Source organism: Notothenia rossii (genome assembly GCF_949606895.1).
Source record: "Notothenia rossii genome assembly, chromosome: 3".
NCBI classification, from domain to species: Eukaryota; Metazoa; Chordata; class Actinopteri; order Perciformes; family Nototheniidae; genus Notothenia; species Notothenia rossii.
Window position 1 is genome coordinate 19,303,556 of NC_136901.1, and position 72,089 is coordinate 19,375,644.

General features: G+C 42.3%; 2 long non-coding RNA genes across 2 annotated transcripts; one reads left to right on the plus strand and one right to left on the minus strand.

Annotated features, from left to right (window-relative positions):
• Positions 1-34,321: 34,321 nt before the first annotated feature.
• On the minus strand, positions 34,322-38,281 carry LOC307033577. Its single transcript, XR_013806564.1, has 2 exons — positions 37,946-38,281; positions 34,322-35,554 (listed from the first exon to the last, which is right to left on the minus strand). It is a non-coding gene; the product is annotated as an uncharacterized lncRNA (long non-coding RNA).
• Positions 38,282-47,680: 9,399 nt separating this feature from the next.
• Positions 47,681-55,589, plus strand: LOC307034386. Its single transcript, XR_013806876.1, has 2 exons — positions 47,681-49,236; positions 49,791-55,589. It is a non-coding gene; the product is annotated as an uncharacterized lncRNA (long non-coding RNA).
• Positions 55,590-72,089: the final 16,500 nt, after the last annotated feature.

The window sequence follows — 72,089 nt, forward strand, 5'->3', positions numbered from 1 at the left end:
GAGGTTGATTTCACTTCATTTATTTCCTATTTTCTAAAGATGTGGAAATGACAACAAAAAAAAAACTTGAGAGCTGCAACCAAGACAACTGTAACAACATGAGTAGAGAGCCACCAAGGTTTTTCAAGTCCATCTCTTACTCCATTTTGCCAACCCAAATGTCCAGGTACATGACGGGACACCTTGCTTGTTTTTGTTGTTTGCGCTCCTCTGGCTGGGTGCTGGCAGGTGGAGGGCAGTGATGTTGGCAGGTGGAGGGCAGTGATGTTGGCAGGTGTAGGGGCATTGATGTTAGCTGTTACACACCAGGCTCAAACTTAACACTTTGCATCCTTCTTTGCAGTGTCCTTAATCCTGGAAGGGGAATCTGCAATTCCTGCAGAGTTTTGTAACCCGTTGGTCCGCACGCAAAGCGAATTTTTAAAGCCTTCTTAATTGTCTCATTGCTCCATTTCATCCCCTTTGTGGTGAGTCTGCCAAATGCCTTAAGTTGGTCTTTTTAAAACGTTTTCTTATATTTGTTGTCCCTAATTTTCATTGTTTTCTGGAGAGCTGCATTTTCCTTCCTGATTTTTCTTAGTGCAGACTTTGCTTTTTTGGTGATTCCTTCTTGGCTCTTTAATTTTCTCTTTAATTTTTTTAATAGATCTGTTTGACTGGCTGCTGGTTCCCTCGTATGCTGACTGGCTGCTGGTTCCCTCGTATGCTGACTGGCTGCTGGCTGAGTGGGTGGTGTCCACCCTCCCTGTCTCTCCTCACTAGCCATGTCCTCTCTTTCTTCACCCTCACTTTCCTTTCTCTCAGTCTCCTCATCCCTTCTTCCCTCAATCTTTGAGACTAATGTAAGTAGAAGACATGGCACTGTAGATTTTCGAACATTTAAAATATTATACCACTTAAAAATAAGAAATATGACTTTTGTTACTAAGAGTTCATACTTATTATACCTGTGTCACCTTTCACACTATAGCTGTGATCATGAGCTATGGGCTTTGTAGATACAGGTCCCGGGGTGAATCGTGGGGCAGGGGCCCTTCTCTTTTTGACCACAGGGCGATGCACGAAGATGGTGGGTATAGCCTCTGCTCTCAGCCTAGTCTTGCCCTTTTTTGTCTTGACAAACTGGTCTGCATCAAAATGTGCCTGCGGAGTGACTTGAGGTTACTTCACACACAGAACAACTCAGTTTTGCTGCCCACATACATATTCCATAGTGGTTGAATACACAGTATTAGGAAACACTTTATACTTACTGGACATGTGTCACGGCTTGGCTCTCAGCCATAACAAACGCAGCGATGCGACGACGACGTGAGTACGGAAAAAATAGGAGTTTATTCACACTCCCCAAAACAACCGACCACCAAACAGGGTTAACAAGCTCTATGCAGGAGGATAGCTGTTCCGGGCTGCTCTTCCTCCTACGTTCCCCTGGGCAGAGAGAGAGCCACTGCAGCCTACTTAGACCCTTTATGGAGGCGCTGATCAGATTGGGAGCACCTGGAGAGAGGCTGCACCTGGATACAATCAGGGAGAGAGAAGCACACACACCCACACACAAAGGCACACCCACACCAGCATAGGCAGTGAAGCAGGGGTCGTCACACCCCCCCCTTAAAGTTGGTGTCCCCAGGGCCACCGGCACCACCAACCAACCCCATCCCAAACCAAAGCAAAAGGTCATGGAAAACAAAACCCCACATATGGAACTCCCCCAGGTCCCTAATGAAAAAAACAAAACAAAAAAAACACCACCTTCACACAGCAATCCTCTCCTTCAACGCCCAGCCACACCTTTAGCAACACCAGTATCTGAGAAGCACTATTTAAAAAGAATGGGCAGAGCAAGAAAGATTTATCACAGTATGACAGTCAATATATATACATTAAGGTAAGACCTAACCATACTTAGTGCCATGGGGCTCGTGACAGCGCGTCAGCAATAACATTGTCAGACCCCCTAATGTGCCTAACATCAAGGTTGTAAGCCTGAAGAAACAAAGACCACCTCGTCAGTCTTTGGTTAGGACACTTCATTGAATGCAAAAAGGTCAGGGGATTGTGATCTGTGTAAACCAAAATTGGTCCTCCTGCTCCCACATATACAGTGAAATGCTGCAACGCCCAAATGAGTGCTAACGCTTCCTTCTCAATCACCGAATAATTCCTTTGGTAACTGTTAAGTTTCTTTGAAAAGAAACTGACGGGTCTCTCCACCCCCCCCTTGTCAAGCTGGAGCAGAACCGCACCGACTCCCACCTGGCTTGCATCTACTTGGAGACTAAAAGGACGATCAAAACATGGAGCCGCTAACGCCTGAGAGGAACACAACAGAGACTTAACCCTATCAAACGCTCTCTGACAGTCGACCGACCAAGTATATTTTACCTTAGCCCTAAGAAGTTCAGTCAAAGGAAACACTGTAGTGGAAAAATGTTCACAGAACCTCCTGTAGTAACCCACCATACCCAAAAATCTCTGGAGTTCCTTTTTGGTTGTGGGTTGTGGGTATTCAGATATTGCTCTGACCTTGGCCAGAACTGGAGCCACACAACCCTGACCCACCACATGGCCAAGATATGTCACTGTTGCCTTTGCAAAGGCACATTTGGCCAAATTAATAGTCAGATGTGCCTCCGTCAACCGTTCAAACAACCTCTCGATGCGCTGAACATGAGCAGTCCAAGTGTCACTGCAAATTACCAAATCGTCTAGATACACCGTACAACCCTCTAAACCCGACACCACGCGATTCATCAAACGTTGGAATGTAGCAGGAGCATTTTTTAACCCAAACGGCATTACCTTATATGAATAAAGTCCAGATGGTGTGATAAATGCTGCTATTTCCTGTGCCCGCTTGGACAAGGGGATCTGCCAATAACCTTTAAGCAAATCAAATTTGCTAACATACTTTGCGGACCCCACGTGATCTATACAGTCATCCATCCGTGGCAAAGGAAAAGAGTCAGATTTTGTCACCGCATTCACTTTTCTTAGATCAGTACAGAATCTAGGTGTCCCATCCTGCTTTGGCACCAAAATACATGGAGACGCCCAACTAGATGCTGATGGGACAGCAATTTTGTTCTCCAACATGTAATTAATCTCTGCATCCAGCCGATTGCGCTTAACTGGTGGCATGCGATAAACATGTTGCTTAATCGGCTGAGCGTCCCCAACATCAATATCATGCTCAGCCCAGTCAGTTTGCGACGGAGTGTCTCCAAACAGACAGATATTTGTGTACCAATGCTGAGAGTTCCTCACGTCTTGATTCCGCCAAATGAGACAACAACCCGTCTAAATTATCTAGCGATTCCGAATTTCTCAAATGACCAGAGCAAACTATCATCAGGTTCAGGCACTACATCTCCCTCATGCGTCAAACCATGTGTCACCGCAACAGCCGGCTGCACCTCATCCTTCTCCACCTCTGTGTCCGTGTTAACCTCCCGCTTGTGGTAGGGTTTCAGAAGATTTACATGACAGAGGCGTTTAGTCTTCCTTCGTTCTGGTGTTGCCACAACATAATTTAAATCAGAAGTTTTCTCAATGATAGTGTACGGACCTGAATATTTAGCCTGAAATGGGGAACCAACAATAGGCATAAGTGATAGAAACTGGTCACCTGGATTAAACTCCTGTCGTGCCGAACGACGGTCATACAACTCCTTCATTTTACTTTGAGACACTGACAACTTTTCCCGTGCCATACTTAAAGCAACAATCAAACGACGTCTGAAGCCATTCACATAATCCACCAAGCTCCGTGGTGGCTCAGTGTCCACACAACCCTCTTTCAGCACTGCCAAGGGGCCCCGTACAGCATGTCCGAAAACCAACTCATTAGGGCTAAACCCTGTACCTTCATGTACCGCCTCCCTTGCAGCCAACATCAACCAAGGAAGACCTTCCTCCCAGTCTCCATCTAGCTCAGTACAGTAAGCACGTAACAAGGATTTCAATGTCTGGTGAAACCTTTCCAAAGCACCCTGACTTTGGGCGTGGTAAGCTGTTGACTGGTTCTTCTTAATCTTCAAAAGCTTCAACACCTGAGCAAACATGTGAGACGAAAAATTGGAGCCTTGATCACTCTGAACGACCTTAGGAATACCAAATATTGAGATAAACTGCAACAAGGCCCTAACCACCGCCTTAGTTGTAATCGACCTCAAAGGATAAGCCGCTGGATACCTAGTGGTTTGACACATCACAGTCAGCAGATATTTGCAACCAGACTTTGAACATGGTAAAGGGCCCACACAATCCACAATGAGATGTGTAAATGGTTCACTTACCACTTGTATCGGCTGTAGTGGTGCTGGTTTGATCTTCTGGTTCGGTTTCCCTGTCAGCTGACACACATGACATGTTCTAATATACTGCGACACATCTGTCTTAAGACGTGGCCAGAAGTAGTGTTTCAGGATGTTCCAATATGTTTTCCGAACCCCAAAGTGTCCACACTCATCATGTGCGACTTTCAGGACAAGAGGACGAAGCTTAGTTGGCACCACCAGCTGGAAAACCTCAGTCCCTGCACCATCAACAGCCCTCCATCTCCTAAACAACAAGTCATTACGCAACATGTATCCACTTGAAGCGTTTTCCCTCTCTGCCACTGGCACAGCACAGTCAAAAAGGCCTTTCAGCGAAGCATCCTGACGTTGCTCCTCTCCCACCTCATGATGTGTAAGTAACACCGAAAACTCAGACAAAGATGGAACCTCCACTGTGTCAGTTGACTTCCCATGTGATAGCAAGTCCTGATCCCTTTTGGCCCTAGCCCTTGTGATCACACACGCGGCCGTAACGTCTGGCACCACTGTAGAGCGCTTCTCAGATGCTGACTCAATCAGACCACCAGTGACTAACAACACAGAAGGGCCATCAGCCCAGACTTTACCACCTGCCAAATCGTTACCCAGAATGAAATGTATCCCCTCGATTGGAAAAGCTGGACGTACCCCAATAGCTACATCGAGATACATCCTATGGACAGGAACAGGAAAAACCGTTAATCCCATCCTCCGAGTCTGAACCGTGTCACCAGTGTCACTTTCCTCAGACAAAGGCAGAACCGAGTCAACAATAAAGGAGTCAAATGCACCTGTATCCCTCAAAATTTTAATTGGAACTTTGACATTGCTACCCACCAATGACACCAAGCCGTCTCTTATAAAAGGAGCATAGGACGCCAGAACCTCAGGTCCACATAAGTGGTCCGTAAGCACCTCGTCAACACAGCAGCTACTCACAGGAGCAGCAAACGCAACCGGTTTACCCACAAATCTTCCTCCCTTGGATTTTGCTCTAAGCACCGGACAGTCTGGTTTCCAATGGCCTTTCTCACGACAATAGTTACAACTATCCTCAGATTTCTCCCAAGCCACTTTCTTTAGATCCATCCCCAATGACCCAACATCAACAGACCTTCCACTTCCCCCAAACACAGGTAGATCTCCAGCACGCCCTCCGAACCTGCCCTTATGCAGTAACACAAACTCATCCGCTGCTACTGCAGCCTCGGATGCCGAAGTTACCCTGTGTTCTATTATATAGGTTGCAATGCTGTCAGGAAGGATGTTTTTGAACTGTTCCAAAATCATGAGTTCACCCAATTTGTCAAAGGAAGTGATGTCCATAGCAGCTAACCAACGTTTAAAATGAACAGACAAATCCCTCGCCATTTCCACATAAGTCTGACCCTGTTTTTTCTCCAAGGACCTAAAACGCTCTCGATAAGCCTCTGGAACAAGTTCATAAGCACCGCCCATTTTATTTTAACATAGCTAGAGCTATCCTCCGAACACAACGCGGAATATGCGGACTGTGCTCTTCCTGTGAGTACACACTGAAGCATCAGGGCACAGTCTGCATCTGGCCAATCCCTAGCTTTAGCCACCCGTTCAAAAAGCAAAAAAAAAGTATCAGGATCACTTTCATTAAATTGTGGCAACAAGCGCAAGTTGTTAGCATCGAACCGCTGAGGAGACCTGGGCACCTGTTCACCGTGCCGCTCACCCAACACCGCACTACCTCTGCCTATGGAAAGACGCTGTCCTTCCATATCAAGTTTGGCTTTCTCAGTCTCCTGCCGCATCCTCTCCACTGCAATCTCCTTTTCAAACTCCATCTCATACCTCATTTTGTCATGACTCAGCTGCAACAACAACATCTCCTTCTGCTGCTCAAAGGACAGTAAACTAGCCTGCAACAGAGGTTTTAACACCCCCTCCTTAACTTCCGGAAGCACACCCGTTTCACGTAATACTGACACAATAGAGGTTTTTATAGTGCTTTTTAGCCTCTTATCGCCAACGACTTCCACCGAGAAATGTTCCGCAATAACGAGCAGCTGCTCCATTGAGAAATTTTCAAGGGCTTCCTGAGAGGGAGCACTGATAAACGCGTCTACCTCCGCCATACTACAACGCAACACCGAGTTTACAGTGAGACAAAAGAGAGAAAAGAGAAAAAAAAAAAACTGATTGGAGTTTCCCCACTAACTACGACACCCGCTAACTAATCTCCTCCCTGGTCTTCATGTGGTTACTTGCGGCGGGTACTTATGCACTAAAGACCGCTGGCCGAGCAAAGCGACTAGCAAGCTAGCAAAAATACTACGACCACGGCCATGCCCCCAAACCGAAGCTTCAGCCACTTTCACCGCAACATTAACACCCCGCACAACGGTCCCAAGGGAACCGTCGCTACCACCTATCAGGAGAAACCCCACACAAAATAACGAACGAACTCACACGCACCCAAGCTTATCTTACCGGTTTGGACGAGCCCCCAGCTGTCACGGCTTGGCTCTCAGCCATAACAAACGCAGCGATGAGACGACGACGTGAGTACGGAAAAAAGAGGAGTTTATTCACACTCCCCAAAACAACCGACCACCAAACAGGGTTAACAAGCTCTATGCAGGAGGATAGCTGTTCCGGGCTGCTCTTCCTCCTACGTTCCCCCGGGCAGAGAGAGAGCCACTGCAGCCTACTTAGACCCTTTATGGAGGCGCTGATCAGATTGGGAGCACCTGGAGAGAGGCTGCACCTGGATACAATCAGGGAGAGAGAAGCACACACACCCACACACAAAGGCACACCCACACCAGCATAGGCAGTGAAGCAGGGGTCGTCACACATGTTACATACTGTATATAAAATATGACCAAGAATGTGAGACAACTTTATAGAAATTCATATCACATCTGTTACTGATGCCATTTGTCATACTTTGTTAAACTCACAAATAATAAAGTTCCATAACTTCAGTTGGGAACAAAGGCCACACCTTATCTCCCCAAGGCAATTTCCCATCCAATAGGTGTGCTATATAGGTGTGTTTAACCCTTTCTCCTGTCTGTTACTCCCTCTTTCAGCACAAGAACCAGAGGGGGATTCAATGGAGCCTGAATACCTGCATTGAGACCCTCACCCTGCACCCTGAGTCTCAGCTCTGTGTTTTTCAAGCCTTTCCCTGTTTTTTTGTATTAAACAAAACATTAAGCTTTCCCAATGGTGTGGTTTTCGTTTTGTGAAAAAGTGCAAATGCAGTGTTTGTATATAATATCCTCACATATTTTTTTGCTGTTGGTCGTGAAATTACTCCTGCTGACTTGAGCAAGCCATTTTTTCCTCCGCTCTGTGTCAGTGGGGAAGCCGTACATTCGTACTCCTTTCTCGGAGCGATTTGAGCATCCCCAGGCAGCACAGCAAACCATGGTGGCGACTAGGAGGCAGCACAGCAAACCAGGACAACCCGGAGGAAAAGGCACAGACAAACTGCATGATATGCTATTCAATGTTTATTGAATTCCATGTATTTGCAATGGATGTTCCTAAAACAACACATTTAACATCATCATCATGCTGCTGCTGCTGCTGCTGCTAGTCCTTTGATAGTCACCTGTCGGTCAACTGTCCTTTCTGAAAGCCATAAAGATGACATTAGTCATTTAGATAACTTGTGTCCTCAATTACCATGGGATTACTGAAACTACCATGAATTTAAGAAAATGGTAGAAATTAATCTAATCTGAATTTTGAAGCATTCCTTTAGATCCCCTCCCTCTAAATATATCAAACATTAGAAAGTGATGCTCCTGACTACCATACAAGTTTAAGAAGATAATATTGGTTTTAAAGAATTCAAAGCTTAAACAAACAGCAACAGGCTCTTTAACCAAGGCACTGTTAGCCTAACATGTAAACTAGTTGTTCACACTAATCCTAATATTATCACTTAATATTAGCAAATTCTATTTTATTTTTTAAAACATATTGATGTAAATACATACACATATCGATTTGTTTTATAAATATTGCAAATCAAAACCTTTATTCACTAATAATTACCAAAAATCGTAGTTCTATCTCCTGTTATCAATGCATTCACATTGCCTGCCATGAACTTCCGGGGAACGATCCTCGTCTGCATGAACCACGTGACGATAACCATTTTTGGACTTCCGCTGTCGTAACTCTTCTATCTATACGGCGCTGGATGAACTAAAACCCTCCCTTTATTGTTTAGCCATAGGTTGATAACTTTATAATATATTGCTCATATGCACTATATTACCAACTAAAGTGTTAAATTAATTAAAATAACTAAAGAAAAACACATCACCAAGATTTTAAATGTAAGAATAACCTCCATTATTTTGGTAAATCATAAGCCGCACAAGTCATCTAATGAACACAGCTTAGTATGTGTATGGCGAAATAATTCTAAGGATCTAAAGAGAACCTGCTTGTTTTGCTGTTAACAGTGAAAACTTGTACAATTCTGACCGTTTGAAGTTAGTTGACCGTGTTCGATGTTTAATCTCAACTGTTCAGCAGCATTGCAGGGAATAACAGGCCTATGTCCTCATTGGGACCAAATCCACCCAAACCAAACCTGACACTTTCTCCACTTCAGTCTCACCCTCCCCTCTGGTTAAGAGTCTGGGTGTCATTCTCGACAGCACACAAAACTCACATCAGTGATGTCATTCGGTCTGCTTATTTTGATGTTCGTAACATCCCCCGCCTCTGCCCCCCCCTCACGGCGAACAGCACCTCCATCCTTGTTCACACCCTGGTCACTCCACACATCCACTACTGCCAATCTCTTCTCTGTGGTCTCCCTCTCAAGTCCATCCACAAACTTCAATTGGTCTTCTAATATTGACTCTCTCCATTTTCAAATCACATCTCAAAACGTATCTCTTCACACTGGCATATCTGCCATGATCACTACTCATCACACATCCTCTGTTTTTATTGATTATACTGTCTTGTTTTTCTGCTGGTGTTTTGTGTTTGCTTTGTATTTTTGTGTCTTGTGTGGCGGCCTTGAAAGCCTTGAAACCCGCCTATGAAAATAAAATGCAATATTATGATTATTATTATGTCACTTCTGAAAGATTAACACATGTACCTGCTGCTTCCTGCGGCCCCAAAGACAAGTCTGTCTGCGTTGTCTGTTAAGGCCCAGATACACCGGCCTGAGAAGTCGCCGACGCCGACACCGACTGTTGCGTCGCCGGACTCTCCTGCGTATTTGCCGACTTCGCGCACTGGAACACACCGCAAATCCGAGCCGAGCACGTATGAACTGCGCGTATGCGTGAGTGGCAATAACTCTCCTTACCAGCAGGCGAAGGTAGTGTGTATTCATCAGTGAAAAGAGGCAACAACCGGAACAACCGGAAGACAGAGAAGAAGAACAGACTCCGTAATATAAACAAACAACAAATAGCATTTTTCTTTCCATTTTCACTCTCGTCCATTGAAAACCTGAACGAACAGGAGCTCTATAAACCGATGAGGTGAAATAGCCGTCCGTGTGTGTTCCATCTTTCATTTTAAATCATTTGTTTACCTCCCTCACTTCCGTTAACGCTTCTCATGCACTGATTCGCTAGCTGAACTGCCAATCAGTGTTATCCCTTTGTCCGACTTCCGGTGGTGTTCCCGACGCCGATTCAACATGTTGAATCGGCAAGAAAAGGCCCATTTACTGCCGATTTCGGGCCGGTGTATCTGGGCCTTTATAGCTACGCAGCAAACTCCAGCCTCATTCCTTAGTCTTTTCATCACCTAAAATCATCTGTTCAAAGCATAACCTTTGGTCAATATGAGATCAAATCATCCAGAAGATAAAACAGAAACCTTAAAGGCCCTGACACACCAAGCAGTCACCAGAGGACTCGCCGACACCGACGCCGGCTGTTGCGTCGCCGTGTTCTCCTGCGTTTTGGCCATGTGTCGCACGGGAACACACCGCAAAGACTACAGTGCATGAGTGGCAATAACTCTCCTTACCAGCAGGCGGCGGTAGTGTGTATTCGTCATTCAAAAGAGGCAACAGCCGGAAGACAGAGAAGAAGAACAGACTGCTTGATATAAACAAACAACAAATAGCGTGTGCGTTCCATTTTCACTCTCGTCCATCGAAAACATGTTTTGTGCGGCACTGGAGCTAGATTTGGGTTCTGCCCGCTCTGTATTAATGTCATGTGGATTTTCCTGTCATGTTGACAGGTTATCATCATGTAGGTGTTGATAAAAGCTTATTCTAATCTTGTGTTGTGTGTATGAAGGTACGAAATAAAGTTTTGCATTGCCTATCGTGCTATTTGTGTCTATTCTTTTAACCACACAGCGATAAAAACAATAACAATGTGCCTACATAGCCCTGGTCAAATTACACATCCAAGCCATAAGCCCCCTGATCACCAAAGCAATAAACCATTCCCTACAGTCCGGTCACGTTCCATCAGCTCTAAAAATGGCCATTATCACTCCCCTCCTCAAAAAACCTACCTTAGACCCGGACGTTCTCGCAAATTACAGGCCCATCTCTAACCTACCATTCCTCTCCAAAGTGTTGGAAAAAATAGTCGCCACCCAACTGCAACACCACCTCAACAACAACAACATCTCCGAAAAATTCCAGTCTGGTTTCCGCTCCGCTCACAGTACTGAAACAGCACTGATGAGGGTCACCATCCTCATCCTCCTGGACCTCACTGCAGCTTTTGACACTGTTGATCACACCATCCTCCTCAGTCGTCTCCACTCCACCATCGGACTCTGTGACACCTCCCTGGACTGGTTCCGTTCCTACCTGACCAGAAGGACTGAGTGTGTCTCCATGGGAGGTGCTCATTCCCCCACCCAACCCGTCACTTGTGGTGTACCCCAAGGATCCGTGCTTAGCCCCACCCTATTCACCTTGTATATGCTCCCCCTCGGCCGTGTCATCAGCAGGCATGGACTATCATTCCATTGCTATGCTGATGACACACAGCTCTACATAAAAATGGACCCCCCCTGTCCCCCCCGCTCTGCAGTCCCACTGTCATCCCCGTCACCATCACCTTCATCCACAATCACCATCTGCCTGGAGGAGATAAAGGCGTGGATGAAACAAAACTTTCTACAACTCAACAGCTCCAAAACCGAGGCCATTCTCATCGGCACCCCACACCAAGTTAAATCATCCCCCATAACAAGCATCACCTTCTCCGACCAGGACCTTCCCCTCTCATCAGTTGTCACCAACCTGGGCGTCAAAATGGACCCCTGCCTCAACTATGAGACCCACATCAAACACCTCTGCAAAACATCCTTCTTCCACCTTAGAAATATAGCTAAACTCCGCCCCACCCTCACTCTTCCTGACGCCGAAAAGTTGGTCCACGCCTTTGTCTCCTCCAGGTTGGACTACTGTAATGCACTTCTCGTCGGGATCCCTAGCAAGAGCCTTCAAAAGCTCCAATACGTACAGAACAGCGCTGCTAGGATCCTGACGAGAGTGCGCAAATACGAGCACATCACCCCCATTCTCAAATCACTGAACTGGCTTCCCATCACCTCCCGGACAGAATTCAAAATCACCCTGTTAACACACCAGTGTATCCACGGAAATGCCCCCCCCCCTACCTCAAGGAATTGATTGAACCACAAACCGCCACCCGCAGCCTCCGCTCGGGAAATACTAACAAGCTGAAGGAACGGCACACCAACCTCCGCACTATGGGAGATCGAGCTTTCTGTGCAGCTGCCCCCCGGCTGTGGAACTCACTCCCAGACCATCTCAGAGCTCGTCAACCTGTGAACACTTTTAAGAGAGCACTAAAAACCTACCATTTTAACAAAGCATTTGGTTAGCTTTTTAAGCCGGTTTTAATAACCCTGCCTCTCCTTTTTAAAACGTGTTTTTAAACTTGTTTTTTAACCTGTTTATACATTTTGACTCTTGCAAATGGTTTTCTTTATCTTTTTTTATTATGTACTTTAGCACTTTGAGGTTTGTTTAAAATGTAAAGTGCAATACAAATAAAATGTATTATTATTATTATTACATAACTGTCAGTTGCAGCCCTAGCATTTGTATTGGTTATGGTAACAGCTACAACATTAAAATACTTCTACGCAGATTGAGGAGGATAATGGGAGAATGAACATAGGGGCAGAAACATCCATCTGAATAATAATAACTTTATTTGTATAGCACCTTTCATACAGGGGATTGCAGTTCAAAGTGCTTTACATCAGTAAGAAATAAGATATAAAATCAGTGTAAAACAAGCAGCAAGAGCAAAGCATGAAGTGGGATAAAATAATGCAGACATATTATATTGTAATCCCAACAGGCCACCTTGTTTATGCTTTGATTCAGTTTTAGTAGAATATAAAATACATGAATGAATGATGAAATGAGTACTTAAAGTGCAGACATATATAATTATATTGAGGTACTTGAGAATAATCCTGCAACTTTATAGTTCTGCTCCACAACAGTTCGAGAATGAAGAATCCATCACGTATGAAAGGCTACATGTGAATAGAGGGGCAGAAAACCGGCTTGCACATTTACATTTCAATCTTGAACAATGAACAGCGGTAGACAGTATCTCATTTAGTATCATCATCCTGCGCTTCGCCGGAGGCCTTCGAGTGCTGAGTGTGCTTGGCCTCTCTCCGAGCGGTGCCGGTGTGGTGCAGATGGTGGATTCTGCCAGGGGAGTGCAGGGATCAGCATCAAAGTGGAAGGACTCCTTGGTGGTGCTGGTCGAGGTTTCACTGCTGGTGCCACCGGGGGTTGATTCTGCAGACTCCGGATGTTCCTTAATCTTTTTAAAATAAATTCACAGTTAGTTGGATTTAATACCATGGCTTCTTAAAACTATTTAATAAACATTCATAACAAAACAATACCCTGAAATGTGTGTGCCATTAGTTTGGGGTGTGGTCAAGTGTGAGAGGTACATTGTAGACACATTGTGATGGCTCTATTCAGATGCTAAAGACATACTTCTAGAAGATTCAGAACACTACAAAATATAATCAAGACATATTTTATCATGTATTATTATAGGTTAAGATAAAAGCGTTATTGATCCCATGGTGAATTTCATAAGCTACCCAGCAGTATATCATGTAATTGAAATTAGCTCCTCCTTTACCAGATGCAACATTAAGGTGATGAGCACATCAATAATTATAATACAATAATATATATATTATTCTGTTATTGTTATATTTACCACTGTAACCACCAAATGAATGAAAATAATGTTTTTGTAAATGAAAGAAGCAAGAAACACTTATTTGTACTCAACAAATAAAATAGTTACCGTGATGGTGAGGTTCGAAGTACTCTCCTTCCTTCTTGTGTAGGGCTCTAAAAACTGCAGACTGGTCAGGATCCACTGCTGTCTGCCAGTCCTTTGTGCTCCACAACTACTTGAAGGGGCAAGTTTCCTGTACCGGTTGTACTGGGTTCGCAGAGAATCCCACTTGTTCCTCAGCTCTCTCTCTGAAGCACACAAATAAATGATGTAAGCATTGTGGCTAGTTACCATGTCCAATTCATATCTATATGCAGTAATAAACTGCACAGCTAGCAACAGCTAGCAACAAGATAACAATAAAAAGCCAACAGTATCTGCTAAAGAGCTAAGAGAAAAAGATAATCTTACCCGAGAAACCAAGTTGCGTTTCAATCTCTCGCCAGAGTCCGGTTTTCACTACTCGGTTCGAGTACCTCTGTGATGTCATCTGTGATGTCGTACAGAGCTGGCCTCTCCTGGATCAAGGTGATGAGCAGGTCTTCGTTTCCGTCATTCTAGGTCGCCATGATGAGATGAAAATGAATAGCAGTCTGTGTGTGCCTTCTTAAATCGTTTGTTTACGTCCGTCACTTTCGTTTCGCTTCTCATGCACTGATTCGCTAGCTGAACAGCCAATCAGAGTGATTGCTTGGTCCGACTGCCTGACCCGATGCGTGGCCGATTCAACATAGACACAGGAGAGTATTTTTACCACGCGCGGTTCGGGACCAGCGCGAAGAAGTGTGTCGCTCCCTGCAGCTACAAGCCTCCAGGAAACGGAGGAGCCAGCGCTCGGTAGTGGCCCTGAGTGTTGGCGCCAGCGACAGAGTCTCGGGAAGCTTGTTTTTGTGTGACACGCGAGCTCAACGGAGTGTAGTTCCTGCTTCAAGGGAAGATGTCACTCGTGGGGGACATGGACCGCGGTTGACGACGGCTAATGGCGGCCCCATTCGCACATACGGTGTGAGGCCTATGTGTTTGTGCATTGGAGGACAACGTTTCAACTGGGATTTTGTGACGGCAGACATTTATTTTCCCCCTCCTCTGGGCGGATTTTTTATGTGCTCACGGACTCCTTGTGGACGTTAAAAATAAACGCTTGCTTGATGCCTTGACGTTTTCCTCCCTCGTTTGTACAATGGGCAAGGCGGCTTACGACGGGCTGTCGGGCTCGCTGTCGGGAGCGGACATTTTTCTCAGGATGTTGGCTGACTTTCCGGACCTGACGCTGCCCACCTTCTCCGCGCCCACCACCAAGCATGGGGTGGAGCACCGAGGGTCCCCCAGTCTACGCCAGGGCCCGGTGGTTGAACCCTTCTAAGTTTGCAGTAGCGAGGGTGGAGTTTTCAACCATGGAACGCCTGGGTATCTTCTGCCATTCTGACAGTCCTTGGGCCTCTTCTCTACACGTCGTTCCCAAGCCGGACGTTGGTTGGCGCCCTTGTGGGGATTACCGCAGCCTCAACGACACCACGGCACCTGACCGCTACCCGGTGCCACACATTCAAGACTTCTCGGCACATCTGGCCGGTACGTCGGTGTTTGCGAAAGTGGACCTGGTGCGTGGTTACCACCAGGTGCCCATGCATACCCCGGATGTCCCTAAGACAGCAGTGATAACGCCGTTTGGACTTTTCAAGTTCCTCCGTGTTACGTGTACTATGTGTTTTCTCTGTCTCTGCTGCGCAGGTACACCTGGTCCGCCCCTGGCTCCGCCTTCCCCAGGTCTCCTGATGACATTCAGCTGGGGATGACTTAAAGAGGAAAAGCTGGAGGAGAAGGGGTCTCTTTTTTTCCCGTCCTGAAACCAAGGGAATACGACCGTGGATTTCCTCTCACCTCGTGTGGATTTATATACATTTTGCTGTATTTTTTTTGTGTGAACTCTGGAGGATATTAGTATAGGTTTTCGCGGCTTTTTTTCCTCCCCAGTAGGCTGTGTTTGGACCTTTGGGTGGCTGGCACAGGCCCCCTTCTTCTTTTTTTGTTGTTTGTTTTACGATCCTCCAGACTTGGTTCCTTATTGCCGGTAGGCATGCATGTGAGTTACGGCTGTGCTGAAAATAAATGCCCGTCGATAACAAAATTCTGTGTTTGGCGTGGTTGTTTTTATGTTGCGGGTCTTCCCACGAGCCACTACCGCTTGGTAGAGGGACGGGACGAAACACTGCGGATGCCTTTTGGGCTCAAGAACGCCGCCCAAATTTCCCCGCGCACATTAGGCGCCCGCTGTATGAGGCTTTGAAGGGTACGACCCTCATCCAGGCGATCGACTGGACGGCAGAAGCTTTCAGTCTGCTTTCACGGAGGCGCTTGGCAGCCACTCGCCTTTTTCAGCCGCCAGCTGACGTCCAGAGAACGCAGGTACAGCGGTTTTGACCGAGAGCTCCTTGGACTTTATTTGGCCGTGCGGCACTTCCGTTTTTTGCTGGAAGGCAGTGAATTGACGGCGTTTGTCGACCACAAGCCGCTCACGTTCGCCATGTCTAAAGTGGCGGAGCCTTGGTCGGCACGTCAGCAGCGGCAGCTTTCCTACATCTCGGAGTTCACCACAGACATTAAGTACGTGGCTGGCAAGTCGAACCTGGTTGCAGATTGCCTCTCCAGAGTCGTCATCAGAGCCGTCCAGTTGGGCCTGGACTATACTCGCATGGGCGGCGGACCAGGTCACAGACCCCGGCGTCCAGGCTCTAAAGGTTGAGGGCGCGGGGCTGCTCTTGGAGGACGTGGTGTTCGGCGACGCGGGCGTTACCCTCCTGTGTGACGTCTCCATGGGCCTGTCGCGGCCAGTCGTTCCCGCCAGCTGGAGGCGCTCTGTGTTCGAGGCAGTGCACGGCCTGTCACACCCCGGCGTTAAGCCTTCAGTGCGCTTGGTGGCCGCGAAGTTCGTCTGGCATGGGCTAAAAAAGGAAGTGAGGAGTTGGGCTGGTGAGTGCGTGGCTTGTCAGCGCGCTAAGGTGCACCGCCACACGAAGGCCCCTTTGGAGTGTTTCCTGGTGCCTGAGAGGAGGTTTGACCACGTCAACATCGACCTGGTTGGTCCATTTACCTCCTCAGGGCTTTTCCTACCTCCTCACCATGGTGGACAGGACGACCCGTTGGCCGGAGGCGGTTCCTCTCGTGTCGACATCAGCCGCAGACATTGCCAGGGCTTTCATTGCGACGTGGGTGTGTCGTTTTGGTACCCCGTCAGACATTTCCTCGGACAGGGGGCTCACAGTTCAGCCGTGGCGAGTGGTCTGGGGGTTAAGCTGCACAGGACTACCGCTTATCACCCTCAGGCTAACGACCTCTGTGAGCGGTTCCATCGCTCCATGAAGGCGGCCCCCAAGGCCGGCCTCACGGACGGCCTCACGGACGGGAATTGGGTCGACAAGCTGCCCTGGGTGATGCTGGGCCTGAGGACGGCGCCTAAAGAGGACCTGCAGTGCTCTACGGCTGAGATTGTATACGGTCAGCCGCTGAGGGTTCCTGGGGATTTACTCCCTAATGCATCTGCTCCATGGTAGGCGATAGCCCGGCGGGCTTTCCTGCAGGACGTCTTGCTCTTTTCTCTTCTACTACTCAGCATGGGACTCAAGTGTGCCAGGTTCGCTCGGCGGGGCACGTATTCATCCGGCAACGACATGCACAGAGGCCCCCTACAACCCCCTTACGATGGACCTTTCCGGGTTTTGGAGCACGGGGACAAGCACCTGGTGGTCGACCTGGGTGGCAAAGCCGAGCACGTCTCGTAGGACCGGGTGAAGGCTGCTCACCTGGACTTAGACCAGCCGGTGGTGCTGGCTCAACCTCCGCGTCGGGGACGCCCCCCGGCCTCGACCCCTGTCACAGACTTGGGGCCTGCGGCTCCGGTCCCATCTCTTCCAGCGGCCGCCCCTTCAGAGGTCGCCTCCCCGGTTCCCGTTCTTCGGAGTCGGGGTGGTCGGCTTGTCGTTCCTCCCCGTCACACAGACTTTGTGTACGAGTGAATTCTGGGGGGGCTTGTGTGGTGACAGTTACGCGACATCATTCACTGTGGTTTATAGTGTGTGTTGCAACCCGGACCCGTTAGTGAGGGTACCGGGGTGAGAGTTAATTCATGCTAGCTGGTTACACAGAGCAGCTCATGTACTCACGTTGTCTGGATTAATAATAATAAAATGTGGAAATCCATTCTGAATGCACCGCCTCTGACTCCCGTTCATCGGCTCTACAATATAATAATTATTTATTTTTGAATAGTCATACTAAAAGGTGGTCAACACCTTTTTTAGCAGATATAAAATAATACTTTATTCCGAGTGTGCTTGCTTTTCTCTTTGAAGGTCATTACATAATGGCATTGTAATACATGGTTCGGCTGCATTAAATATTACATATCTGCCGTAGTTCGCTATTTATAGAGCCCTGGTGAGAAGACTTCTAGACAAACAGGAAGAACTGCCACTGAAGCTGAATATGTGACGTGGATCATAAATATATCAGCAATCAAACAAAATCTTCAATTTCTCTTCACACAATACGTCTCCGTGCAGTAACAACACTAATTCGGCTGATTTTTATATTTGATCCAATCGGTATATTGGTTCTATGTACCCCATAACGGTGCACAGCTGATAGAAAGGGACACCTGGTGGTTAAAGCACGTTATTGAAATGTATTATTTCTATTATTAGATATTAATAGGAGACACAGACAGACAAACTAATAAGGCTTTATTTAAACATTAAAGAATACTTTAGATTAAGGCATTATTTTGAATAAGAAAAAAGCTGTTTTTTTATACATATTAAGCCTGACAAAGTACTAGTATATTGCTTTCCTGCAATGTTAACTACTGTATGTTTAAGCAATTATTTTAAATGATATTATACATATGTATTATACTCTTATAAGATGTATGTAGATAGTATAAGAAATGTGTAGAATATGAAAGTTAAATGGTGGAGGTATACACATTTTGATAGATGTCTTGTAATGCACTTTTGAGGAACCTGTGACTCAGGTTTTTCATCTCCGACCTTGTCAGATTGTAGGCTACATTCAATAAATAAAGAACACAGAATTATTCAATATAAAACACAAGATTTGGGTGATTATACTAAATGAATTACAAATAAACACCACTGCATATTTACAACTGTTACACATGCTGATGTAACGCAAATGTTTCCAACTTAGGATCAATAAAGTATATCTTATCCCTTTCGACTCCACTTTGAGCGATATAATTACTAACAAAGCACTTATACTAATAAAGGACTGGCTTATCTAAAGCCAGTTCAGTAGCACTTGCAATGTTTTAGCTCTATGAAACCTGATGTACTTATATGATTCTGTTTTCTTCAAGTTTGTATCTTGTTGGTCGAACGCACTTATTGTAAGTCGCTTTGGATAAAAACGTCAGCTAAATGCAATGTAATGTAATGTAAGATGATCGATGGCTATGCCATATTTGCCTCTGAACCTTGACAAGTGCATGTTTCAGGCTTATCAATTAACAACAGGAGGGGTCACAGACATAAGGCCAGCTGTTAAATAAAGCTCTTCTGACCTTAGCTGTCATGTGGGTATATATTAATGCTGCCCATTATGGGCACAAGCTATTTTCACCCATTTATTAATTATATGTTTTACATTTGAGTGTTTCCTATCCCCTAAACCTCCAGGGATGTACAGAGTTTAATACTAGCAACTTCTTATTTTGGGAAATACGAAAACGTCTTTTAAAAATACAATTCCCAGTAGAGACGTGCCATAGAGCATGTTGCAAAACACACAATAGCCAGCATGTGTAGTTCTGGGGACGGGGGGACGGGGTGGACCCGTTCAAATCCAGTTTTGGACAGTCTGCCGTGGTTCCATGATCCCATTTCAAAGTGTTGTTCGACGCTCGGCGTAACTCCTCGGCGCACACTCAAACATCCAAATCACAGAGCTTGAGGACTATCACGGGGTTTGTCAAGCGAAGCGGAGAGAATACTTACTTCCGGGTGTAAAATTCTCCGAGGATTCACCAACACAATTTTCCCCTTTTTTTCGTGTTGCACAGCATGATTTTAAAAGCAATGTATTGCTATTGGTAGTCTCACGGCATTACTTGTTATAGGAAGACCGGAAGCTGTGTGGTTCATAAAAACATGTTCTTACTCAATATCAAGCCACAATTATTGCTTTTATTTGAAATCGTATAATTTCTGACTTTTGTTGCCGTCTGTGAGGAAAATAAATGGGGCTGAGAGCCTCAGGATACTGAAATCTGTATTTTTGTAAATCTTTTTTTCCTTCTAATTTGTTATTCTTTTCAAAATAACACACTGTTATTTACTCAACAATAACACACAATCATCCTTGTTTTTATTGATTGGTTTATGTCCATAATCTCGTGATTTTTTTACGTCCGTCAGGAACTGAATTTCAAAATAAAAATAACTGGAAACAGACGTAGGCCTCTAGGAGTTTAGGATGGCCGAAGACACTACACTACCCATAATCCCCAGCTATCGTTTAGGACTACAGTCCCCGTGATTAATCTTCAAGCTCTGGGATTGGATGTTGGAGTGGCAGTGCGCCAAGGTTAGCCTAGCGTCTAACAGCTGTTTGAAATGGAACGAAACCACGCCAGACTATCCAAAACTGGAATCGAAGGCCCCCCCAGAACTACACATGCTGGCTATTGTGTTTTGCAAAATGTTCTATGGAACGTCTCTACTGAACTTTTTAGTTTTTCCCACAATTACAAGTTGCCATGACATTGGTATTATCAAATGTAAAACATATAATTAATAAATGGGTGAAAATAGCTTGTGTCCATAATGCGCAGCATTAATATATACCCACATGACAGTTCATTGTTACTTTGTAATTCTACTCCACAATTCAGAGGTTAACCTGGTATTTTTACTCCACTACACTTATTTGAGTTACTTTGCAGATTCTGATTAATGATGTGAAAGATAAACAACCCTTAAATCAGACTTTAGTTACACCTGAGTAAAATTCAGGTAAGGTGATTGTCAAGTGCCAACAATCAGGAGAGATATTTGATAGTTGGTGCTTGAGAAGACTACACATTTATCTGCAATTGACATGAATGGAAACGAGTAATAAAGTATATTCATTACTCGTTATTCTCTACTAATAGTTAATTGAAGACTGTATAATGGCTATTTTGCACATCCCTTTCAAGATTTTCAAAGGTTATTGACATATCATATACAAAACTACGGTGTATGCAATGAATGAAAATCTTGGGTCACAGGTTCCTCAACAGCGCATTACAAGACATCTATCAATGTGTGTGTACCTCCACCATTAAACTGTCATATTCTGCACATTTCTTATTCTATTTACATACATAAGAGTATAATGAATGTGTATAATATCAGTTAAAATAAGTGCTTCAACATACATTGCAGGAAAGCAATATATTAGACGTTAAGTACTTTGTAAGGCTTAATATTTATCTGTAGATATCCCCAAAGCTTTTTTCTTATTTAAAAGAAGACCTTAATCTAAAGTATTATTTAATGTTTAAATAAAGGTTAATTCGTTTTTCTGTTTTGCACCTCCTCATATTAATATCTTTGTACATCCTGACCTGCACTAAACTGTTTTATTGTAGAGATCACTTATAGTATCTTCTTGATTTTTTATATTCTATATTGCTATCATTGACCTTCTACTTTCCCCCTATGAAAGTATGTACTCTTAATATGTTTTTAATCAAATATAACACATAAAAACAATAATTCAATAACGTGCTTTAACCACTAGGCGGTGCACACAAGGTACACACAGCCATAATAACTTTGTATTATTAGTTTAGGACACTTATGTATGTACAACATCTGAAGATGTGTAGTTTTATTCATGTTTTCACATAATTTTAAAGCATATTGCTATACTATTTCAGACTCAGTATTTACATTCTTATATTCAAAGAAAATCAGTAATATCTTTAAAAACTACAAGTCTACTACGGATCTAACCTCATCTAGGGGGGTTTGGGGGCATGCACCACCATGAAGATTTTTTTTAAATGTTGAAGTTAAAAGCATCAATCTGGTGCACTTTGAGAGCAACATGAAGAGATCTATGGATACATCTCTCAACACCCATATGAAACAGAACTGTAAGCAGATTTGTTTCTTTATGGATATTTTACAAATCAATTCCCTTTTAAACTGTATTCTTGTTTATTAATAACAACTTTTTTTTACTGTCATATTAGTATTGTATAACTGTTTACTTTATTCTCTTATTTTTCTATAACTATAATGATCATATAAAGATGTGCCTTTACCTCACTGGTTGGAGAAAAAGCTTCTTATATTCGTTAGCATAGCTAGCTAACCAGATGCTAATAACAACAACGTTATTGACTGTATGATCAGTATGACAGATCGCCACTGGGCTTTCAACTAAAGACACAGCCACGCAAAAACTGCGGCATGTGTACAGCTCCTTATGGGTATTACAATTTGTGAAGTCCCGGCCCGGAGCCGCGTTCTGGTGCTCTCCGTTAGAACTACACTCCAGTCAGACGAGACATATACCACGTGATGACACGTTAGGCTCGTGTTGTGTTCAAGGACCCTGACCTTGGCCAGGAAAAACAAGCTTGTTTAATTATTTTGCGGTCTAGATTTCTTGAATTTTTTTCTTTTTTGCGTGTGTTTATAAATTACCCCGAGCGCCGTACCAAATGGTCTCGCGGGCCGTATACGGCCCGGAGGCCGGAGGTTCCCCACCCCTGCTTTAAGGGATCTCTGCTCACCACCAGGCACGCGCAGCGTAGCATGAGAAAAGAGAAAATGGAGCAAGACGCTGATGAGACGAGCAAAAGTCCAAAATTATACGATTTAAAATAAAAGCAATAATTGTGGCTTGCTATTGAGTAAGAACATGTTTTTATGAACCAAACAGGTTCTGTTCTTCCTATAACACGTAATAGTCCAGCAGCAAGTCCTCAAAAAAGAGTTTAGTTTTCGAGATACCCCTACCCGAGGTAGAACAAATGACAACAATGATTTTTCTTATCTTTAGGGTCTCCCATTAATGGAATTGATTCTTGTCAAATTTTATTTTGGGGGAAAAAAAGTTTTTTTGGTTGTTCTTTAGAACTACCCCAATCCATGAAAAAGAGCCAAATTAGACCAGGCCGAATGTGGGGATGGTGACTAAAAAGCCCATAACTTGAGAATGACAACTCTTTTCCTCTTCAGATTTGCTGAGGTATGAACCAGGTGGCTGTCCTACATCACCAAATAGTCAGACAATTATTTAACTAAAAACATACTGAATTATAGTCCTGTAAACTTAGCTTTAGTTTAGATGGAAATTGTACTTTTTGGTGATAGGAACATAGGACTCAATCACTTTTCTCTCATTTATCAGAAAAACAGAAAACCCTAAAAAATATACCATTACTGAATTGTCTAGGGTGCTAATAAACACTAACCAGTAGTTGTATGGAAATATCTGGTACAGTTCTATTTCAAATGAGATTTCTTTAGACATAGGCCTACCTCTTCTCTGATACAGTCAAATTCCGAATGGGGGATAAGTGGCACAATAGCCTTTAAGTTAAGAATGGTCACTCTGATGGTCATTTTATTTGGAGAGGGAAATAACAGGTGGCTGAACTACATCACCAAATAGTCAGAATAAGAGTAACCCAATACAATAAAGTGTATTAGTTCTAAATTGCAATCCTCTAAAACATAGGTGTAAATAGTAAAGGTTTTATTGAAACTGGAACCTTAATTTAAAGTACAGTATATAAATCATCAAATAATTCTGTGAGAGGTCAAGTATATAGATACTAGAATATAATGTTAAATGTCAGGTTCCTCAGAAATGTTAGGGGACACATTTTGACATTGTGCACAGCAGGTGCAGAACTCCGTACAGGGAAGGCCAACAGAGAGGCACTGGCACTTTCCACTTTCTCCACACTTTGCATCTTTGCAATACAAGTGAGTAATGTCTCTCACTTCTGTAGGTGCTGGGGTTTGTAAATAGCACTGGTTGAATGGCCCCATCTCTGACAATCCACCTCTTGCCAACAGGACTCCATAACAAGGGTTTGGGTTCGGGCTGTGACACCATATCGCTGTCTGAAACATTGCTCTTTACATGTTGTTGAAATACATCCTCTTTTGGCGGCAGATTTTTTCCGAGGCTGCATCCGTTGCTGATGCAATTATGAACCTCAGTTCATCCAAGTTTGTGCATCAGTCCAATTTCCTTTTTTCCATATTGCAGAAGCATCAATTCTCTTGTGACTGGCAAAGACTCTTCCAAGCTGGCAGAGAGTCCAAAGTGGGCCAGATCTTTGAGCTCGCTGAGATGGGTCTTGAGTTTGGTGAATGCTGTTGTCTTTCCTATTCTGTACATACTACTTGTTGTGCCACAGCCAGTGAGTGCATGACATGCTGGTAGACAGTTAGACATGTCTTTTCCAATTTTCTCACACATGGTGTTGATGGGGACAGATCTCTCTCTCATTCCATGGCCTGCATGCATGTACACTAGAGATTAACCAAACATGTATTTGCTTGCATAATATATGAGCAGTACTTCCACACCTGTGTCATCAGACCTCACAATGATGTGGGAATATGACTCTGCAAGATGTATGGCATGGAGCACCATCCTTGTGTCTGCCTCCTCCTGATGATGTCAAACTGCTGACTCCTGCTGTGCAGATGCTCTTCACCTCCTCCCCTTCGTCAAATCCTGAGTGTAGTCTCTGTGGGGCAGCAGTGACAATGTAGTGGCTCACAAACATGCACAGTGCAGTCTTGTTTCCACTACTCCTCAAGTACTTCCTGTAGTTTGGGACATTTGTTTTGCCAGTGATAACATGTGTAGGCCTTCCACCACTCTCACCTCTCCTTTGCCTCTCCAGGTCTTTGATTGACTGCTGGCCGTCATACCCAAGGGTGTAACTTTGGTTTGAGAAGTGGGGGGGACACAAAGGGGGGGTCCTCCGCAATGAAACATTTTCTCAATTTAATTCCATTTCCTGCCTTTCTACAAATATATTAGGGACTATGGTGTTAACTAGGGGTGCACCGAATGGAAAATTCTTGGCCGAAACCGATACCGAAAATAGGAAACAGTTGGCCGAAAACCGAATGCCGAAAGGCCGAAAATGATTAATATAAATATATATATATATATATATATATATATATATATATATATATATATAATGTATACATTTTTTACCAATGGTGTTCAGCTGCCTGATTATGGAAAAATACATGATTATGGCAAAACTTAACTTAAATAATAATAACTATTATGGGTCCATAAAACATTTATTCAGCACTTTTGAATGCATACAGGTACATTAATTCTCAGTCAAGTGCATTTTCTTTTTTCTGTAGGATAACTACAACAAAGTGCATTCAGAACAAAGCCAAGGTGCTTTAAAACTGCATAAACATCTAGGCCAGTAGGCCTACAACCAACTAGTGTAAATAAAGACTGTAACAGCCAGGCCTTCAACAACAACAAATGCACCTATAAGTGCATGCATACAAATGTGCAAACTGGATAAATCCACATGAATGTAACTATTTACAAATGAAATTACAATTGAATTTCAAGAATCTGCAAATAAGGTGGTCTGTCCTCATGAGCAATGTAAACAACATTGTATCATTTAGATACCGAAAGTACAATATATTGAACACTGTGCTGCTGTCATTTCCCCCTAATGATAACCTGAGATGGTGAATTATAACTCACAATGAAAATTGTTCAGGAAAGTGGGTATAGAGTAGACATGTAGAACTAGATAAGCTTATGATAAGCCAGCCTTGTCTACTTATTAAGGAAAAGTGGGAGGTTTTTTTTAATGAACAGTTGCTTCTCTGCTTTATCAGCCATAAGTCTGTTCCTCTTCTCATCAAGCACATGAGAGGCAGCGCTGAACAGTCTTTCGCTGTCAGTGCTTGTGATTCGATACTCCGCATATTTGTCCGGGTGTTTTGATTTCAAGTGGTGGAGTAATTCCAAAGTGGTGAAAGTCTTTGCAGTTACACCCCCTCGAGAAATGTCAGCTGAACACGTTTTACAAATCGCAATCCGCGCCTCTTTCTCTGATATTTTTAAATATCTCCAAGCGGCAGACATGTTGGCTGTGAGCCAGCCGCGAGCATGGTCGCGCGCCGTGCTTGTCGCCGCGTTTTGATTACGTCATCACAACAACACGTTAGCTTACCAACGTAACCCTGTTCTCTGACAGTCGGTGATATTTGGTGATATTTTTTCGTCCTTTTTAACCATTTTCGGCCGATAATCTTCGGCGGCTGAATATTCGGTGCATCCCTAGTGTTAACAAGTCCAAGAAAAATGTGTAGTGTATATAATGAGTGTGCACACTTATCTAGTATCCTATCCATGTGAACCTGTTTTATTTGTGATGACCTCACATCCTCTAGGGGGGTCCGGGGGCATGAACCCGGGAAGATTTGTTTCTTTAAATTGAAGTTGAATGCATCAATCTGGTGCACTTTGAGGGAAATGTGAAGAGATGTATGTATACAGTTCTCAACAATCATATGAAAGAGAACTGTATATATTTCAATATTCAAAAAAACAATAGAATATGCTCACAATTAATAACACATCATTGATAAACTCCTCTCCTATCTTCATCTTACCTAGTCTGCATTCTTTCTTTTTATTGATGCATATTTGACTCATCACTCCCCTTTCAAACTGTGTTTTTTTATTTTTTTACTGACCTAGTACACATTGGAAGGATTTCATTTCATTCTTATTTTATATACAACTAATATTACATAGATGGAAATATTTGTTTACATAGATGACCCAACCGTTTGAGACCCACTGAGATAACTTAGACTAAAGTTTACAATCTAATCGCTCAGAGTCCTTTACCTCCCTGAGCTGACGTGATCTCTCTCAGTCCGACAGGAGAGAGCTCTCCCTCTCCTTATTGTTGAAACAGCTACTAATCTCCGTTAGCTCCGAGCTAGCACCAAATGCTAACAACAACCCCCGTGACTCTCTCTGTCTCTCTGTCTCTCTCTTTCTATCTCTCTCACAAGATGTGCTCGTGCCACACACACACACACACACACACACACACACACACACACACACACACACACACACACACACACACACACAGACGCTCTTCCGTGACGATGCGTAAACAACTAATAATAAACACATTTAAAAAGTGGGGGGGACACAAATGGGATTTTGAAAAGTGGGGGGGACATGTCCCCCCTGTCCCCAGTGGAAATTACGCCCATGGTCATACCCGTCAAATACCATGACCACACATTTCATTTATTTTCTTTTTTTTTATATATATATATGATATGTGCCAAACACACAATGCAGGGTGTTTCAATGCAGGTGCATTTAAAAAAGGTGCAGATCTGTAATGAGGACCCAGCTCTGAAGAATAACACAAGTGTTATAACCTAAAGCAAAACAAATTTCCCAAACTACAGGAAGTACTTGAGGAGTAGTGGAAACAAGACTGCACTGTGCATGTTTGTGAGCAACTACATCGTCACTGCTGCCCTACAGAGACTACACTCAGGATTTGACGAAGGGGAGGAGGTGAAGAGCATCTGCATTCTGCACAGCAGGAGTCAGCAGTTTGACATCACAGTGATCAGGAGTAGGCAGACACAAGGATGGTGCTCCATGCCATACATCTTGCAGAGTCATATTCCCGCATCATTGTGAAGTCTGATGACACAGGTGTGGAAGTACTGCTCATATATTATGCAAGCAAATACATGTTTGGTTCATCTCTAGTACATGCATGCAGGCCATGGAATGAGAGAGAGATATGTCCCCATCAACACCATATGTGAGAACATTGGAAAAGACTAATAATAGTAATAATACATTGTATTTGTAAAGCACCTTTCATTGCTAAAAGCAATTCCAAAGTGCTACAGGAGGCATAAGAGACAAACAAAATAAACAAAAGTGTAATCAAAGGCTTTTTTTAAAAGAAAGGTTTTTAGGCCTTTCTTGAAGGCGTCAGTGGTCTGTGGAGTGCTCAGGTGATCTGTGGAGTGCTCAGGTGATCTGTGGAGTCCTCAGGTGGTCTGGGGAGTCCTCAGGTTGGTCTGTGGAGTCCTCAGGTTGGTCTGTGGAGACTTCAGGTGGTCTGGGGAATCCTCAGGTGATCTGGGAGGGAATTCCACAGGTGAGGAACAGCTGCACAGAAAGCCCCGATCCCCCATTGTGCGGAGTTTGGTCCTGGGGGGGGCGAAGCCGATGGTTAGTTGTAGGGCTGGGCGATATGGTCTCTAAATGATATTGCGATATTTACTGACTATATTGCGATTTACGATATATATCGCGATATTCTGAAATGTCCTCTAAAAAAAAAATGTAACCCCCTGATGTTTACAGTCACGCCAGTATGATGATTCTAGTAGTCCCTGCAACATATGTCTGCATTAAAAAAAATCGACTAATAATGAAGAAAATTAACACATTTGTTGCAATAGTAATTTATGCACTAACTACATTACTACTTGTACTACAAAATTTGAATCACAGTTCTTCCTCATTTTCCTCAATTGTTCATATTTGGTTTATGAAAATAATGATATTGTGGTCATTGTTCAAAAATGTCTGCTATTATTATGAGTAGTATTATTATTATTAGTAGTATAATGCGCTTTCTGTCTTCCTGTCATTATCAGGAATTAGACATGTAATGGCTATGTATTAGATTAGATTATAACCTTCATTCTCCTAAACTGCTGGGACATTTCCCTATAGCCAATACCTTATATATTTTCTACTCTTCACTTACTTGTCAGCATAGGTCGGCATTGATGTACAGAGCCGACAGAAGACCTTGTTTATATGGGCATCATATTGAGAGGTGCAGTGACGCGTCCTAAACCAGGAAGGAAGCTGCTGGTTCCCTCGACAAAAAAGCAATGGGATTTCTCCACAGGGTTTTGGAAAATAGCTGGAAATAAGGTCTGTGGAAAACAAACCTGTTTGATAAATGCACGTTTTTTTCAGCCGGATAATCTCCACATGTCTACCCTACTTTTATAATTTTCGAATCATAAATCTAATCGATAGATTATAAAAGGGTTTTAGGACGCGTCGCTGCACCACTAGAAGCCAACTCCATCGATCAAGCTGGCTGAAACTTTCTCTCCCTCTTCTTCTCATGCTCCCTGTCACTCTCCTTTAACTCCTCCGGTGACTTTATTTTATTTGAAGATAGTTTTTTGCCCGGCGCTCACGGGCAAACGGGAGCCTGCTCGCGCTGGCTCTGCAGCAAACAGCTGCTGCGGAGCCAGCGCGAGCAGGCTCCCGTTTGCCTTTCACCCAACAACGACAACCGCCTCACGAAACGCTATGTTGTAGCGTTAATAAACGAAACAATTTAACAAAATTGCTTGTCAAAGTACCTATACCACTGGACAATTTTTTTTTTTTTAAGCAATATTTTTAGTGGCCCGAGCGGGCAAGTGGAAAGTACGTTATGCTGGCCCGGGGTGTCTAAATAGTGCTTCCGAGCCAGCGGGCCATTTATAATGTCGAGCCCTGCTCTCTGTCACTGTGCATGTGTGTAATGTTTGTGTGCAAGTTAGACGGGGCCTGCGTGTGTGCCTGCGTGTGTGCCTGCGTGTGTGACTGTGTCTATGAGGGAGAAAGGAAAGCTCATTTTGGCCGCGGCGGGAAATTGATTTGACAACATAATACTCGATGTTCACGATGTGGTCATTTACGACATCGCATGGAGTGCAATCCAAGATGTATCGTGTAAACTCGATATATCGCCCAGCCCTAGTTAGTTGTGGAGCGGAGGTTGCGTGTGGAGGTTTGTGATGTGAGAAGTTCCTTCAGGTATGAAGGAGCGTTCCCGTGGATGCATTGATGGGTCAGTAGTGCGTTTTTGTATTCGATCCTGAATGAGACAGGAAGCCAGTGGAGGGAATGAAGGACGGGTGTGATGTGATTTTACTTTCTCACCCTCATCAGGATCCTAGCGGCACTGTTCTGTATGTATTGGAGCTTCTGACGGCTCCCGCTAGGAGTCCCGATGAGGAGAGCGTCGCAGTAATCGAGCCTTGAGGAGACGAAGGCATGGACCAGTTGTTCAGCATCTCACAGGAGTTTTGCAATGTTCCTGAGGTGGTAGTAGGAGGTTTTGCACAGGTGTTTGATGTGGGTGTCAAAGGTCAGATGTCGTTCAAATCTTACACCCAGGTTGGTAACTGCTGTGGAGAGGGGTATGTTTTGGCCAGAAAAGGCGATGTGGGTTAAGGATGTTGATGGGAATGGAGATGATGATGGTGACAGTGGGATAGGGTCTTTCTTTATATTTAGTTGCGTGTCATCAGCGTAGCAATGATGTCTACCAGCATGTCATGCACTCACTGGCTGTGGCACAACAAGTAGTATGTACAGAATAGGAAAGACAACAGCATTCACCAAACTCAAGACCCATCTCAGCAAGCTCAAAGATCTGGCCCATTTTGGACTCTCTGCCAGCTTGGAAGAGTCTTTGCCAGTCGCAAGAGAATTGGCGCTTCTGCTATATGGAAAAAAGGAAATTGGACTGACGTGCACAAACTTGGATGAACTGAGGTTCATAATTGCATCAGCAACAGATGCAGCCTCGGAAAATCTGCCGCCAACAGAGGATGCATTTCAACAACATGTAAAGAGCAATGTTTCAGACAGTGATATGGTGTCACAGCCCGAACCCAAACCCTTGTTATGGAGTCCTGTTGGCAAGGGGTGGATTTTCAGAGATGGGGCCATTCAACCAGTGCTATTTACAAAACCCCTGCACCTACAGAGGTGATACATTACTAATTTGTATTGCAAAGATGCAAAGTGTGGAGAGAGTGGAAAGTGCCACCTTCCCTGTAAGGAGTTCTGCAGCTGCTGTGCAGAATGTCAAAATGTGTCCCCTAACGTTACTGAGGAACCTGACATTTAACATTATTTTCTAGTATCTATATACTTGACCTCTCACAGAATTATTTGATGATTTGTATACTGTACTTTGAATTAAGGTTCCAGTTTCAATAAAACCTGTACTATTTACAACTATGTTTTAGAGGCTTGCAATTTAGAACTAATACACTTGATTGTATTGGGTTACTCTTATTCTGACTATTTGGTGATGTAGTGCAGCCACCTGGTATTTCCCTCTAATGACCATCAGAGTAAGCATTCTTAACTTATAGGCTATTGTGCCACTTATCCCCCATTCGGAATTTGACTGTATCAGAGAAGAGGTAGGCCTATGTCTAAAGAAATCTCATTTGAAATAGAACTGTACCAGATATTTCAATACAACTACTTGTTAGTGTTTATTAGCACCCTAGACAATTCAGTAATGGTTTATTTTCTAGGGTTTTCGGTTTTTCTGATAAATGAGAGAAAAGTGGTTGAGTCCTATGTTCCTATCACCAAAAAGTACAATTTCCGTCTAAACTAAAGCTAAGTTTACAGGACTATAATTCAGTATTCTTTTCGTTAAATAATTGTCTGACTATTTGGTGAGGTAGGACAGCCACCTGGTTCATACCTCAGCAAATCTGAAGAGGAAAAGAGTTGTCATTCTCAAGTTATGGGCTTTTTAGTCACCATCCCCACATTCGACCTGGTCTAATTTGGCTCTTTTTCATGGATTGGGGTAGTTCTAAATAACAACCAAAAAAACATTTTTTCCCCCAAAATACAATTTGACAACAATCAATTTCATTAATGGGAGACCCTAAAGATAAGAAAAATCATTGTTGTCATTTGTTCTACCTCGGGTAGGGGTATCTCAAAATCTGAGGGCCCTTCCTGCTAGACTATAATGCCGTGAGGCTACCAATAGAAATACATTGCTTTTAAAATTGTGCTCTGCAACACGAAAAAAAGGGGAAAATCTTGTTGGTGAACACGAATCAACAGATTAAAAATCGTGTTGGTGAACACGAAATGCCATGAAACTGGGTTGGTATCTGAATCCCTCCTTAGCCTCTGGCTCAACGGGACCTGCTAAATCAGTGTGCACAAGATTGAGCGCTGCTTTAGCTCTTGCATCTGGTTGTCTGTTCCTACTCTGAGCAAATTTACCTCGAGTACACACTTCACAGTTAAGGTTAGATTTATCAATCCCGCCCTTAATTCTCATCCCCTCAGTGACTTTTTCCAGTTGTGACACATCATCATAGTTACAGTGACCAAGTATTTCGTGCCATGTTTGAATGTCATAACATCCATAACATGCATCGTCCTCAGCTTCACAGTCCACATTGTTTACAAAATAAAGTCTATCATATTCCTTGATGTCAAATATTTTACCTCTGATGGATCAGCTGGTTACAACCCTGACGAAAGTTCACTGATGCTCCGTTGGCTGTCGCTGCTTTAACAGAGAAAATGTCTTGTGGATAGGACGGTATGTAGAGCGCGTCCTTCAGTGTGGCTGTCACTCGTTGTCCCTCCGTGTCTTGCAGGCAGACCTCCGCCTCTCCTTTCTTCAAAGCGACACCACTTGTTCTTGTCCCGTCAGCCAATTCAACAAAGTGGTCTTTCGGTTGAAAAGTCTCATCGAACCTTTTAAACTTGTCTATGTTCGTTATTATGTGTGACGTTGCTCCGGTTTCGACCATCAGCCCTTTATGTGTAACTCCGGTTACTGTACTGTCACGTACTTTAAAAACAAATGAGTGGTCCTCAACATCAGTGGCTTGTTTAGCATTGTCTCTCTTTTTGCGTCTGCAGCATCTACTTTATATGTGTGGAATTTTTGCAAAAACTGCACCACTGTCTCTGGTCTTTGCTGTTGCTGCTACTCGCACTTCGACACTCACGAGCCCGGTGACCTTTCTGACCGCAGTTGTAGCAGGTGATATCGGGGCCATCTCTCTACTTCACCCAGCCACTCGCTTTCATAATATTATCAGATTCCTCACTCAAGTTGGCATTGTATTTTTCTGTGCTTTTATAGCTCCTCAACTTTGTTTTGAACTCACCAAAAGTTAGCTTCTCATCCCCTTGTGTAATGTGGATGGCAAACGGCTTAAAACAGATTGGCAGTCCCTTCAAAATCATGTCTATCAGCAGCCCGTCGCTAACGGCCCGTCCACACACAGGCATGAAAAAAATCTTTCAAAGCTTCGCCCATTCACTTGAATGGGGTGACGTAGAAGATTTTTAATCTTTGCCGAACTGCATTGTGGGGAGCGGAGTATGGCTTTGCAAGCATCGTGAGCATCAAAAGTTGAGCAATGTTCCATTTTTGATGCTCCCAATGCTTTCAAAGCTGGCATCAGCCAATCAAATCCCGTTTATGCAAATCCCGCCAGTACAAGCGCTAGCCAATCAAACCGCGTCCAAGATGGGAGAGCCAGACCGCAGTTCATTTCCTCATATTCCAAACGAGAAATTACGGTAGCAAATCACCCGGTTCTTTACGACCAGAACTATTTACCGGGATACAAACCAGAGGAACCAGGCATGGAGGGAGGTGGCAGAGACAGTGGGTGAAACTGGTAGGTTTTTGCCTGTTTGGGGAGTTTATATCCAGTTTACTTCGTTTTAACATTGCTATTGCTTTATATGTCGGGGGCGGGAGATTCATGTGATTGGTTGTTGGTCGCGTTGCTCGCAAAAAATCGGCAAGCTTCAGACACGCCAAGCATCAAGATTTTTCAAGATTTCTTTCATGCCTGTGTGTGGACGGGCCGTAAGAGTTTCTTCAGCATTTCTCAGGGCTGTAATTGCCGTTTCGGCACAAATAATATAGTCAGTGACGCTCTATTTGTTTGCTGCAGTAGCTTAGCAATTGCTATATGACAGCACGGCGTTGCTAGTTAATTTTCTAAATAAATAAACAAACAATACCAGTGGGCCAAGCACGAGGCTCTTCATATTGTAGCGTTCACCGCTATTCAAGATCACAGATCACTCGAGCCTTTAATGTCGAAAACGTTCTCTTTATTTTCTGGTATTGACGGCCACAGCCACGCCTTACAGAACCAATCAATAGTATAACACTCATGACTTTTCCCCACACTTGAAGACAACTCCTACCGTCTCGTACTCCCTCCACACACACCGGAAAACGCACACACACACCTGGAAGGGGCAGTCTCTCCCCAACTCCCACCAACAACATTGCCTAAATAACTTAAAAAATGTACTAAACTGTGCACGTCTGATAACTGAAATAACTATTAACTTGGACACGCTACAATATTATCATTAATATTTACATTAAAGCATTCCTTTGACACTTATAACATTACTTTGCAAGGTAAGCACAACCAAAATAAGTTTGTAAAAGCAGAATTTGAACACAGCTTCTGTGCTCCTACAATATTTTTGTTTAATACCATTACACCCTGAGCGTACAAGATGTAGAGTCGATGAATGGGAGTCGGAGGCGGTGTGTTCAGTATGGAACTCCACACTTTATTAACACGAAACATTCAGACAGGTAAGACATTAGCTTGTTGCCGTATGTAAAGCTAGCATGAATGAACAACAACCCCGGTGCCCTCACTAACGGGTCCGGGTTGCAACACGCACAAACACACAGGGAATTATGTCCTATCACGTGGCACCACAAAGTACACAATAGCGATCGTTCACTGTTTCAACTGGCATGCTGTGGCATATTTTTTTTTTTTACACACACACACACACACACACACGCACACACACACACACACACACACACACACACACACACACACACACACACCCGTTGGAGATCGCGGTCGTTTACGCCGACTTGTGAGAAATCTTTCCATTTTCGATCTGTGTTCACATACTGAGAATTATAACAACATTAGCCAAGTAACAGTTTGCGCTTTAACTTACAACAACCCCTGATAGATCTCGCGAGAATGTGTATAAATTTAGATAGATACATTTTCATAGCAAAACAATGGGGTTGCTAAGCCGTTGCTAGGCCAATTGTTGGAATTGCTATAGCAACTCCAAGCTACCCCCTGGCGCCGCCCCTGGACGCTCTCATTAGCGGCTTTCTGCAGCGACGTTAGTTCAGTGTAGAGGCTGATCACCCGTAGTTTCCCTTTCCCAGCGTAGTGGTCCCTCAATATTTGTAACGCTTTTCTTCCTTTGTCCGCTGCTTCTCTCATGATCAGTCAAAGGCTTTTATCGTCCAATACCTGGATCAATTCCGCATAGGCTTCTTCGTTTTTCTGATAATCAGCCTCATCATCTTCACCTGGCTCCCAGAGGCGTCAATTGGGTATGGCAAGGTATGGCAGCTGCCACACCTTGGCTCCAGGGGAAAATGTAAATGTTCGTTTTTAAAAAATAAATTTATGGAATTACTCTGTGTCAATTTGTATTGATTATTCTATTATTTAATACATATAAATTAAATACAAATGAAAATCAGAACAACACAATCGATTTCTCTAGTCTAGATATTATCTTTCCCAATACTTATCGTAACGTATCCCCCCTCCCTATCTTGAAATGTGGTATCTCCTGACGAGAAGCCGCCGGAGGTCAGAGCGGGTCATGTTATCGCGGTTTTTTTTATTTTTCGGCTAAGCTAATTAACTAAAATGAAAAGAAAGCAAAGAACTTTAGAATCTTTTTTTATCAAAAAAAAGGCAGGTGAAGGTGATGGCTCCAATGTTGCCCCAGCAGCAGAGGGAGAAGGACCAGGTAGTGAAGGTGGGATTCAAGCTGTTAACGAGGCTGTTAGCCACTCCAGCACCTGCGCCGGGGATGCAGATGCTAACAGGGAGACGGAGACTACATGCATGGAGGCTGAGAACTCGTCCACACCGACTTCTCGAATTGAATCCGAGTCTGAGTCCCCACCAATTTCTCAGATTGAAAGAGCTGGATCAGACGTGGACAGCGATAAGGAAGGTCAAGGCCCGGGTGCAGCAGCAGTAGCAGCCTCTGGGTCAACTGGAGCAGAGAAGAAGGATATTAGTGGATGTAAAACAGACGGACTCAGGCGTCCTCGTTTGACCCACTTCCCAACTAGAAATGGAAGACGCTTTAATGTCAGTGTGTATCAGGAATATGACTGGGTTGAATATTCTGCGCAAGAAGATGCAGTTTATTGCTTTGCATGCCGTCATTTTGGAGGAGCCTCAACTTTAACAGGTGACAGGCATGGACTGCGTGTGTTCATAGACACTGGATACACATGTTGGAAGAACATGAAAAAAAATCTCCGGGATCATCAAGGGAGCAGTAGACACAATTGTGCTGCATTAGCGTGGTCTAACTTTAAGGCTGTGATCAGCGGACATAAGGAATCCATCGCAAGTCGGATTGACGCAAACAGGACAGATGAGGTGCAGGAGAACCGGGCTCACGTCAAATCCTTGTTCAAAATCACGTCATTTCTGGGAAGACAGGCCCTCCCTCTCCGTGGCCACAACGAGAGAGATGAGGATGAAAATAAAGGAAATTTCCTTGAACTTTTGGACGTTATTGCAACAGATGACAGGAACGTGAAAAGCAAACAGGAACGCAGGTATGCGCACTATTCTTCCCCAGAAGCCCAGAATGATATGGTGAGAGTTATTGGGGAAAATATCAGAAGTATAATCATAAATGAAGTAGGAGAAGCACGGTACTTTTCAGTGTTAGTGGATGAAACGAAAGACCTGTCTAAGAAGGAGCAGCTGGCCATTTTGATCCGTTATGTACATGACGGGATTATAAAGGAAAGAGCCATTGGAACCTATCACATGAAGGACCTGACAGCTGAATCCCTGGCCCAGAAAATAATAAAGGAATTATCGAGTTTAGATATTCAGCCGTGTGTTGCACAATGCTACGATGGTGCAAGTGTTATGCGGGGTAATGTGCGTGGAGTGCAGGCTTTAATACGTGAAAAAGTGCCGCATGCAGCGTATATACACTGTCATGCACATAGACTAAATCTTGTGCTTGTGAGCTCGATAACTGAAATACCAGAGATGGCAGAGTTTTTTGGTGTTGTTCAAACACTATATACTTGTATTGCAAATAGCAATACCAGACACATGCTTTTCATTGAGGCTCAAAAGAAGTTGGGACACAACAAAATACTGCACTTGGAGCGCACCTGTCCCACTCGGTGGCTGTATTGGTATAGGGCTCTACAGAAGATAAAACTGCGCTACGAGGCTATACTAGCTGTGTTAGATGCCACTATTGACGCTCATGCAGAGGGTTCAACTGAAGCTGCTGGACTTCGGACAAATATGCTGACAGTCACTTTTGTTGTGCGTCTTCATGTCCTAGAAAAAATCTTAAATCTCACTTATGGACTGTCTGAACAGCTTCAGACAAAAGACATTGCAATCACGATGGCTTCCAACCTCATACGGAGTACTAAGGCCCAGCTGGAAAATATGAGGTCAGATAAAGAGTACCAGGACACACTGAGCAGAGCCAAGGCATTTTCCACAGAGCTCGGCCTCCCAAGCAGCGACACTGCCCCTCTGCGACCAGCAAGAGCACGGAGTGTGTCCAAAGCCTTGGCAGGGTTTATTGTCGGATCATCCAGTGGCCAGAGACAAACAGGAGATGACCAAGAAAAAAGACTATACTTTGAAACACTGGACCGCTTCATCTCTGAGTTAGATCGCCGATTTACAGATAATGATGAGCTACTTAATGCTATCCAGGCATTACCTGCGGACCACCATGAGCGATGACAGGCTCACAAACCTCATGTTGATGGCTGTTGAGCCTGCTGTCGTAAAATCCCTGGACGCAGATGAACTCGTCAATAACTTTGCTGCTTTGAGGACCCGCCGTTATCCACTTGTGGAATAATTAATAAAGTTCATCTCAAAGTAAGATACCCAAACATCTTATTAATATGATTTCTCTTTCTCTTTTCTTCTCCCTCCCTCCCTCTCCTCTCTCCCTCCCTCCCTCCCTCCCTCCCTCTCCTCTTTATATTTGGACTTTAACAGTTTACAGCAGTTTACCTGGTATGTTCACGTGATATTGTTGCAATTACATAGTGAATGAAGTGAACAGAAAGAGTGAAATTGTGTCAGAAAGGCTATTACTGCTGTCTAACCCTGCCGCTTGCTATCCATGGTGCTGAAAACGGATGCGTAACGGCGCATTTGACTGAATTGATTGATTGACGTGCGTAGTTAAGTGTTTGTGTCCATAGTTACTTGCGCTAGCGGGATGTGAGTGAGGCTGCATTTGAAAAAGTTCAAATTTTCCTAACCACACAGAAAAGCTACATAGCAGACTTGTCACTTTTGTTATGATTATTTGCTGGGCATGTATATTGATTGATACTGTAGTTAAGTCATGTGACTAGTAACCTTGCCATACCTTAGCTTTGGCTGAATTGACGCCACTGCTGGCTCCTCTAGGATGGCAGCCTTCAATCCTAGCAGTCGCAGGTGACCCACAAACTTTGTCTCCCTTAACTTGTAGTTCTTCTCATCTCCGTCGAAACACAAACGGTTCCACCGGCTTCCATGGTCCCTCCTGGGCCCATAACCTGTTAACGATGCCATGATCTTAGGGCAGGAATACCGGGAACATAGTTTAACGTGACAGAGGAATAAATACACACATACACCGTCGGCTTTGCTTCAACCGGAAGTGACACGTTTTATTGCGCATGTCCCTTTTATCACGGGAATACAGGAAGTGATTAGTATACAACAAACAACAACAACAAATTCATATATTACAATTCATAATTCAACAGACCCATGCAACATCAATATTACACATGGACACAGCCCGTCAATTACTGTATCCACCAGGGTTAAAACAAAGCAATGCATATATAAAATATGATTCCAAAGAGAGACTGACCTGGAATGTGTATGAAGAAGTGTTTATGCTGCTGTTTGTGCTTCTGTCAGTCAGGATGTAAAGTTTAAAGTCATGGGTGAGCACCACATCCGTGCTGCTGTAGAGGCCGTGCTGCACTCTGATTGGTCGGCAGGAGAAACGCCGTCTGGACAAGTTCCATACATACACCGTCCCAGCTCTGAGGGAGCGGCACACAGTGTACCTGCCAGCAGAGGGAGGCACTCCATCAGAGAAGGATGATACCACAACATGAACAGTTTGGTAACACAAAGGGACAGTTGGATGGAGAGTGCTCTTGATATCAAAGTTTTCAGCATTTTTCCTAAAGGGTGAAGAGTCTGACAAATGTCAATGCAAAAATACAACATTTTAATTACCGACTTATGCAAAGTACAAACAGTTATGAGTATTTTTATCCAAATGGGACAACAAAATCATATTGTAATCAAGAAAAGTTAAAACAAGCTATTGAGAACATAAAATCATTTTGGAAAGTGAAAAGTGTTTACTAAAGTTATTAAAAAAAACTGACAATTAGATAAAAAAATTCTCAGATTTAAAATGAAGTTTCCCCGTTTTGGCTAAAAGAATGAATTTACATTTTGGGCATTTATACTTTAGCTTCACTTTTCAGAGTTTGCCCCTTGGATGTCAACTATGGCTGTGAATACATTGCATACTGTATTTAAGATTGGATGTCTATGATTAGAATTAGCGTAAACCAATCACAGCAAGGGAGGGTGTATTTGTGTGCAATAATGTGGTCACATTAAAACGAAGTGCAGTGATGGAAGAAGTACTCAGATGTTTTACTTAAGTAAAAGCAGCAATACTAAATTGTAAAAGGTATGTTAAAAGTAGAATACCTGCATTCAAAATCTAAAGGGGACCTATCATGCAAAATGCACTTTGGTACGTCTTTTATACATGAAATGTGTCCCCGGTGTGTCAGGGAACTCACCAAGTGTCCGAAAACACAACCCTCTCTGTTTTCCTCCATACCCAAATCTAAAAACGGGGCTGTAACGGAGCTGATACAGACGTTAATTTTTCTGACGTCAGAAAAGGGGTGCTCTGCCTATATGGGCAACTCTCCACTTATCAGGGGAATTGGGGGTTGGGCCACGGCCATTGCCCAACCCTCTCACTCGCATATAGGCTGTCGGCAGGCTAAATCTCCCCCAGTCACATCTGTGTTTTTGCCTGCTCTTGCCAGGATGTCTAAGGGAGTTAAACATTGTGCTGTTGTTGGCTGCAAGAATCAGAAGCAATGCCATCCCTGGAAAAAGACAAGAATCTGTGGCTAGACTTCATTTTCAAGGGACATGTGCCAGAAGACTCCGGCAGATTTCTGCTTGCGTGTTCTAAACATTTTACCACGGACATGTTTATGAACTTCACTCAAGTCAAAGAAGGATGCCTCCAAACTAAGGCTAAAACCGGGATCAATACCAACCATCCGGGACCAGGCCAGTGAGGCCACATCCAATTTGGAAGCTGTAAGTTTTTATTAGCGGTGTTTTTCCTGATAAAGCTATCTCTAGCATGTAGCTTCGCCGTATCAAACCCAAACAGTAATCGGTTTGGTGTATGTTTTTGTGACATTTAATTTAATTTTGTATGTTCCGCAGTCCTTGCTTTTATTTTAATTATCAGGCATTTGCTAACATGTTCAGACATACTGCCGTAATGGCGATCTGTGCTGTAAAGCCACGCCATAGCCGATAACACAAGTATTTATTCTCCTATTTATTAGTATTTTGTATCCTCTAAAATCATATTAAGTAAGTTATAATAACAAACGTAATCATCTGTAGGTAAGTGCCATTTTTTCTGTAAGAAATATCACCGATCCATCGATCTGTAAGCTACGCTAATGGGACCCGATGGGATTCAGCAGTCTTTATTGTCATCTAAAATCATATTGAGTAAGACAACCAAAAACGTAATCTTCTGTAGCTAAGTGCCGTTTTTTGCAGCGTTATATGCAAAATCTTTTGTGATTGTAGTCTGTAAGAATTATCAGATATGATCGATCTGTAAGCTAAGCTACGCAAATGAGACGTGCCGTTTTTTGCAGCGTTATATGTAAAAGCTTTTGTGTGTTTACTTGTTTGCGCCCATGAATATAAATGGGTGTGTGTGTGACAGTGTGTGCGTGCACAACTGTTAGGATACAACAGTGTGTGTATGTGTGCGAGGGGGGAGACACACCACGAGTAAAACGGAGCTAAAGCCCCGTTGGCTTGTTGTTGTTGTTTGACGGGGCCTTACCTCCAGCGACAGGCTAATTAGTGGCTAGCACTCATTACAGTCAGTCTACTGAGCTCAGCCCCTCTCCAACACATCATCTGTATCCTGTCAGAAACACAGCATGCACATTACGGTTCCAAAACTACAAAAGTGTCGGCATCAAAATATACTAGATCAGAAGGACCAGAAGTAAAATACTCGTAATGCATAATGGCCAATTTCAGAGTCATTCAATTATGTTATTATGCTTATTCATGTGTTCATCACTGCTGGTAAATGTTTGCTTATTTTAATTACTGCTGGATATCTTAACCATTTAGTATATAACAAAGTGTATTTAATAATAGATAATCTTTTGTGCTAATCTAATCTAAAAAGTATTAAGTAAAATACTGGTTGCCAAAATGTTGCAGAGTAAAAGTATAAAGTAGCATACAATGGAAACTCTAGTTTACTCAAGTAAAGTACAACTACAAATTGAGTTACTATCCACCACTGCAGAAGTACAAAATAATTGCCTACAAATGAGCTAGTGAAAAAGACGTCTCCTGTGTGATGTGGATTATGTTTAAGCAATAGCTCACAACAGGCCGTTGTATATGCTCAGTATATCACAGCTAACGGTCCTGGTTCGGCCCGACGCGAAGGAGGCAGGATAGTCCAAGGACAGGCAGGATCAGGGATCAGGCAAAGCAGGCAGGTCGGGGACAGGCAGGGTCTGAACCGGGTAGGCAATCTGGTAACAAACACGTGAAAGACTAGCATGAAGGCAAAATACAATCTGGCAACGGGTGTGTGTGTCTGGTGAGGGTTTGAATACTGGCAGTAAAACTAATGGGTGCAGAAGAGAAAGAGAGTGAGCAAAAACGTGTGTGTGGTTAACAGGTGAATGTAAAACTACTGGTGAATGATGGAGCAGACTGTGACAGGTAGAGAGGAGGGTGAGACGTCACAATGAATTCAACACAAGGGGTTCCACAGGTCCGACTGAAATAAAATGTGTTATTTAATATCCTTTAATATTACTTAATTATCTTTAATTAGATGATAGTACTATCAGAGATTTTCTTAAAGAACAATAACTTCATTCAAATCCCTACACCCTGAGGGGGGAAGTAACTACATTTACTCAAGTACTGTTCTTAAGTACAATTTGTGGTACCTGTACTTGAATATTTCTATTTTATCCTACTTTATCCTACCCCACTACATTTTAAAAGGAAATAAAGTTATTTTACTTTCTATTAAATAGCCTTAGCTTCTTTTAAAATGTATCTCTAAAAATTCAACGAGTGGAGTAACTCTTTCAGTCATATGATTGTATACACACATAAAGGCAATTTTTCTGCACAATGAGTACTTTTTATAACTTAAGCAAATTATGATGATAATACTTTTGTGCTCTTAAGTAAGATTTTGAATTCAGCACTTTTACTAAATGTTTTACGTAATGATGTATTTTGACAATAATGTATTGGTACTTTCCCTCAAGTAAAGCATTATTATTAAATTAAAAAATTAAAAATAATACAAAATAATTTCCATGTCAAAAAAGTCACAGTTTGTCGTAAAACTGTTGAAATATAAGACTATGAAAAATACGCAACTAGAAAGACTACAAATCCCAGAGTAGCGTAAGTGATGTCACAATTGTTTTCCTCCACTAAGAGATAGCTAAGATCAGAGTATAAGATAAGATCACTTTAACAAGATGCCTTTGTGCTTAGTACCAGGTTGTTATCATACCAGCAATGGTTCTTGCTCGTTCTTTCGCTTCCCGTCTGATGAAAGGACCAGGAGTGGCTGGATCAAGTTAGCTACCTAGCTAGTAGCTAGCACGTGAGTTAGCATTACAGCCTTGTCATTTTTATTAGCCTTAACATGAAGTGACATTAAGTAACCCAAAATGTTAAACAGTAAGAGTAGTAGTCATATTTCGTGAACCCTTTGAAGAGTACTGTCACACCGGTGTGATCATTCTATAATACACAATTTAAGCCCGGGGGAGAAATGCTAACGCACATTAGCATCTGCGATCTTTTCTACTTCACGCTATCTGCACAAATGGTTGACATTAAAAAGACCAGGCAGTTCAGAGAGAATCAAATGAAGGCAGCCAGGCAGCTTTGCATGACATTCTTCTGGACGTGTTTCATTGTGGTGATAGTGATCGTTTTGTTGACAAGACAGTAGTGATAGCCATCTTGGTGACGTGTGTTGTTCTGCGCGTTGATCATGTCGCGGGTACCCGACGGGTGACCCGCAAAAAAGGTGATTCGCGGGTGGTATTTTTTCAAACACTTTTTTCCGGGTTCGGTTCTGGGTAAAACAAAGATGATGCGGGTCGGGTCGCGGGTGTTGCATAATAAATATATTTAAATAATACTAATTTAGTTTAATGTTTAAATCCTCAGACCTCTCCCCCGCGGGACCGTGCATAATCATAACCTCTGCAGTGCATCAATCTGCTTCTGAGCGCGCCACATTCTGAATGGCTGAGGTGAAGCTCTCTAGCGGAGAATACAGCATTTCCCGACACTTCCTCAAGAGCGAAATCCAACGTCTGGGAGGCTTTTGGTGTCCTCCTAGATGGAGAGAATAACCAACATCCCAAGCTTTTTGAGAGAAATATGCATCTGCGTGTGTTAGGGGTTTCACCAACTAATCGATTAGTCGACTAGTCGACTACCTTTACCACTAGTCGGTGCTGTAGGCCCTAGTTGACTAGTCGTGAAAAAAATTGAGGTAAACTAGGTGCTGCAAAATGCTCCAAAACACGTCCGACATTCTTATGTATGGCAGTACTTCAACGAAGATGTAACCAACTCCACAGTGAAGTGTCAGTTGTGTACAGCTGTACTGAAGTACAATACAAATGCATCTGCTATGCGCAACCATCTGAAGATGAGACACCCGCTGCCGACAGCTAGCACTAGCAGTAATGCTAGCACCAGTGAGCAACGGACCGGCGTCAGCACTGAACAGAGGCAAATGAACAGCAAGAAAACACGGGTCAACAGTGATGCGGATGATGAGCTAGGGGATTACTGCCAGCGGACACCGCATATCCCCACAATGGATAATCCACTGGAGTGGTGGGCAGAAAACGTGCACCGCTTCCCCCGCTTTTGAGGAGCTACCTGGCTATTCCAGCCACAAGCACCCCGAGTGAGAGGGTTTTTTCCCTGGCAGGCAACACTGTCACCGGAAAGCGGTCAAGCCTCCTTCCCTCATATGTCGATGCGTTGGTGTTCAAACCAAACCAAAAATATGGAAAGGTGGACGTTATCGTGGAGGACAGCGAATAAAGTGTTGCGCACTGGATTTACTTGGCATTTATGTAAACAAGAGTTTTTTGCTGTCGATTTTGGTGAGTCCAGTTACTGTTTGTTATTTACTCAGCCATGTAACACAAATTAAAATGCAGTGTTTAATGTTACTGTATGAGTTCCAATATAAAATACAGTTGTACACCTCTCTTTGTGTGTCTTTATTATGACGTAACGACTAGTCGACTAGTCGACTACTATTTTGAAAAATGTGTCGACTAGTAAATATTGGTAGTTGTGAAACCCCTAGCGTGTGTTAATAATTGCACGTTTTCACTGCTCATATATATATGCGGTTCGGGTCGGGTTGCGGATCCTGTGCCGACGGGTCGGGTCGGGTTGCGGAACTAATTGGTAATATGTGCGGGTAGCGGGGCGGGTTTGGTATTGCACGTCGCGGGTGCGGGGCGGGAGCGGGTCTTGAAAATCAGACCCGTGCAGGACTCTGCTTTCAGGGCCCCTCCCCGTCACTCTATTACAGACAGGGTACCCCTTGGAAGTCAGTTTTCAATGGGCAGGGCGTCCCATTGACTTGCATAGAGCTCCCTGAACCTTGAAATGCTCTCCGCAGATCCATTCTCACAGCGTTTATCAACCTTTTTCTTACTCAATATCAAACCACACTTATTGTTTTTACTTCTTTATTTTAATTGAATATGTAGGACTTTTGTTGCCGTCAGTTATGGGGAGAGTAGGGGCTCAGAATACTGAAATCTGTATTGTTTCATCGTTTTTTCCTTCTAATTTTGTAATATTTTCTAAACCACACACTGTTATTTACTCAACAATAACCTTGTGTTTATTTATTTGTTTGATTAATAACTGGGGTACGTACTGTAACCCAGTTTCTATGAGTATAGGCGCAGCCCTCTAAGGCTATCGCTATTGGGTAATCCCCACTGCACGTGTGCAGCACTGACAGACTTAATCCACGCCCACCTATGACGTGGGCCCCACCTCCGGACTCACTTCCGTATAAATAGGAAGTAGGCCCCACAATCTACTCCCACACAAACAGCTTTTCTTCAGCTATTCGCGGAGCCAGTGGGGCCCGAACCTTAGAGGGCTGCGCCTATACTCATAGAAACTGGGTTACAGTACGTAAACCCAGTTCTATTTCGTATAAGGCTTCGCCCTCTAAGGCTATCGCTATTGAGTTAAGGGCGAAGCAGGATGTAGTCTACGCCCCACTGGTCCGTCTGTTACCAGAAGCACGAAACACACCTACTCAGTTAATAACCCATGTCCATTTCGCCATGCGTATGGAGCATCACATTCCCAGGGAATATAGCATTTAAAAAATGAATATTGTCCATCAGGGAACAAAGGCAGGCTTAACTAGGCTACCTGTCGTTTATAAAAAGTAGAGACCAAGTCTCAGTTGTTAAAAACGATCAAGAGAGGGGGAAAAAGGGCAGCTCTCTAAGTGCCGACAGGCAGGAGAGAGGGCACGCAATTGAGAGCCCGACATTACTAATTCTGGCAGGCTATTCAGTACTGAATGTGTCGGAGAGGAATGGGAGACATCCCTCAAATAAAAACGAATAAAAGAACAGGGTGAAGACCAAGATGCAGCAGTGCAAATGTCTTCCACTGTCATTCCTCCGTGCAGAGGCTGCCCTATTGAGCGCTCTCTGTAATGCACAAACAGACGAGCTGCGTAAAGCAGCCGTGCGTGCAATATAGCATGACAGCGTGCGCACGGGACAGAGGAAATTAGATGTGGCTTCTTCCTCTGGTGTGTGAGGAGGAGGAAAGAAGCCATCCAAAGTTATCACTCTCGATCTAAAAGAGCTTGTGATAACCTTTGGCATAAAAACCGGGTTAGGGCGCAAAACAGCTGAGCTGCCATCTCCTTGGATCTGGAGACATGACGGAGCCACAGAGAGAGCAGACAAATCACTCACCCTTTTGCTGATGTCAGAGCCAAGAGCAGAGCTACTTTGGCTGACAAAAACTTCAGGGGAACCTGATCTAAAGGTTCAAATGGAGCTTTACTCAGTGCGCGTAACACTAAAGCCAAAACCCATTGAGGCGCCAAAGCACGTGACACAGGTCTGAGTCTCTGTGCTCCCTGTAGAAAACGTTTTGTCAGAGGGTGACTAAACACCGTGCTGATCCCAAAACCTACATGGCAAGATGAAATGGCAGCAGCATATGTTTTGACCGTGCTATAAGCCAATTCCTGTCCAGCAACAGCTTCGAATCAACACATGTTGATTGTACAGAAACGGGGCGAAGTGCTGGCTTACTTTCCATACGGAGAGTAATTCCTGCACGTTTATATGGAGAGACATGTGACCCGGCCACTGTCCCCCAACTGCCTGCGACATGCACGTTCCTCAGCCTGCGAGAGATGCGTCTGTGAACACTGCGGTGTGTGACGTCACTATGCTCAGGGGCACCCCCACTGACGTGGAGATTTTTCCAGTAGGTTAAATCCAAAACCACGGAAGGAGGAATGTACACCATGCGTCTCCTCTGAAACACGGGGTCGATACACAGGTGAATAAACCACCTCTGGAAGTCTCCTCACTGTGAAGGAGACCCAGGGGGATCACCACGTGACCAGCTGATATCATGCCTAACAGCTGCATCACGGAGAGGGCTGTCACCGCCCCGCGGGGTGTGACGCGCCGGAGGAGAGCTGTCCGAGCTGCCTAAAAACCAATAGGTTTTAAAGACAGCTGGTTTGTGCAGCGAGCCATGCTGCCTATAACCCACAGGTTAAGGGCAGCCGGCTTAACCGGTGAACCTTGCTGCTTATTATTATCCATCTGTCCATCGAACACACGCGTCGCCACTCTGAGTAATACTCTGAGAGTGCGCGACATGCTCTGGATCTGCTGTGGTTGTCATGGTGACGAACCAGGTCAGAGCCCTCGCCACTGTTGCCCGTGAAGCAACCCAAGAGGGGCCCGGTCCGAAAAGGCTGCGAGGGGGCCTCTCTACACACTGCATCTCACACTGGCTCTCATCCTGTCTCTGTTTAGGAGAAGGCTCGTAAACTGGACATTGAGGCACGTTCACGCTCAAACCTGCTGAGGAATGAGCGGAGGTGTGTGCAGTGCTATTTACACAGTGTGTAATAACCAAGCGGCAAATTCTGTGGAAGAGCCGGGACGCCAATACGGAAGTGGCACACACTGCAGTTCGTATATTGGCCGATAGGGACTCACTGCAGAAAGGAGCAATTTCCATAGACCCCATGTTAACACTAGAACCGCCAACGGGTACATTTTACCTGCAGCTATTTTTTTATTGTATGTAACTTTTTTTCCATAACATATTAAAGTCTCCCAGTCCGTGACTTTTCCTGAAAGTGTGTTATATAGCACCCTCTGTTGTTAGAAATTGTCAATAGGAAGTCAGATAGAAAAAATCGCCAAATAAATTGCCATTTATACCCATATCTGCCAGCGGGTAATATTTACCTCATAGAAAATGCAGCGTAAACATGACGTGTTGCTATAGCAACGCCTTTTGCCTACTGCGGTTCCTTATAGATAGACAGATAGAGAGAGAGAGAGAGAGAGATATATAGTTATAGATAGTGTAACATCTTGGAGAATACAAGATCTTGGATGACTGAGCTCACGTTGAGGACGTAATGCATGTGTGCAGGTTACGTGCCGATGGACACTCGGAATGAGAGAAGTAGTCCGCGTCGTCTTTTTATGTAGACAATTATATGTCCATAGAACAGAACATTACAGATGGATCGATAGATAGTTATAGATAGATAGAGAGAGATTGAGAGATTTTTACCTAAACAAAACACAAGTCTAACACCAAGCCTTTAAATCAGCACTTGTAGCGATATTTTATACTTCATGCTATCTGCACAAACTATATCATATGAAAAGCTTAGAGTCCACAGATTCTATTGGTATAAATGTCATCCCTGTGCGATCAAAACTCACTGTTCTGTATGATAAATAAAATAACATTGTACCTTGCAAATCAATAGCGGGTACATTTTACCCGTTGGCGGTTTTAGGTATACAGCGACCTCTGGCGGTTCTATTGTTAAAATGCCCAACTTTACAGCAGAAAAAAACATGTTTCTACCCATGGATGCAATAAATATGATTATGAATATAGTTAGATTCCACCTTCATGATTATGGATCTGTGAGTGAATCTTTTTCTAACACGACCCTTTTATTTATATTAGGTCTTAAAGTTTTTGCATAAATTAGGGCGTGGTCACATTGAGTGACGGCTCTGTGAAGTGACTCCTGCCGTTAGCTTCTTGTCTCTCTGCTAGCTGCTCCGTGAAGCTACAGGCACTCTGCCTGTTCAGCTCATCCAGGGAACACAACTTGCCCCCGGCCGTGTTTGTTTGTTCTTCATGCTTATATATCGGACTATTGTGACTCGCTCTGCGGTTGAAACAGACGTTGCATGAATGCGGTTTTGCGGTAAGTGAAATTCGAGTACTTATTTATGTGTTAATGATTTTAATCAACTACGTAATTAATGTTACGGCTTGAGTTAGCGTGTAAGCCAGTGGTAGCTACGTCGGTGCTAACGATGCTAATAGTAGCCTCCAAGTTAAAATCATAGACCTTATTTATAAAGGTTAAAATGAAATAGACAAGTGTTAAGCGTTAAGTGGGATAATACTGTTGAACAAACGGCTTCTGTTTGAGGTTGATAAAATAAGGTCATCCTTGTAACTTAGAGAGAAGATTATTATGTAGGTAGGAACCGTATGCATGCTAAGGTTAATTTAAATTGGCTATGCTCAAGTATGTAGACAAGCTAATGTCGAAGTAGTGTATGTGAAATCAACCTCACAACAAGATGTGTGTATATTACAATTATTAATGTCATATTTCCAGATGATTACTTAGATATTACAATATGGTTGGTTGAGCTGGAGTTCATTATTGAGCTTACACGTTAACATCAGTCATCTGAAGAACAAACCCAAACCTTGTTGTTTTTATGAATTGCATTACCAAATGGGTATCAAATAAACAGCAAGCATTGGTAACACAACTTCCAAAGTTTCAGTAAAATAAAAAGGACCCTGACTTTGACAATACACAATCCAACATGTTCAACAGAAGAGAATCAGTTATATTGTTTGTACACATGGTACTTTACATATATATCTGTTTGTTTAAGGTGTCAGGTGATGCGGACAGGCTGGACCAGAGAGTGAGAGACAGAACTGGACTCCTCACAGCAGTGAACTTCAACACAGGTACAAATACTATTTTTTTCATACTGTACAAAAAATCAAGAAAGTATTGACTTTAATACACTGAAATACATTCCATTAAACAATACTAGATCACCTACACACCAGTGAAGTTGAGGGTTTTTTCTGTGCAAAAAGTTACATTTAGATGTTAACAAGCAATATGATTTTGTCAGCTTTCTAATTTAATGTATTAAAGGCAAAGATATTTAACACATAGTGAGAACTGCTACTATTTATCTCTCAATATTGTCTGTAAAAAACGTGGTAAAAGTTATTCTTTCAGTGAGACAACAGAGCAAGCTTCTACAGTTGCACTACGTTTTGATAACAGTTAAATATTATTTTGATAATAACATATATTTCAATGTTGATGAACTTCATACTTTTCATTCATAATCTGATTGTCTTTGTAGGTCACTGTTGAAATAAAAAAAAAACATTACAATTACAAAATAATTATATCTACAGCCCCTAAACACACAAACACACCGCTTTCATAAATAACACACTTGTTCTGCAATAATATGTTTTATGTTTCCTGTCATTTTTGTTAGAAAAGGACCTGCCTGAAATACACAACATTTTCTCCTTCTCTTAGGGTCAAGAAGAACATCCAAGAGGACAATTAAAAGCTGATGCTATGAGATTTTAAGACCAGTATACTACTTTTATTGTAAAAACAGTCAGCTGATCGAATGCACCTATTTCCACATCTACACTCCATCCGCTGATTATTTCTATTTGCCTCGCTTTATGAGCTTCACATCACTTGTGCCTTGTACCGCAGAGTTTGCAACGTCACAAATAAATGGGGCCAATCTTCAGTCAGATGTAATCTAACATTTTCAGTAAGAATAAGGGACAAAAGGATTGCAAATACAAATACAATTAATTGAAATGTGAACCAAAACTTAATCAAACATGTTTTAAATAAAAAGCACATATGGACAGAAGGTGTAAAACTATTAAAGTAAACACATTTAGTCAAATAAAGTGACAGACTAGGCCTGTGCAGTTGGTATCAGCTTTGCCCAGCATGGGCTCCTCCATCAGGCCTGGACCTCCTCACAGAGGGAAGACCCTCAGTCCTCTCCAAACCAACAGACAGGACGTCCATCACACGGAGGTTTCTCCCTGAAGTCTCTCCAGCTTTCTGGACACCACGCTGTCTCAATCCGTCCACACTGAATATGAGAGGGGGAAAATGAAAATAACAAATGCTTTAGACAATAAGGAACATAAAGTTGACTGTTGAGTTGCTCAATTTTTTTAGATTGTCAATACTATTACTGTATAACTAATATATCAGGTTAAGAAGCACATTCAAATAAAGATTGGTCTTTAAATACATGTTGTCTTTTGAATTGTTTGTCTAAAGTCAAGGATCTAGAACTGGTACTTAGTTTTAATGATACAGTCTGGTTATTATGCTGTTTGGAGGAGGCCTCACAGGTAAGAGCACTAACTAGCTACCATCACATGTACCTTAGCTTGACTTAAATGTATTAAACGTATAATTAAGTGATATCAAAATATAAATAACTAATGTCATGCAAACATATTAATATTTGCTTGATTCCAGTGTTGAATTTAGCACAATTACATACAAACGTTAAGGGATTTTAAGATTCTGAAGTATTATGCTAAAAACTCAATAACTTTATAGTTATATTTATAGTTTTGCTGAATAGTTTCATGTCCGCTTACCTTAGAAACGTAAAATGCCACGGCAGTGTGCAGATGGGGAGCATGTTAGCTTAGCTTGGTAGCTTCAGCGAGCTCTGGATCTTTCAGCTCGGTGGCAGCCATGGCAGCAGGTCCCGCCTCGGCTCCGCCTCTTTGCCCTTATTTGGAGCAGGCTGGAGAAGGCGGGAGTTGAACTCTGACGTCACCATCGAGCCGTTAGTGGCCGACTCCGCCTACTAAGGGCTTCTCGGCAACTCTGCAGAATCCTATGGGTGATGTCACGGACCCTACGTCCATTTATATATACAGCCTATGGCAGTGGCGTTTTCTCCTGGAGGCCAAGGGAAGCCAGGCTTCCCCTGTTTTTTCGGATTGTAATTATAATTTTAATAAATAAATAAAAACCCTTCGTTTAGTTTCGGAAATTCTTTGTTCTGTGTTGCTGCCGGCCCGTCTCTCCCCCATTCTCATTGAGTATTTTACAAAGAGTGAAACAGCGCCCCTCTAGATGTTATGGTGAAACAGTAGATTGCACTCTCTGTTGCGAGAGGAGGCCAGCCGAAATTGGCTTCCCTTGGTGAAAAAAAATGGAGGGATTGACCAGCGCCGTATAGATAGAAGAGTTACGACAGCGGAAGTCCAAAAACGGTTATCGTCACGTGGTTCATGCAGACGAGAATCGTTCCCCGGAAGTTCATGGCGGGCAATGTGAATGCATTGATAACAGGAGATAGAACTTCGACTTTTGGTAATTATTAGTGAATAAAGGTTTTGATTTGCAATATTTATACAACAAATCGATATGTGTATGTATTTACATCAATATGTTTTAAAAAATAAAATAGAATTTGCTAATATTAAGTGATAATATTAGGATTAGTGTGAACAACTAGTTTACATGTTAGGCTAACAGTGCCTTGGTTAAAGAGCCTGTTGCTGTTTATTTATAGCTTTGAATTCTTTCAAACCAATATTATCTTCTTAAACTTGTATAGTAGTCAGGAGCATCACTTTCTAATGTTTATTGATATATTTAGAGGGAGGGGATCTAAAGGAATGCTTCAAAATTCAGATTAGATTCATTTCTACCATTTTCTTAAATTCATGGTAGTTTCAGTAATCCCATGGTAATTGAGGACACAAGTTATCTAAATGACTAATGTCATCTTTATGGCTTTCAGAAAGGACAGGAGACCAACAGGTGACTATCAAAGGACTAGCAGCAGCAGCAGCATGATGATGATGATGTTAAATGTGTTGTTTTAGGAACATCCATTGCAAATACATGGAATTCAATAAACATTGAATAGCATATCATGCAGTTTGTCTGTGCCTTTTCCTCCGTGTTGTCCTGGTTTGCTGTGCTGCCTCCTAGTCGCCACCATGGTTTGCTGTGCTGCCTGGGGATGCTCAAATCGCTCTGAGAAAGGAGTACGAATGTACGGCTTCCCCACTGACACAGAGCGGAGGAAAAAATGGCTGGCACAAGTCAGCAGGAGCAATTTCATGACCAACAGCAAAAAAATATGTGAGGTTAGGTTATTGTATACAAACACTGCATTTGCACTTTTTCACAAAACGAAAACCACACCATTGGGAAAGCTTAATGTTTTGTTTAATACAAAAAAACAGGGAAAGGCTTGAAAAACACTGAGAGTTGATACTCAGGGTGCAGGGTGAGGGTCTCAGTGCAGGTATTCAGGCTCCATTGAATCCCCCTCTGGTTCTTGTGCTGAAAGAGGGAGTAACAGACAGGAGACAGGGTTATACACACCTATATAGCACACCTATTGGATGGGAAATTGCCTTGGGGAGATAAGGTGTGGTCTTTGTTCCCAACTGAAGTTATGGAACTTTATTATTTGTGAGTTTAACAAAGTATGACAAATGGCATCAGTAACAGATGTGATATGAATTTCTATAAAGTTGTCTCACTTTCTTGGTCATATTTGATATACAGTATATAATGAGTATAACATGTCCAGTAAGTATAAAGTGTTTCCTAATACTGTGTATTCAACCACTATGGTATAGTGTATGGTACTATGGTATGGTATCCTAGCTTAATCTGTTATCTGTAAACGTTCCCTAAATCTACTAATTTAGGGATAATCCACTGACATCCTTTAATACACATGTTAATTTGAATCAGATGTACTGATAATATCCGCAATATAAATCTTTAAGCTTCTTCTTACCTTTAAAAGTCCGTCACGAACGGTCTATTATGCTGCAACTCTACAGCTCTGCTAGCCTTGGCGCTAACTTCCGGGGAACGATTGAGAGGCTCCACGATCCGCCATTGCTGTAAAAAAAAGTGGTCCATTGGAGTGAACGGAGATGACATAACTCTCAGTCTATACGGCGCTGGGATTGACCAATCAGATGAGGCTCACGTCATGCCCCTGCCAACCTGTGATTGGTCAGGGCCATGCCAAGGGAAGCCAGAGGCGGCTGGCTTCCCTTGCTTCACAATCCAATCAAATCGCATCAACTGAGTGGTGCAGTGACGCGTTCTAAAACCCGGAAGTAAGCTGCGCTCGGTTTGGTTTCCCTCGAAAAAAAAGCAATGGGATTTCTCCACAGGGTTTTGGAAAATAGATCGAAATAAGGTCAGTGGAAAACGAACCTGTTAGATAAATGCACGTTTTGTTCAGTCGGATAATATCCACATGTCTACCTACTTTTATAATTTTCAAATCATAAATCTAATCGATAGAAGATAGATGGCGCCACTGCACCACTCTCACCACCGTTAGAAAGTAGCAAGCAGATGATGTTTTGCTATATTTAAGGGAACCCTCGAGCTCACTTCCTGAACTGTTTAAGCTATTGGACACTTTTGGTAAATATGCAGGATATAAACTAAACGTTCAGAAAACCCAGATTTTAACATTAAACTATACTCCCCCTAAACAACTGCAAGATAAATGTAATCTGAAATGGGACCAGACTTCACTGAAATACCTGGGTGTGCTGATTCCAAAAGATGTCTCCACACTGGCAAAGATTAATTATGATCCCCTTTTGACCAAAATAAATGCAGATATACAGAGATGGAACTCCAACCCTTTCATGAGTCTTACCCAAAGAATTGAATCAGTAAAAATGAACATTCTCCCACGACTTCTTTTTTTGTTTCAGGCTCTCCCCACAGAAATCTCCACAAAGCAATTCTCTGAGTGGGATAAAATGATTTCCAGGTACATTTGGCAAGGGAAAAAACCCAGGGTTAGGTTCAAAACGTTACAACTGCCGAAGGAGGAAGGAGGTATGGCGGTACCACATCTGAAAGATTATTTCTACTCGGCTCAAATTAGACCATTGTTGAACTTATGCAATCAAGACTACCATGCCAGGTGGAAAGATATAGAATTGTCACTGATCAAGGACCCCCCAATTCAGGCAATATTAGGCAATAAGGATTTAGAAAGATTTATAAACAGCACTCAAAACCCATGGATAAGATTTCAACTTAAAATTTGGAACTCTGTTAGACAGGAATATAAATTATTAGATAAACTAAGAATACTCAGATGGTGCGCCTATGACCAAGATTTCAAGCCTAATGAGTTGGACTCAAGATTTAAAAACTGGATAGCCAAAGGAATAACAACATTTTACTCAATAACGGATAAGGGACAATTAAAAGATTTCGAAACTTTAAGAGAAAAATATGCTCTGGAAAAGCAAGACTTTTATAGGTATCTACAACTACGCCATTATTTTGACCAAACTATTAAAAAATACCCACCAGATATGGATGACCCAGTGCTGAAAGAAATTTTAGGAGCCTATATGTCAAAGTTAAACAAAGGTATTATATCCAGACTGTATAAAGGCTTCATGGCAAAAAAATCTCACTCCACAGACTATGTTAAAAATAAATGGGAAAATGAAGGTAATTTTGAGATCTCGAAGGAGGAATGGCACAAATATTGCATCTTTCAGTGGAAATGCACCAACTCGCATACATGGAGAGAATTTGGATGGAAATGTCTAATTAGATTCTTTATTACCCCAAAGCAAAAATCACACTTCACAGGAGAGGATTCAAAGTGCTGGAGACTGTGTGGGAGTCAGGATGCAAATCACTGGCATATATTCTGGGATTGTCCAGTCATAAAACATTTCTGGTTAGAGATACACAAAATATTGGAAAGTATATTTAATGTGAAAATACCTTTCCAGTTTTGCATTTTTATTTTAGGGAAAAATGATTTTCACCCAGGGCACTTCAACAATTATTTATTTAGTATTCTGATATCTGTTTGTAAAAAAACCATCACGAGGCACTGGCTGCATCCTGACTCCCCCACAATAGAGGAATGGAAGGATATAGTTAATGAAGTATACATAATGGAAAAAATTACCTTTTCACTTCGCCTACAAATGGACAGATTTATTAAGCTGTGGTCAGTATGGGTCTCCTATGTACAACAGTCACGGCCAGATTTCGTGGACTTAAGTAATTGCTAGATTTGTCTTTTTGTGATGGTGTTATTTACCTTTGTTAGTTTTATTTATTTAGGCTATTTTGATTCTTGAGATCTCACTGTTCTGTATATATGTATAATATGTTATTGCTGCTGTATCGAGAAACCCAGATGCTGATGTCCCAACATACCATGTACATCTATGTTACATCCCTTTGTTCTTTGTTCTTTTTACTTTAATAAAAAAAAGAAAATGGAAAAAAAAAAAAAAAAAAAAAGAAAGTAGCAAGCAACTGAAGCAAGTGCAATTATGGAGGGTGGAGATTGAGTATTTAATCAAAAATAATTGTACTAAACTTCCACTACAGCAGCAACAACAAATAAAATCTGATGACAGGCTAATGCCCAAACTGGAGCTGTGTACAGCGAGGAAAAAAGGAGCGAATCGGACGTAAAACGTCTCCTGATTTAGTTTGTGAATGAATGTTTATTAGAGTTTCGGCTGGAGAGTGCGTGCGGGCTGGTGCGGACCTGTCGGTTAGATAATAGGCGTGTGTAAGTCCTGCATCTGTATGATACAAATGTGTGTAAAATGATACCGGGTGCTGTAATCACTCATCTGGTTACGTTATATTGACCAACACACCCCTGACGTTACATTGACCAACACACCCCTGACCCAAAAGAAAGGACGTATTATTGGCTTCCCCTAATTTTTCCCCCACGCCACGCTACTGGTCTATGGTAATAACAGCCCTGGGCTCATTACGACCGTGTGTAGTATAGGCACATCTGGGACAGAGGAAAAACCGTGCTGCCTGCTAACCGACAAGTTAACAGCTGCACCGGAGGAGAGCTGTCACTTTCTCCGTTCTCTGCTGTGAGAGTCGTGCTCTCATGCGGGCTGAGTTCAATTCCACTCCCAGTTAAATGTCTGGGAGGGAAGAGGACAGCTCTTCTTCCAGTTGATAATGAAAAACCCAGGTTTGACAGATGAGATACGAGCTGTATCGTATGAAAAACCGCTTCCTCCCTGGAGCGAGCCAGCCACAGCCGGTCGTCCAGGTAAAATAACACTCTCATCCCCATTCTGAGTAGCTACTCCAACCGTCTCCACCCACTTTGAAAAAATTGCATGGAGCCAGGAATGAGAAACGCAGGAATTTGCTGTGTTTCGGGATGATGGTTACGTGGAGGTAAGCATCCTTCAGGACTATGCGCACCTGTTTGATCGTCAGCATGGGAAAAGGCCATTCCCCTGTTGGACACTGACAGATCGAGGATGGGTCTCATTCCCCCCGCCCCGGCTCCTTCGGGACCAGAAAATAGCAGGGGTAAAAAACCCAGATTTTCTTCCCCTTAAGGAACCCTGGAAAAAGGCCTTCTTTAACCCGAGTTCCTGCCGCTCTGCACGGAGCGCGAGACACTGTTCCTGGGATGACAGGACTCCCTGTATCCCGTAGAACTGCGGTGGGGGAGAGGCGAACTGCAGAGACTACCCTCTGCCCATCCGCCTGCTCATCCATCTGTCCACCAGACACACGCGCCGCCACCCTGAGTACCATACAGTACTCTGATAGTGCCGGGTGTACATTCTCTGGATGTGCTGTGGTTGGTGACAAACCACGCCAGAGCCCTCCAAACGCTGCATTTCACACAGGCTCTCGTTATGTCGTCGTTTTAGGAGAATACTCGTAAACAGCGCATTCACGCTCAACACCACTAAGGGATGAGCGGAGGTGTGTGCAGTGCTGTCCACACAATGCGTAATAATGGCCCTCCGTGGGCTTATTACGACCGTGGTTAGGAGGTGTCTGAGACAGAGGGAAAATCCATGCTGCCTAAACCCAAAAAGTTTAAGGTAGACTGAAGTATTATTTGAATTATTTGAAGTATTAAAGTAACGTGTTATGGCAGGAAAGTTCAATCTGGTATATTCATTTTAATGTCACCTTATATAGAATGTGTGTTAAACTTGTGATTTCTGCATTGAATGACTTCTGCCTAGCAGATACCAAGAAGAGGCCCCTAGGGTCTCTCTGTTAATTATCAATAGTCCTTGCAATCAACAGGGAAATTCCCGGATACATTTTCAGATATAAGGCAGTTAAAGTCTTGTAGAATTAATGGTTTATCTCCTACACATCCTGCAGGCCTTGAGACTTGGGTCACCCAGCAGTAAACGAGATAAACGTCCTTTTGAGCTTATTAATCAAATGTATTAATTCCTAGTAAGCTGACTTTGGGGTGAAGGGAAGTTCAGGGAAGCCATTAAGCCACAAGAACAATTAACTTATGTTGGTTGACTGATTCGGGGACTGTCATGGGACGATGGCGTTTGGATATTTACAAATATGGCTTTCATAGAGAAAAACAGGTGACTGTTGTGTGATAAGATACATGATACGATGTTTGTGTGTGTTGAAGATGTTAAGGGGGAATGAGTATGTGTCCTGTCAAAGAGTCCTCTGTCATGACTCCAAATCATTGATTGGGGGATCTGCCTAAGGGCAGAGGGACAAACACACACACACACACAGAAACACACACACACACACATACACACACTGTGAAGCAACAGATGGAATCAACAAACTGACTTACTACCTGGGATCCCGCCCAGAAGGGAAAACGACCAATGGCACACTGCCAACTCACTGTCTAGCTCGCTCAGAAGTGAACTCTGTGTATAAATGTTGTGATCATTTTGAAGATCGGCGCTCTTGTTTTTGACTTGCCGTTCCTGAGACGTGTCTCACACGGTGGTGGAACCTGAGCCCGGAGTACTCTGCAGAGTGCTTCGTGATTAGATGATGTATTTGTATGTTTTTGACATTAAAGCAGATTATTGTTGAACCCTTATCCTGGCTGCTTTGAATTTTCCTTCTTTTGAGAACCCGCTCATATAGGAACGGCGCGGAGCAGAAATTCTGCCCCAACAAATGGTGTTTCCCCGACGTCATGACGTCATGACGTGGTGACGTCATGAGTAGGGTTTTTGAGAGGAAAATCAGCAGCCAGCGGACGAATGGTCCGGAGAAGAGGCCTAGAATAATCTCTGACAACTAAAACGAGGATCCTACAATTGAAAGGTGAGCAGACGAGCCTGTTTCTATCGAAGGTCTGTAATTGGCTAAACTAAATTTTAGAGCTGTCAGAGACATATTCCGGTGTCATAGTTGTTGGGGTGGAATATACAAATACATATTTTAGATAGGTAGGAAAGTTATATAACATAAAAGTGAATCAACGAGGTATGTAAGACGAAGGTGAAAGGCCCCGCACTTTTTTCAGAAAGGAGAAGGCTGAAGACTCGTTGGGGGATGTTCAGTGGCTGTTTTCAGACGGCATCCGGAACAAATCTGAATAACTATTCTTAGGTTCATAGGAATCGAATTTGAGTTATAAGTAAATCCAAAGGAGAGTAACGCAGCCTTCAAAAAGCAATTTTGAAGTGACCGGACCTCATTAATCCTTTGTTCTGTGGGGGTTGAATCTATAAAGCCAAACGTAACGATAAAGAGTTCTGTAAGCCTGGGTTACGACTCCATGTCAGCGTCACATCGTTGAAAGAGGGTGTTGAAGCGCGCTGAGAGGCTCGCTAAACTTGTTGGAATAAACATCGGACAATAAAAGCTGAATAGACTGTATGGGGAATTTTTCTGTGAATATTTACTGGTAACAAAGACAGTAAGTCAGATGAATAGATACGAAGTCATAATGAAGGGAGAATTTGAACGAGAGGAGCGTGAGTTAAGAGCTTACGAGAACAGTGGGTTCAAGCAGAAAAATTGAATGAAAGGATAGCAGAAGTGTTAATTGTTGAAGGAAGCCCCCTTTCTCCTAAAAAGGCTGAGAGCTGCAGCGGGGGAGAGAGGGGGGTGTCAGTATTTGTCTGTGAGACCCCCCCCCCCCCCCTTTTTCCTCTCGAGAGCAGCAGCAGCAGCAGCCCGGAGTGTGTCTGCTTGCTTTTTTCTCGAGTGATCTGAAGTTGGAGTGAAATACATAGAAAATTAACAGATCAAGGTGTGATTTGAAGTGGTAGATATATTGAAATAAATAAGAAACAATGATTTGCTGCTATTTAAACATATTCTTTGAGAACTGATTGATACCGTTGCATTGCGTTGTGAATTTTATGGTATTTGTCATTAACTAAGGATTGTATTTAATTATACTTCAAGGAAAATTATATTACATACAGTAACCTTAGGGGAAAGTAAAAAGAGATTTACTGAGTATATGAAGTACATTAAGGGTAAGGTTTTATTCAAATTAAATATGATAGGTGGATTTTTCCATCTAGAATACGACATGGAAAGAGGAGAATTTGTTAGACATGAAATAACGAACTCATTGGAAGAAATATATATTGTAATGTTATTTAGGAGTTGTTTTTATCATATACAGTTACTCTCAGTTGATGGTTGTTTAAAGTAGATAGGAAACTAAAAACGTAAACAATTCACCACCATGGTGTTTTTAAGTTTATGAAGAAAGAGTAGAAAGTAAGAAACGGGAAGGTTTTATAAGTTTGTCAGTCAGAGGTGCTGCACGAGGCTAAAAGCCATCTCACACAGTTGGAGAACAAAAGAGGTTTTGATGAGAGAAGCTTGGGCCGGCAGCTGCAGGGCGCAGAGAGGAAGAGAGAGAAACGTCAGATGGTTTGAAGAAGTATAGAGAGAGTACAGGTTATATAGAGTTACTACTATTCTGGAAAATGTCATATTGTTTTATGAGTAACATAAAATAAGAATATATTTACTAGATATAAGAACAACAGGCTTATCTAGGTTAACAGAAAATTGCTATTAACCAGTTTCAGCTGCAACTATCCTGTCTTTGTTCTAAAGAGAACATACGTTGCATTTACAATTAATATTAAGGAAAGTTCACTATTGATACCATTAAAGACCGTTTGGGAATAATAGGACGAGTTTGTCATAAACATTCGTGCTTAGATGGAATAAGAGTGTTGAGAGATGTTCTCAAAAATGGGAGTTTTCACAATGCTTTTTAGTTTTTATTGAAACAATTAAGTAATAAGGACAGAAAAATGTTCCGAAATGATTTATTTAGGTTTCAGCTTTAGTAATAATGAAGATTACATTTTGTAATAATTCCTTTAAGTGTTCCAAACATATATTCATTAACTGTAGTCAGATTACTTGTTTTAAATATATAGCGCTGAATACAGTTCGTTTTGTATTCTGTTACAAATCTAACCATGCTTGTAACACAATTTAGATAAACAATTTGAAAAAGAATAGAATAAGCAAGAAGATTAAAGATGAATCTATAGTGGTTAAGAAAAGTGTCTTTGTTTTGCCTATTAACTGAGAACTGAAGTAATGAAGAATAGGAAGACTGTTACCATTAATGGGTTTAACATTCACATGTTTCAGCATTCCTGACCATATAGACACTCAGCTGTTTTATTTTGTAACCCGCTGGGGGAGAGATTTACATTGAGTTTTTCTCAGTAACTGATTTGCTGTGATTACAGCAGCATTGGATAGTTGTGCGCCACCTTTGGGTTGTAATCTGAATCAGTGTGTTGGTGAAAAGTTGCTCATTACTGAAACGGAAGAACTGTGCAAAGAACGCATCTCTGAGGAGGTTTTGACAGTTTGCTTGTGCCTCGTTGTCAAGGCAACATTGGTGTGAAGAGGTACTGCAGTTTTTGGGGATTTCTACTGTACAGAGGACAACGTGTGTCTGCTGATTGTATCACATTGATCCAGAGGTTCCTTCCCCCTCAGGACATCCCAATGCCAGAGAGAGTTTCCTTGGAGCCCACTGACCAGGGCCGGTTCTAGCTTTTTGGGGGCCCTGCCACTGACTACAGCTGAAGAGGACAATGAATCATTGACTGTTCTCAATATGACAAGATCAAGAGACAGGCTGGTCTCAGTCTGTTCAGACTCTGAAGAAATCATGCGATGATTTTACAGCATAGCTGTGCAAGAGTTTATCAGAAGGTGGTGTAGAACGATATGCTTAAGCGTTTAGGAAAAGAGGCTGATTGTTTAATGATGGTCTGGAATACTGAAAAGATTAAAGTTTAATATCCTTGTTTGGCAAACAAGACATCTGATTATTATGTCACACATGATAGATCTTGACATAGTGACTAGCTATGGGTAAACGTGTGGACGTTATACCATTATTATCATGAATTAAAAATAAATAGTGAAATAGTATCTGGTTAAAGATGAATGGATTTCATATCCTAGAGAGGATTAGTTATATCGTGAATACTTCACAAGGTATTTACTAATGTATTTTGAAGAACACATAACAAAAACACAAGTCCAGTTTTGTTTTGTTTTTAGATTAAATTGTCCATTAAAAAACTGTTCAGCTTAGGTCTAGCTTTAGACTTTAATAGTAAAAGAGTATTTAGGCTTATTTTTGTTTATCTGACATTTTTTAAATATGTTGGCTATTCACTAGATAGAGAGATGGCATTACTCTCCATTTGTTAAGAACATTTCTGAAGATTAAATATTTGTTTCATTTCTAATATTCCTATTTAAGACGTAATTTTAGAGTAACAAGGCTGATGCTGAAATTGAAAAATGTGGTAGTGGTTTGCATGATGTAAACAAAAAAGGTTTTGTTTGTTCAACCTCCAGTTAGATCTGAAACAGTAATAATGATTGATTTTGCTAAAGCTTAGTTTAACATCCTGACGTAACATTATGAGGTATGTTCACTTCTGAGGGTAAACAAATTGATAAAATTGATTATTGTTATTATTATTGATTAATTTGGAATATTAATTCAAAAGGCTGTTTTCTGCAGGTTCACTTAAGAATGCCTTGCATGAACATTTGTCAGGTATTGTGTTTCCTAGGGGCGGTATATTAATAAAGTGTATTGATAATTTGTTTGTTAAACATCTGAAGAAAATGATGCTGCGAACACGAGAAAAACTTTGTTGCATTGGTTGACATCAACACAATGATGTCACTAGTACAACTCCAGCTAGTAGAATATTAAAGTCTCTGCAGAGCACGACATGGCCAAAAAGACTGAGACCAAATGACCTTTGACCCTGACTGACAGTGTGAGTGTGAATGAATGCCGGCATGTGATCAGTGCAACTGCATGATTCTAAAACAATGACTAACCAAGCATGTTTTTAGACTAACACATTATTCTGGAGCTCCAAGGGAAACGAGAGGTTTCCTAATTTTTTTTGACATGTTTCTAATATTGATTGAGTTATAACAGGTAACACAGATGCAGAATCAGTGGCCAAGGGGCTACTGAGAGAGGTAATTCCAGAATGAGAATGAGAAGGTGAACTGTGATAATGGAAACAATTTTGTAATATTTCAACAGGTATTAAAGTAACTGAGGTTTGAAATGTAGAAAGAACATATTACAGTTAAGTTAAAACATAGTAATGTATTGAGATAGAATTTAATTTAGACAACATCTTGTAACTAGCCTGGTAAAGAAGTAAAAGCCATAGACTGTTTAGATCATTATTGGGATGTACATTTAATTTAAATTCATAATAGAAAGACATTTGATGACAGTATGTTGGATTTCTGTATTCATTTTTTCAGCTTGATAATATCTAAGCAGTGACAGGTAGAAGCAGTCTCACCAGGAAATTATTCACTTTGTCAGTATCATGAAATTAGTTGTTTTTTAATCCATAACATTAGTGTGTTCCATTACCAGAAACATTAGCAGTTATATTTAGATTTGAAATAGGATCTCAAGGATTTCATTAAAAATAACACAGATGCTTGTCAGAAATTCAGAGCTATTGAGATATGTTATTTAGTTCACCTGAAGAGGTTTATTTTGTTGACACAGGCCAAGTGTTAGGATTCTGAAGCGGCACTGGCAGATAGGAGGTCTGCAACTAATTTAGAAAACCTGTTCACAGACAGCTGTTGTTTTAAGACACCCCACCAACAGGCTCCAAGCGGCCTACCAGTGGTGGGTCAAACACCTGGTAGAGCATAGACTAGAGGGGTGGGTATCAGATTTCTCCACACAGGTTGTGATGCCAAAAGGGGGACCCGAGGAGCAGGAGGCCGACACAGCGGAGTTCGTCTGGCTGAAGGTGGCTCAACCCCAGGTTCTCCGGCCTCTACAGAGGGACCCAGAGGACATCTCATGCCGTCCGCCGAGGAGCAAAGGGGGACACTTAGTACTACTGGAGCCAGTGTGCGGCGAGGAAATCACCTGGAAGGACCCAGACACATCAGGACGGACCTGGCTATCATCAACGCGGACATCCCTACAGCAGACGACTCGGAAGCTGTCATCAGCGGACTGGAGGAGAAGGACCTCGCGGACATCCCTACAGCAGACGACTCGGAAGCTGGCGTCAGCGGGCTGGGGGACTTCTCGAGGCAGCAGAGGAGTCTACTTCTCTCTGATCAGATTCATCAGTTCCACCTTTGAAGGAAAGGCCGCATCTCCCCCTCCCTATCAGCTGCCCTTGTTGGCGTATTCCTTTGAGGGGGAGGGGGGCCCTGAGGATTCAACAACACGCAAGGATGCTGCTTTCTGGCACTCAGGCAACCACTCTGATAGTTCCTTCACTGACATGAAAAGTTGTGTTCTGTTCCCAAAGGTTTAATGAAGGGGGACAGACACAGTAGCAAAGAATGACAGTAGTTGTGTTTCAAATGTCTTATGTGAGTTGGTCTCGTGGGGTGAGACCAAAAGGGGGAATTGAAGTATTATTTGAATTATTTGAAGTATTAAAGTAACGTGTTATGGCAGGAAAGTTCAATCTGGTATATTCATTTTAAAGTCACCTTATATATATTCATGTGTGTTAAATTTGAAGGGACAAAGTATATTTTTCCTCCCCAATATATTGAGGTGAAGTCTTTGTGTTTAGAGAGGGATGTGAGCAGGAGACATCCTTATTTGGGGATAGCTCCAAAACTCTGGAATGTTTCCCTCATAAAAGAAGAGGGTGCGTTACACATGCTTAGGGCAAATGTGTGTGTTTTCATTGCAGTAAATATATGTGCTGCGTGATTACTGTTCAACTATACCTCTGTTTTTATTCTTTCATGTGTGGGTACTAAATGGCTACAAACATTGTGGAGAAATTAGCTTAAACATGTTTTATTACTCTATATGAAATGGAAGCAGCTTTTATGACAGGGACGAGAGAGCTGGGGGAGGGGACATTCTTCTTAAGATTTTCAGCATGTCAATTATCAGGGAAATCTACTTGTTTTAAATAGATGTGTGTGGTTGATTACTTTTGTATTAATAATAACAGTATGTGTAAAGGAAGCTGGAAATATGCAATGTGAAACCTTTTATTTTAAGTAAAGATGTGAACAATAGCTCAAATGGCTGGAAAGGCTGCAGGACAAATGAGTGTGTTCTCTATATTGGGCCTGTGTGAAGTTTGACTATTTGAAAAGCATCTATAATACTGCTTAAGAGCATAGGTAATGTGTTCCTCGTTATTATTGATATGAAAGTAATTTACATGTATTACGTATATTTAGCCAACTATAAGAACTATATCTTAAAACATATTTTTAACTTGTGTGTGGTAACCTGAGGGGGGGGAAGATGGCCACAGAGACAAAGAGACATAAAGGGGATGTGTGTGTGCTGGCTGCAAGATGTGAAATAAGATAAGGAAACTTGTTGTTTAGAGCAGGTTCGTACCAGACACGAAGACCAGACACCAAAAGGTGTCTGGTCTTCGTCAAACTGAAAGAGACTTTTTGTTTCCGGGTTTCTTCTGCTGTGTCGCGCTGATTAGGTACGACAGGCCATGTGTTGGTCTCTCCCAATAAGATGACCTCTGGGGGTAGCATTCACACACCTCCTCCTGTGTTTTGAGTATGAAAGCCTGTGTTTTCCTTTGGGTCGCGCTCTTGTTTTTGACTGGCCGTTCCTGAGACGTGTCTCACACGGTGGTAGAACCTGAGCCCGGAGTACTCTGCAGAGTGCTTCGTGATTAGGTGAAGTATTTGTATGTTTGTGCCATTAAAGCAGATTATTGTTTAACCCTTATCCTGGCTGCTTTGAATTTTTCCTTCTTTTGAGAACCCGCTCATATAAGAACGGCGCGGAGCAGAGATTCTGCCCCAACACTCGGCAGTTCGTTTCATTAGCTAACGTTAGCTAAAGCTAGCGCTACTAGTTAGCTACGCAATGGTTTGTTGCTTTGCTCCGGGTTGCAGCCACAGGTCTTCGCATGAAACGTGCTTGTTCTATCGTTTCCCGGCCAATGTTTTCCAAAGGAGAGTCTGGATTCGTGCCATGAGGTAAGCTGACGTTACATTTTTGTCCATGTCACGGTGAAATGTAAATAATGGTTAGTGACTGTATCGCCGTTTTAGAGATGGCGCTGCTGAAAAGACCGCAACATAAGTAAAGATAATGAATAAATCCTATTAAAACCTGTGTGACTTATATGATAAGTCTAATTAGTACAAGCAGCATAACGTTTCACCATGTAACTAAAGATTGTAGTCAGGGAAATCAGTTTGACATATTGAACTAATAACAAATCACCTCTGGCTGGCAGAGAACTCTCTGCTCCATAGCTTCTCTTGGACGTAAAATCACATGTACATTTTACATTTATATTCAATTTAATATCCCATCCCTCACATACTTTTGTATATATAATAACTTATGTTTTGTTTTTCTTGTTATGCTGCTGCAAGACAAACATTTCCCAAATTAGGATCAATACAATAATATCTTATCTTAATTCATTAAGAAATAGAACTATTATAATTAGTGTAGCAGCTGACACCTATTTTCAATATGGATTAATCTACCATTTATTTCTTTAGTTCAATTTTGATCTATAAAAATGTCAAAATAGTGAAAATGTTGACGAGACTTATCAAAGTGCAAGGTTATATCTTTAGATGTTTTGTTTTAGCCTATGTACTGTATGTCTTAATGCTCTTATATGTGACGGGGTAACTTCCATGAAACTAATATTTTATATCTTCCCAACAGACGAGCTGACAGGAAACCTAACACTCTAACAACCACAACATTGCAACATCCTCCACTGAATGCATACGTTTAGCTGCCTTTGGCTTCTTCCACTGACAGGGGGTGTCAGTGCAGCTGAAATTGTGAATGGCAAAGATGGCTCATGCAACTGCATTTCCATTCTCCACATGGGCATTCACATTTTGTGGAGAGAATTCCCTCTTCTCCTGTAGATACCTGTGGTGGTGGGATTGTTTTATTATTTAAAATATATTTACATTTGTAATGCCTTCCCAATTATCCCTTTAATTGTTTATAGACTACTGTATGTTTATTTCATGGATATTTCTGTGTTTTCTGGTGTGTAATATTTGTAATCTTGGGGCCTCTTCTCTTTAACGTCTACATGCTACCACTGGCTCAGATAATGAAGAACAACAAAATAAGTTACCATAGCTATGCGGATGACACACAAATTTACGTAACCATTTCACCAGGAGACTATGCTCCAATTCAAACACTGAGTAAGTGCATTGAACAAATCAATGACTGGATGTGTCAGAACTTTCTCCAATTAAACAAAGATAAAACTGAGGTAATGGTTTTTGGAGCCAAGGCAGGACGTTTAAAAGTTAGCGCTGAGCTTCAGTCTGCAATGTTCAAAAACAACAGATAAAGCCAGAAATCTAGGTGTAGTCATGGACTCTGACCTGAGTTTCAACAGTCACATTAAAACAGTTACTAAATCAGCTTACTATCACCTAATGAACATATCTAGGATTAAAAGACTGATGTCACAGCAGGATTTGGAAAAACGTGTCCATGCTTTTATCTTCAGTAGACTGGACTACTGCAATGGTGTCTTCACAGGTCTCACTAAAACATCTATTAGAAAGCTGCAGCTGATTCAGAATGCCGCTGCTCGAGTCCTCACTAACACTAAGAAAGTGGATCACATCACTCCTGTTCGGAAGTCTTTACACTGGCTTCCTGTGTGTCAAAGAATAGATTTCAAAATACTGCTGCTGGTTTATAAAGCATTGAATGGTTTAGGTCCAAAATACATTTCTGACCTCCTGCTAAATGATGAACCATCCAGATCTCTCAGGTCTTCAGGGACTGGTCAGCTTTCTGTCCCCAGAGTCAGAACTAAACATGGTAAAGCAGCATTTAGTTATTATGCTCCAAATATCTGGAACAAACTCCCAGAAACCTGCAGGTCCACTGCAACTCTTACTACTTTTAAATCCAGGCTGAAGACTTTTCTTTTTGTCGCTGCTTTTAATTGAACTATTCATATCTTAGACTGCACTGTAACTTTTATCCATATATTTTTTCTTTTAATGTTTATTTGATTAGCTTTTCTTTTTAATGACTGATTTTAAATGCCATTTTCTTAATGTCTTTCATTTTTTGTAAAGCACTTTGAATGTGATTTTGAATTGTGTTGAAAAGTGCTATATAAATAAACTTGCCTTGCCTAATAAAGATTTCATGTGACACATAAAATGGATTTGTTGATGGGAATGTATGTGAATAAATTAACTCTAGGTTAACGGTACTCTTGCTATCACTACTCACCGACACTATAAACCTTGTCCCTCATGCTAGCCCTGACAACACCGGTAAGTACACCTTCATCTTGGCTGCACTGTTTTACGTGTCCTGACTTGTAGTGTTTCTCTCCTATCTACACTCTTGTCATCTTTGTAAAACGATATCAGACTGGTAATTGACACAGCCACGACTTCTAGTTAAATTCAGTGTGGCTAAAATGAAAAGCTTTGTTAAAATATGCAAGCCCGCGAAAGTCAAAGTCAGCTTTATTGTCAAATATTCTACATATTATACATCCAGAAAACTCGAAATATCGTTTCCCACAGTGTGACATGTAGGCCTATACATAAAACAAAACAAAAAGGGCCTAGATAACCGGGGTATACAGTTTAAAATGTTAATATATTTAAAGTGTTCAAAGTGCAGTTTCAGTGCAAGTCAGCTGAAACGATCTTAAGTTGGCGTGACGTTGAAGTCGTGCGACCCCTCTGCTGTACTGGCTTGTAGTTCGTCTATAGCATAGCGTTAGCATTTTGCTTCTGGCGACTAGATTTATGATTCAAAAATTATAAAAGTAGGGTTGAGATGTGGAGATTATCTGGCTGAACAAAACGTGATCCCTCTCTTAAATATGTGTCAACCACAGACCTTATTTTGAGCTATTTTCCAAAATCCTATGGAGAAATTGCATTGGTTTTTGACAAAGGAACCGGAAGAAGTTTACTTCCGGGTTTTATGACGCGTCACTGCGGTTCTCAACTCCGGACGGCAACCCAAGAAGGACACTTGACACAGTGGCTTTTGGCAAAGCTGAAAAATAAAACTCGAGAGAGATGAGTTATTGTTATTACAACGTGACTTCAATATTATTTAACAACTCTTTTATGGGTTCTTTTATTTGGGGTTAAGTACATTGTCAGAATAAGTGAGAAATGAATTTAACTTTGTTGGAGATTTGGAGGATGTTTATAACCAACCTCGTCTCCGCGTGTCGTTTGGTAAGCTGGGTAAATTCGTAAAGGGATTAAGAAATACCAGAATGCAAGTTAAACAATAATCTTGTTTTAATAATACAAAGTAACAATACAAATACATCACAGAATCATGAAGCACTCTGCAGAGTAGTCCGGGCTCAGGTTCTACCACCGTGTGAGACATGTCTCAGGAACGGCAAGTCAAAAACAAGAGCGCCGATCTTCAAAATGATCACAACATTTATACACAGAATTCACTTCTGAGCGAGCTAGACAGTGAGTTGGCAGTGTTCCATTGGTCGGTTTCCCTTCTGGGCGGGATCCCAGGTAGTAAGTCAGTTTGTTGATTCCATCTGTTGCTTCTGTGTGCGTGTGTGTGTGTGTGTGTGTGTGTGTGTGTGTGTTTCTGTCCCTCTGCCCTTAGGCAGATCCCCCAATCAATGATTTGGAGTCATGACAGAGGACTCTTTGACAGGACACATACTCATTCCCCCTAAACATCGTCAACACACACATCCTATCATGTATCTTTAACAGAAGTTAATTGTTCTTATCGCTTAATGGCTTCCCTGAACTTCCCTTCACCCCAAAGTCAGCTTACTAGGAATGAATACATTTTATTGATAAGCTCAAAAGGACCTTTATCTCATTTACTGCTGGGTGACCCAAGTCTCAAGGCCTCTTTTGGGGTCTGTAGGAGATTAATCATTAATTCTACAAGGCTTCAACTGTCTTGTATCTGAGGCACATCTCCCTTTGGGCTAATCAATACGGGTTTTAGCAATTAGCAGAGGAAGCTAGAGACTCAGGGCCCCTTCCTTGCTGGGAACTGCAAAGCAGATGTCAAAGGTCATAAAACCACCCTTTTGACTACACATGAAAAGTGGAAGAAAAGACTATTGCTTTAATTTATTATTACTAAGTAGTGGGACATTGTTTCAGGAATATATGAAAAACCTCTCTATTATTTAAACAGTAAAAATGTACTTTCAAATTTAACACCCACGAATATATAAGGTGACATTAAAATGAATATACCAGATTGAACTTTCCTGCCATAACACGTTACTTTAATACTTCAAATAGTTCAAATAATCCTTCAACTTCTGTTAGACAGCTATCATAATGGATAAATATTTACTGTGAATGTGTGCAAAAATGTATGGCATATGGCTGTCTATTGATAAAACTGTGAAGTAACACATTTGTTTGTGTGAAACACTCAATGAACTACATCTCAGAACACGTTCTCGCTCCCAACCCGTCACATATTGACGGACGGTCAGGGCCCCTCCCCGTCACTCTATTACGGACAGGGTACCCCTTGGAAGTCCGTTTTCAACGGGCAGGGCGTCCCATAGACCTTCATAGATCTCCCATAGCGTTGATAATAGACGCCATGAGAACGCTCCCCGGCAAATGCTACCCCGACGGTCGGTTATTATTGTCAATATTAATATAATAATTATTTATTTTGTAATAGTCACACTCGATTTCGCCGATTTTCTTGTTGCCCCAGCTGGTCAACACCTTTTTTAGCTGAAACAAAGGCTACATTAATGTATTAAATCGATGTTAATCCATGTGTGTGGTTGTGAAATTAATGGACGTGCCGTTGTGCGATTGCGCAACGCAATAATTTACAAACTCTTCAACTGCAACCCTAATTATATTTTAAAACATTTTTAGAAGACCTCGCGAAATACTTAAATGTAAATTGAAATGTAAATGTGAAGGGATGTGTGTAATGTAGTGATTATTCACCTGCGGATCTATGGGTTGGGGTACTGTTGCGCACGGACATTATAGTTAACCGGACTTCCTGTTGATGTGAAATCCGAAAACATTTTTTAAAAATAAAATAATACTTTATTCCGAGTTTGCTTGCTTTTCTCTTTGAAGGTCATCACATAACGGCATTGTGTTACACCCAGACCTAGGGGAACCTAGGCGCAGCATAAAATGCACTCTCCCCACTTTTCCCACTCCCAAGAACACGGACGCCAAAACAGAGAAAGCTTTTGGTACATTTATTTGCCCAAAATTATTACACAACGGAGTAGTGTTAAATATGTTCTTTATTCTCGCGTCCAGGAGAGAAGCTTTAAAATGAGACTAAATGGAGTCTCTGAAAAGATTCAAATGGGATACTTTAATTAAAAAAGGCGCGGTAGTGTTACAGACAGAATATTGTTCCGGCAGAAAACAGCTGTGATCTGGTTCTCCTGAGCAAGAAGAAGACAGCGGATCTCTCCTCCGGCGCTGCTATATATATCCTCTGCTGGCTCCTCCCCGCCAGCCGGCTCACCTCGTCTCCAATGTCCGTTATTGCATTTAAACAGAGGATAGGTTCTTTTCACATTCAATATATGCTTAACACGCCGTTTCTCCTCATATTCTCTTTCATCACTTTTCATTTAACACATTCTAAACGCTGTAATCAATACTCTAAACAATACTTCTCGGCTCGTTTGGTTTCCGGTCATTCCGGATGTTGTCACATGCTACTCTCGTCTGTAAACAATAATGTATTCAAATAAACTGTACTTTCATTTAATATTCAACATGGTAGTATCTCGACATCTATCGTTGTAGTGTTAAATCAGTAGGCTTCGGTTTTCACCACTCCAAGTCATTTCGCTTCTCAATTCACCTCTTTAGGAAATCGTATATTAGCCACATGCTAAATGCTAACCGTAGATGAAGGACTTTCAGAATAAAAGCTTAACTGCTTGTGCACAAGAATTTCTGGTTTTTCAGTATAAAAGAGCGTTTAAACTGACGGTATGTTTAAGCTACATTATAGCATCAAAACATTGATTTTAATTTCTAACAGTAGCAAAACCACAAAACAAAGAAAGCTTTCAACACAAAATCTTACCTATCAAATGAGAAAAATAACGTAAAAAAAAAATCGTACCTACTCTAATGCAAAAAAACAGGAGAAAACGAATTATCCAGAAGGAAAAAAGAAAGGGTTTTGCACTCCTAAGCAAAATAAATAAAGCGTGTCTAACAAAGACAGGTTTAGTAGCTTTTCTACACAGTCTCACAACACGAGAGAAAGTACCGGCATACGGTATAAATAAGCAATCAGTGTAACAGGACAGACATCGCAGCGCAGATGTGTGTTGGGAGTAGGAGAAGTCTAGTCGGAGAGAGGCCGAGGAACTGCACGGCTGCAGTTAAATATCCTCTCTTCTTCAGGTGGACCAATCAGCAGGTTGAAGGTAGC